A 72,089-nucleotide genomic window follows, 5' to 3' on the forward strand; every position below is an offset into this window, starting at 1 on the left:
AGAGTCTTGGATTCTCAAAGCCTTGTTCAATATCATTTGAGGGCTACAGCTCTGTGCCCCTTGCTGGACTGTATCACATGCTAGTCTCAGTCCTCACTCAAACGTTTTGTTTCTTTATATTGTGCTTGAATTCTTGGTCTTTCTGTCTCCAGTTGTTCAAGTCTCAGACTTCAAGAAACAATGTCTTCTTTAATTATATTGCTCATCACCAGCTACTTCAGTCTCTAATTGCTGTATCACAGACCTTTGCAGATATGACTCTGTGCAAATGCCATAAATGTCCACTGTTGTTCCTGGTACAAAACACCTTCTTCTCTCTCAGACAATGAGTGCACAGGGGGTTTAGACTCCTGGACCTGCCAGGCAGTGCAGTAGTTTTCTTTACAATGAAGATATAGGCTGTCACTCATCCTCACAGGCTGACTCTGTTTTCACCCAACAGCAGTAGGCACTTAGGCCCCTGCCCCGTTTTACACAATTGACAGTCATTCCTAGCGCTTTGAGATTTTTTTTACTACAGATTTTAAATGGGAAATAGAAAAGAGGTCTTACATTACACATTCTCAGAAAACTGCAGCAAACATCCAAATCAGTGCTGTCTCTCCTCCCTCACTCCCCAGCTTTGCTGCCAGCTGGGGTTTTCCTTATCACCCTTCATCCTTCAAAGAGCCCCCAGCCCCTCTGGCTCCCTTTCCTTCCTCCAATCTCTCACCTCTAACCTGCATACTTACATACCCAGTTGTCAGCAAATTAAGACCCTTCTTTATAAAGTGGAGGGGGTTTATGAACAACAATTTTATTTTCTCTTGTTACGTTCACACTAAGTACTCACAACAAGCCTTCATGATAGGTTTCAGCATCTCTAATTTACACTGAGGGAGTCCAGGGTATAAACCCAGGTTTTCTCTCTCTAGAGCATCATTCTAAACTACTATACAATGTCTATTTCCTTGTATAATCAAAAGATGTCTCTATAACCCTCACATAAATCAGTGTGAAATACCCAAACATCAAAATCCAGGCAGCTACAGATGCAGTAATGGATTTTATGATGCAAGACAAGAAATAACCACAGAATTATGTTTTTGTTTGTCTCTTTGTTCTAATAATGAAGGAAAACATCTCAAGGTCAAGTCCAACTCTGAGGTTGTCTCCCTTAAGAAAACAATGCTTGGACAGCCTATACACCCTACCCATCAAAGTCACATAAATAAAAGAAATCATTTTGCTGCACCAAGCTGGTATGCAGAGTAACATTAAGCCAAACATTCTTAACTTCCAGTATTTAGAAAGATGCATGTAGTAGTAAATAAATTGCGTGGTGGTGCAATAGAAATAGATATATGGTTTGTGAAGATTCTACACTTTAAAATCTGGAATTGAGAACTGTAGAAAAGAGACTAAGAAAATCTGCACCTTTATTATCAGGCCTTATCGAGTAAAGGAACTGTGACTTGCCTGAGGTGTGAGCAACCATGCGAGATAAAAGGACAACGACGAATGAACCTGGGTAAAGACAGGATTAGACCCAGTAAAATGAGTAGAAGTTTTACTAGTAAAAATGAGTCCTGATGCAAACTCTCAATGCCTTCCCCTGCACCACACTCCCACCTTGCTCTACACCCTTGAATATAACCAAGAAGAGCTTCCTTTTTCTTGCCTTTGAACAGAGGAAGCAAAGTTGACAAAGCAAAAACTAGGTACGATGTGATGAGGGGAAAAGATGGCTTATGTACTTTGGAGAAGAAAGACGCTGCACAGGAATTGGCTATGGAAGTTGCCAGGGAGCTATCCACAGGAGTGAGACTACCCACATGCTCTGACTCACCGTTGATGGGGAAAGAGCCACCATCCCATATGCAGCTGGGTTGAAAGACGTGTATCCGTCAGAAGGGGCTAGATTTTTCTGTAGAAACAAACTTCAAAAATCTCTGTGGGGCTTCCCTGGTGGCGCAGTGGTTGAGAGTCCGCCTGCCGATGCAGGGGACACGGGTTCGTGCCCCGGTCCGGGAAGATCCCACATGCCGCACAGCGGCTGGGCCCATGAGCCATGGCCGCTGAGCCTGCGCGTCCGAAGCCTGTGCTCCGCAACGGGAGAGGCCACAACAGTGAGAGGCCCACGTACCGCCAAAAAAAAAAAAAAAAAAAAAAACCTCTGTGGCTTAAAACAGTGTTTATTTCTCACTCACACTTCCGTATCCGTCACAGATTGGCAAGGATGCTCACTGAGCCATCAGGGACCAAGGCTGATGGAGATGCCATCTCAACATGTGCTTCCACAATCACCCAGAAGTGGCATCTGTGACTTTCCTCTCATATTTCATTGGCTCAGGCAAGTCATATGGCCACAGTTAACCTCAAAGGGAGTTGGGAAGGTGCAATCTCATCATGTGTCCAGAAAGAGAGGTGGAATTTTTGGGAACAGGCCTGATGAGTACCACTAGGAACCTCAATGCTATTTTAATAAGGCAGAGGTGGCAGGCTGTCCTTCCTCAATTTCTCTGCCTCCAAGGAAGGGGAGAAAGGCTGTCCACGTGCCCCCATGTTGGATCAGCCATGTTGGATCAGCCTCACCATTCTTTAATGAAGAGGGATTATAATTAGCATCAGCAACTCTCTGTACTTCTAACTCTATATTAACTAAAACCCATTTATCAACGTTGGGTTTAGTAAACTGCATATCATTCATTCTAAGGGTGGATTTATTCATTTCTAGGTAATGCTTTTAGTTATCTTTAGGTAAAAATCTTGAGTGAAGAGTCATATCAAAAAGTGATAAGAAAGGGACCATCCTATTTAGATACCTGACAATTGCATTTAAGATTCTTAATATTCACTTTCATATACTGCTGGTTAAAATATCACTTGACACAATCGTTTTGGAAAGAAATGTGGCAATATGTATCGAGAGCCTTAAATTACCTCTCATTCTTTTACCTAGCAATTCAACTGTTGGAAATCTATCCTAAACAATCCCAAATGTTTAAAAACAAAACATTATGTTCATTGCCATAATGTTGATAGTAGTAAATTAATTTAAAATAACCCAAAAATGTCCAATAATAGAGAAGTAATTTAAGAAAATTATGGTAAATCTACATGAGGTACCCAATAAAAATTGTTTGTGGGGAAAGTGATTACATTGTAACATTAACTAAAAGATAAGGGTGCAAAATTATTCATATAGTGTGATCACAAATATGTTGAATGTACCTATACATATATATTTTTGTACATATTTTACATTCATTGTGAGCAGACCACTTCGTACAATGGTCCTAAACAAGACCTGTTTCCCTTTGGATATGATTCATGTTATAAATGCACAACTGAAGGACTAGCATTATTTCTTAATTAGTGACACAGACCAACACCAACATGCTGACGATGTGAGGGTATATAATAGATGCTAAGCTGATTTTAGAAAGTTGGAAGATAGAGGCAAACATATATATAAAAAAGAGAACACTAGGTAACTTACTTGGCAAAAACCGATTTTCAAAGTTATCAGAAGAAATTGATTCAGTATAAAAAGGCCGAGCCGGAAAAGACCTAGTAGATACATTATAAACACTGAGACTGTTCTGGAGCATAATTCTGGGATGTGTGTATATATTAATAGATGCCTACAGAAAAGTAATCCTCCTATATATTATGCCCTTAATACACCAATGCATACAAGATTGAGGCTAGTTGGTTTTTTGTTGTTGTTGTTGTTGTTATTTGCCGTATGCGGGCCTCCCACTGTTGTGGCCTCTCCCGTTGCGGAGCACAGGCTCCGGATGTGCAGGCTCAGCGGCCATGGCTCACGGGCACAGCCGCTCCGTGGCATGTGGGATCCTCCCGGACCGGAGCACGAACCCACGTCCCCTGCATCGGCAGGCGGACTCTCAACCACTGCGCCACCAGGGAAGCCCGAGGCTAGTTGTTTTTTAATAATTATAAAGTTTCTTAAATGGTTACAATGGAAAAATCTTGAAGGGAATTGAGATTATTTAAGCTGGAAATAGAAGCTGAGAAGGAAATCAATATTCAATGAGGTAAAGGTATATTTGTGAAAATGTTAATGAGCAGTTCTTTTAACGGTCCTTAACATTGACTCTATCAAATATCTCATGAAAGCAGAAGATTTAAGACAAATTAGAAAGCATTTCCTAAGTAGCAAAGTAACAACATTCTGGAATATAATGCCAAGGAAATTCGGCAGTGTCCCTCCATAAGGTTTCTTTTGTTTGAAGGAACGGGAAGATGGCCACCTCTCTTTCAGAATCTGAGGTAATTTTGTTTGGGCTGGGGATGACTAAATGATTTCTCAGTTGTTTTTTCAGTTTGAACTGGAGATGCCCTGCTCTCTACATTACTTTTCTGACTTTTTTGAAGCAGAGAAAACCAAGACACACTTTTCAGAAGCAATTAGGTTTATTCTCAGTCATATTACCTATGATGAACTAATTTTGGATTAAAAAAAATTTTCTTACAGTACCTTCAGAAATAAGTTTTAAAATTTTATTTATTTAATTAATTTATTTTTGGTTGTGTTGGGTCTTTGTTGCTGAGCACGGGCTTTCTCTAGTTGTGGTGAGCAGGAGCTACTCTTTGTTGCGGTGCGCGGGCTTCTCATTGCGGTGGCTTCTCTTGTTGCGGAGCACGGGCTCTAGGCCCACGGGCTTCAGTAGTTGTGGCATGCAGGCTCAGTAGTTGTGGCTCACGGCCTCTAGAGCACAGACTCAGTAGTTGTGGTGCATGAGCTTAGTTGCCCCGCGGCATGTGGGATCCTCCTGGACCAGGGCTCGAACCCATGTCCCCTGCATTGGCAGGCGGATTCTTAACCACTGCGCCACCAGGGAAGCCCGCAGAAATAATTTTTTGCATACTTATTTTTCTTGCTTACTAAAATAAAGTAAAACTTATCACAGTTTCATGATCTCTTTTCTAAAAGCCTTGAAGACAACTGTATTTTAAAATTCAGTACTTTTCTGATTTTGAAACAATAATATGGTACAAATATCATATATTATGTAGCACTCCCAGTGAAGCTGAGGCAGTATCCATAATCAAACATATTAATATTTCTGCAGTTATTCATACAAATATTTGCACTAAGTGAGGTAAAGAGTATGAATAGCCTCGCATCAATCTAGGTTACATTTTCCAACCAAGTAAGTTACAAAAACCTTTGGTTTTCAGAATGGGTTACAAGATAAGATACAGAATGTCCAGATGAATTTGAATTTCAGATAAACAACAAATAATTTTTTAGCATATGTCCCAAATATTGCATGGAACACACTTGTGCTAGAGAAGTTATTCGGTATTTATCTAGAATTCAAATTCAACTGAGTTTCCTGGTTTTTTATTTGCAAACTCTGGCTTTTTGAATTTCAGAATTGCAAACAAGTGATTGTGGACTTGTATCGAGAAATATCCTAACTGAAATACTATTATAGGTACTACTGCTCCGGGGGTAGGGTTTGGTTTGGGCCCTTTTGAAGGGAGTCACAAGAAACAAAGTTTTATTAAACATGCTTTATATGAACAGAGTATGTAAAATATAAGACCCATGCAAAGACCCCCATGTTAACAACTCAAGATAGTTCAAAAATTATAAATAAAATGGTTACTCTAAAACCCATTTTAATATGTAGTTCTTCCCTGTTTCACATTAAAGTTCATTACCTATCAAGCATTCCTTTTATAAAAATTCATAAATTCTCCTGTAACAAAGATATAGCTCCATCTAATGGAAAAAAACATCCAATTACACCCCTTCATGGAGCTAGGAATATTTCCATGAGCGTTAGTAAAACTAGAAAGTATGTGTAGGCCACAGACACACACACACACACGTGCTTTTCTGTGCCGCTTTGTTTTCTGAAACCAGATAGGACCCAAACGTACTTAGTCATAGTTTTTGCAAGATCTGCTCTTTCCCTTAGATTTGGACTAAATAAATGAAATTGGGATCTCTGGGATTCACCTATTCCTTCCTCTCAAACCAAACCCTCAATGCCTCCTGCCCAGGTAACTACTAGTGTCTCTTAGCTAATTTTTTTTGAGGGGGGCTATTTTCCCAGCCTTCATTCTCTCCCAACTAATAACACATTCTGCATGTTATTTTCAGACTAAATTTCCTAAAACATGGCCTTCATCATTTCATTGCTCGGCCTTAAAACACACATCTCCATTTCATTTTGTTCCTTACTCTCACCCCAACCTAACTATCCAAACTTTTCCCATCCTGCTTCCCATTTCTATCCATTCACGCCATGTCGGTAGCTCCATTTCCTTCTGCTCATTCATACTTTAGCGCCTGGCAGTAATGGAACAAAAAAAGTTCGTGGAATCAGACTGCTCAGACTCAAGCTCAGCTACTTAATCACTCTGAGCCTCAATTACTTCATCTATAAAAATATAATACATATGTAATATAAACAGTATAGCCCTGGACTTACCTTTTTGCTTAAGTCAATTTGGTTGGGGTTTTATGTCCTTTGCAACTTCATGAGTCTTACCTCTTCAAAAAGAGAAAAACAGTCAGGAGCTGGCCTGGCACTCACAGGCCGACAAAGGTATTCTGTAAAACATAAAAAAATTCATAAAATATTAGCATCAGACAAAGTCACGCTGTGACCATGAGAGAGCAAGACAAAAACAAGGCAATTTAGTAATCATGTCTGAGCAAAGGCAAAAACAACAACACTTTCCAAACCTCAAAAAGGATCAAATATTCCCATTTTCTGGCTAATATAAGGAACTGTTGTTACTTTATTATTACAGTTTTAGCCCCAATTAATTCTTCCTACCTCCTAGGTAAGATTCAGAAAGAAACCCAATCACAGAATTATTCCTACTTCTGATAGCACCCAAACTTGAGCCAGTTGCTTATTTTAAACCCTCCCTGCATCACCTAACACAAGATGCAATCCTATAACTAGGCCTGCCACATAAGGTTTATGTGCATTTGTTTTGAACCAGACAACAGCAAGATCTACCCAATAGCAAGGGTAAGGTCAGAGAGAAAAGGCATCAAAGTCCATTCCTTCAAAATTTTGTGTTTATCTCATTAGTCTTCTTGTTAAATAAGGATAATTCAAAGTTTCCTTACTGATTTTATTTTATTTTTCCAAAATTTATATTTATTTATCACACCATTTAGAAGAGAAAACCTTTCACTCTGGAAGTACTTCAGTTGACGTTTCTCAGTACTAATTTTATAAACAAACAAGCCATGTCCTCCTTGTTTAAGGTACTTGAATAAGAACTGTTAGAAAATGGTCCATTTATTTTGAAAATATCTCCCTCTTGAGGGCATTACTATTTATGCACCAATATACTTTTAAACTGCAGCCCTCTGATACATACCGGTGGGTGGAAACAGAAATAAATTAATACAAACATCTTGGAGGACAACTTGGCAACATCTATTAACATTTCAAAACCCATGAGTACTAAACCCTATAGGCAAGGACAGTCACACAAGCACCATGTAGAGTCACCAAAACTGTAAGCCACCTAAATGTCCAGCACTAGGTTACAAGTGTAATGCATACAGTGAAATACATGTAACTATTAAAAGTTAGAAAATCTATATATACTGACATAGAATTATCTCCAAGAAATGCTTGTACACACATACTTGTACACATATAAAAATACCTCCAGATGAATGCTGGTAATAGCTATGGCCTCTGAGAGAAGAAATGGGTCAGGGGAGGAAGACATAATTTTCATTGTATACCCTTTCCTTATAAACCAATTTTTTAAACCATGTATATGTATTTTCTGTAAATCAAAAATCTAATAAATTCAATGCTTTGTAAAATTTTTATTTTAATTTTATTTATTTATTTATTTATTTTTGGCCATGCCACGTGGCATGTGGGAGCTTTAGTTCCCCGACCAGGGATTGAACCCTTGCCCCCTGCAGTGGAAGCGGGGAGTCCTAACCTCTGGACTGCCAGGGAATTCCCTAAAGTTTTTGAAAAAGAACTTACATATAAAGAAATGTACAAATCTTAAGTGTAAAGGACAACAAATTTCCATAAAGTTAACATAAGCAAGTAACAAAAACACATATCAAGAAAAAGAGCGCTGCTAATGTATATTTAAAAGAAAATCCCAGCCATTTAAAAATTTTACCTGTAGGGGGCTTCCCTGGTGGCGCAATGGTTGAGAATCTGCCTGCCAATGCAGGGGACACGGGTTCGAGCCCTGGTCTGGGAGGATCCCAAATGCCGCGGAGCAACTGGGCCCGTGAGCCACAACTACTGAGCCTGCGCGTCTGGAGCCTGCGCTCCGCAACAAGAGAGGCTGCGACAGTGAGAGGCCCGCGCACCGCGATGAAGAGTGGCCCCCACTTGCCACAACTAGAGAAAGCCCTCGCACAGAAATGAAGACCCAACACAGCAAAAATTAAAAAAAAAAAAAAAAAATTTTACCTGTAAATATTTCAGTACGTATCTCTTGAGAAAAGATTTCAGCCTAAAGTGGAATGGGAGGATGTGAAATGGAGACTCTCAGGCATGTACCCTCAGGAAAATAAAACTTAAGAATGGAAAGACTGATTTCCCGAAACTTATCTCCTGACCAATGAACATCCACCAAGAATCCCTCCCCATTTTCTATGAACTTACTGCCTGAACTCTGGCTGAACTCCCCACTCTTTGCACTTTTTGCCCATGAATACCACCTGCCCCAAAACCTCAGCAGACTCACCTGTAGCTTGGTGTGTCCCAGCTTGCAATCTCCTGCTATTTCCAAATGAACTCAATTTCTAACAACTCGAGCCTGCCTCAGTTTACCTCTTTATTTAGACTGATATTCAGCATATACCATAATACCATTAATAATAAAACATTTAAAAGCATAACTATAATACCATTATCACACCCAATAAAATTAACAGTAATTAGAATTTTAAATATTTAATGCTTAAATTTTTTAATACCCAGTTCATGTTCAGTGTTTTTTGCTTATCTCAAAAATGTCTGTTTACATTTGATTTGTTTGAATCATGATCCAGAAAGGTCCACATATTATATTTGGTTGATTTTTCTCTTAAATCTTTTTATTCTGTAAAAGTCCCATCCCTTTTGGTTAATGCTACTTCTTTGTTGTTGAAGAAACTGGTCATTTATCTTAGAATTTCTCACATTCTGCATATGGCTGGTTGAATCCTCCTGGTGTTGTTTAACACATCTTCATCCACTGTTATTTTTTGTAAGCCAGCAGACAGACCTAGAGACTCGATGTGCTTTCTTGAGTTGGTAAATAAAAGTGCTCTATGATGCAGTATGTTTGGGTAATGCTGTATATATATATATATATATATATATATATATATATATATATTTTTTTTTTTTTTTTTTTGCTGCTGTGTAGATTGCAGTCATGGAGAGGAAGGCCTGGTGGGGTTCACTGGGGGTAAGCTCCAGTGCTGAGGTCAGCTCAGCTGAGCAACAAGAATTGGCAGCAAGTCAGAGCTGAAAAAGACCCCAGAAATCATCCAGTCTAGTCTCTTCATTTACAGAGGACACAAAGCCCAGGAACAGGAAAGGCCTCTCAATAACAGCTTAGAACTAAATGAGGGACACATCTTAGAACTAAAACCCAGCTGTTCCTGTTGCTAAATTTTTTTTTTTTTTTTTTTTTTTTTTTTTTGCGGTACGCGGGCCTCTCACTGTTGTGGCCTCTCCCGTTGCGGAGCACAGGCTCCGGACGCGCAGGCTCAGCGGCCATGGCTCACGGGCCCAGCCGCTCTGCGGCATGTGGGATCTTCCTGGACCGGGACACGAACCCGTGTCCCCTGCATCGGCAGGCAGACTCTCAACCACTGCACCACCAGGGAAGCCCTAAATAATGTTTGCTTTTTTTTTTTTTGCTTGCTGCTAAATTTAATAATACCCTGAAAAAGTCCCTTTCAAAATTATTTTTGTTGTAGGTAAACTGTTTCGTTTTGTCTTCTCTCTGGAAGCTTTTAGGATTTTTTCTTTATACTTTGGAGTTCTAAAATTTCTCCAAGGTGTGTCTAAGTCTGAGCTTTTCCCTTCATTCTGCCTGGCTTACAGTCAGACTTTTTAATATGAAGATCCAAGTTTCCTTAGGCTCAGGGAAACTTCATCATTTCCTTGCATTTCTATATCTAGACCAGTTGTTTCCATTTGTTCATCCAGTCGTTTTATCTTTGACGTTTTATTCATTTTGGGTCACCTTTAGTTGATCCTTCCACATTTATGAATGAAAGGTCCTGTCTATGATCTGGCTTGGGATTCATCTGTAATTATCCAGATTTCTTTACATAGAAAGGCACAGAGAGAAAAACTTGACCTTGAGGTATTCACAGTCTCGTGAGGGAGGATAATGAGTAAACCAAAAATTCTGTCAGAGGGTCAAAATGCCTATAGTGCAGCTTAAGCAGAAAGAAAAGGTGGTGGTATCAGTTTGTGTGCCAGGAGATTCCAAGTGTGCCCCTCATACAACTTCAGTAGCTGCCTCTGGCTCTTCCTGGGTCGGGCTGGAAATGGAGGGGCTGGCAGAGAAAAGGTAAGGATAGAAAGGTCAGACTTAAGAACAACGGTTGGTGGCATGGTTCTCTGGACAAGAAGAAAGTTCAAGCCTTATTCTTTATCTCAAAGGATACTGTAAACAAAGAAAGATGTCCACCATTCCAGTTCTACAGGGGTTAAGCCATTAGCCACCGCAGTCGCCCTTAGGGGAATTCAGGATGGAGAAAAACAGGAAATATTCTGTGCTTTGGTATACTAGCCCTAGATAGTTAAGATGCACATCTAAGGAATAATTTCAATGAACCCAGCTTCTTGCACCTTCCCATACATAGAAAAGCACTAAAATCATTAATCTGAGATGTCTGTTCTTTGTGAATAGCAATAATCTTTTGACATTTGACTACATGTTTTTTTACAGCAAAAACCCTCATATATATCCTGGTTCCTCCTTTACCTCTTCAGAGCAATTCCTCAAAGCTGTCTGAGAGGCTGTTTCCTGGGCTATAGTCCTCAGTAAGGTCCATGAATGAAACTTAACTCATAACTTTTATGTTGTATGTTTCCATTTCAGTAGACAATACATATCTGAATTTCTCAAAGATTTATCACTGAGAATCTTTATCTACAACATTTGTGGCATGGGCAATGCTTTTTCTTAGGACTTTCACTTACCACTTGTAGCCTCTGAGTACTTGGTGGTTCATTCTACACAGATTCTTTTTGTTTGGGGTCCCCTCTCTCTCCCAAGTAGTCCTCTTAAGCAGACAAAAATTTAACCCAGGCCTGGTCCTTCTTCATGGACCACATTTGGTCCAGAGAAACATTTGTTCATCCTTGAATCTGTGGACATGCATTTCTCATTGCTCTGCTGTAGGTAAACTGCTCCGGCCACTACCGTGGGCCTTAATTTCTCAAGGATGAGTCAAACACCCGGGAGTCTTCAACTTCTCATAGGTCCTGGACGTAGGTAGTGAACTAAGGCTTGTAAAACTGGAATCTGAGCACCTCCTTTGCAAGCTCTACAGAGACTATAAGCACCTTACTTTGGAAGTGGGAAAACTTGACACATTTAACTTTGTTCTCAGTTTTTGGGATCTCAGCTGAAAGGAAAGAGAAAAAGTCTCACTGTAAAAGCTTGTTTCATGCCTAGAAGAAAAGTGTAGGAGTGATGAAATATGGAATCTTCCATGCTGCTTCTAGAAAGCAGTGGGCCAGCTCCCATGATTGACTTTATTGCAACAAAGTATGTGCCAGACAACCGCTTTAAGCCAGTTTGCGGGTCTCAAGCAGTAAACAAAACAAAACAAAATATTGGTTCTCCTGAGCAGCTGAATGGAACCAGTTGAATGTGTATCACTATGAGAAAGAACTGCCCAGCAGAGAGAGAAGTTTAGAAACATTTTTACACTAAATCTTTTACACAGAATGACCATTGAAGTCAGACAGACCTGGAGTTTATTAGCTGTGTGACCACGGGTAGACAGTTTGTCACTCTAAGCCCTTGGTTTTCTGACTTGTAAAAGGGAAATAATAGCTAACTTGAAGGATGGCTGTAGAGATCAAATGAAACGTTGTATGTAAAAGACTGTGAAACAGACGGCCCTCTATGGGTTATCGCCACCATCACCATCCTTCCTCAGCCTAGAACCCCTTCCTCCTTCTCCCTGCCCCATTAATTCCCACTCTTCCTTAAAGATAGCTCAGAGGGCTTCCCATGGTGGCTTCCATGGCGCAGTGGTTGAGAGTCCGCCTGCCGATGCAGGGGACACGGGTTCGTGCCCCGGTCCGGGAAGATCCCACATGCCGCGGAGCAGCTGGGCCCGTGAGCCATGGCCGCTGAGCCTGCGCGTCCGGAGCCTGTGCTCCGCGGCGGGAGAGGCCACAGCAGTGAAAAAGATAGCTCAGAGTCAGTCACCCTTTCCAGGAGGCTTTCATGGACTCCCTTTCCCCTCATTATGGTATAGGTGCTTCCAAAGCATCTTGTGATATCCATATTTTGGCACTAACCACACTTCACTGAAACTGTAAAGTCGCTTCCCCCATTAGAACTGTGGGCTCCTTGAATACAGAGAACACTGTACTTCTGCGAGTACAGCTCTCAGGACAGGGCCTGGAAGAACAGTAATCAATGACCTGACATTTATGACATATGTGGACACCATCCAACCTCAGAGATAGGGCAAGAGCAGCCTATGTCACTGATTCCCTCCCTTGGGAGAAAACATATCCAATCGATCAAAATTGAGATGGCAGATCCCTGATTCCCAGTCTGGTTCTTTGAACCATATACCTCTAAGGCAGGAAAAGCTTTAGAGAGTGCCTTGTCATGGTGGGAGGGGGGAATATCTCGAGGAGCTTGTGTGCCTTAAAAAATGTATTCGACATTATAAGTTTATATTTGGAAAAGTCAAAGAGGGACTTTACTTCGTTGTGTTTTGGAATGGAAAACCCAAAAACCCTTGGTTGGTGGGGATATTTACACATCAGTCATATCATGGGGAAGGCAACCAGAACTGGGGCAGGGAAACATGAGGTATCTGTATCTATCAAAAGGAGGCAGGCATGACTGAAGTCTGACAAACGCTGATCTATTTTCAACCATTTATTTGCGTACATATGAGGAAACTGAGACCCAGGGGGATAAAGAGGTGTGTCCAAGGAGACACGGCTTGTAGGCGGCAGAGGCAGGATTTGTGACCCCCAGATTAGTGTTCCCCCACTACATCTCAGCCTCAGCATGGCCTTGTGTGATGAAGAAGTGGCACGGCCCTAGGACAGGAGGACCACTGGGTTGAGGACTGAGAGGTGGAAGGCATGTGATCCTGGGAAAGCCAGTGGTCATATGCTCACATACAAAATGGGGAAGGTAATGTTCTATCACACAGGGCTGCTGAAGGGTCAAAGGAGAAGAGAAATTCCTTTATAAACTGCAAAACATTATTTAAAAAAGTGGCCTTTCTCGCATTTAAATCATCCATCTTGTAAAAGAACGGCACACTAAAGCTATAAATACAGACTCTCCACTTCAGCATAACCACAAACAAGGATTTCCAGACAAGCAGGAAAATTAATGCTAATCAAACCTTCCTGAGCACTTTTTTTTTTTAATTATTTATTTTTGGCTGCGTTGTGTCTTCGCCTCTGTGTGTGGGCTCTCTCCAGTTGCGGCGAGCGGGGGCCACTCCTCGTCGCGATGCGTGGGCTTCTCACTGCGGTGGCCTCTCCCGTTGTGGAGCACGGGCTCCAGGTGCGCGGGCTTCAGTAGTTGTGGCTCGCGGGTTCTAGAGCTCAGGCTCAGTAGTTGTGGTGCACGGGCCCAGTTGCTCCGCGGCATGTGGGATCCTCCCAGACCAGGGCTCGATCCCGTGTCCCCTGCACTGGCAGACGGGTTCTCAACCACTGTGCCACCAGGGAAGCCCAAAACTTCCTGAGCACTTTTTAAGCAGGGGTAATGGTATAAATGGGTAGCCACATGGGTGAAAAAAAGGTAAAATTACATCTACTTCTCAAATTGTAAACCAGGATAAATTCTAAATAGAACAGAGACCTAAATTTTAAAAATAAAACCGTTCAAGCACTAGAAGAAAACATGAATGAATTCTTGTATAACCTGGAAAAAGGGAAAACTTTCCCAACCTTGACTCAAAAATTCTGAAACAATGAGGAAAAGATTAGGATTCAATTGCAGAAAAATAACACTTCAACAAGATAAAACAAAAAATACCATAAATATAAGGAAAAGATTCAAATTAAAAAGAAAATGTGCAACTTATATCATAGGCAAGAGTTTAATAGCCTTAATATAGAGTGAGCTTCTAAAATTAAAGAATAAGGAACTTCCCTGCTGGTCCAGTGGTAAAGAATCCACCTTCCAACACAGGGGACGTGGGTTCGATCCCTGGTCAGGGAACTAAGATCCCACATGCTGCACAGCAATTAAGCTCGCACACCACAACCACTGAGCTCATGCGCCTCACCTAGAGCCTGCGTGCCACAAACTACAGAGCCCACACACTCTGGAGCCCGCGCCACAACTAGAGAAAAGCCCGTGCACCACAACGAAGAGCCTGCGTGCAGCACCTAAGACCTGACGCAGCCAAAAATAAACAACTTTAAAAAAAAGAAAGAATAAAAAGACCAAGAATCCCATATACATCCTAGAGATATAAACAAGCAGCCCACAGAAAAAGAAATGCAAATGGTCTTTAACTTATTACACTCAACCTCACTCATAAGAGAAATGCAAATTAAACTATCCTGAAAACAATGTCTTACCCATCAGACAAAAATACCCAAACTGGACGACAAAATCTGTTAGTGAGTCCATGGACATTTCCATATGTTGCTGGTGGGAAGGCCAGCAGGAGGGTAAAATGGTAAAACCCTCATGGAGGAAAATTTGGCAATATATAGTGAAATTATACATTCATCTTTTGACCTAAGAATCTCACTTCTGGAAATCCACTCCAAAGATTTGATGGCAACGATACGAAAAGGCATGTGCATGAGGCTAATTGCAGCACTATTTATAGTAGCAAAAGCTTGGAACAACTCAAATGCCCATCCGTGGAGAACTGGTTGGATAAAGTTCAGTGCATCCACGTGGGAGCAATGACTCCACAATACTATTAAGTGAAATAAAAGTAATGTGTAGAAAAGTGAGTACAGTAAGCTATCATTTAACTAATGGTGCATATCTTTTTAAAAATGGATGGAGGATTCCCTGGTGGTGCAGTGGTTAAGAATCCATCTGCCAGTGCAGGGGACACGGGTTTGAGCCCTGGTCGGAGAAGATCCCACATGCTGCGGAGCAACTAAGCCCGTGCGCCAAAACTACTGAGCCTGCGCTCTAGAGCCCACGAGCCACAACTACTGAGCCTGCGCGCCACAACTACTGAAGCCTGCATGCCTAAAGCCCATGCTTCTCAATAAGAGAAGCCACCGCAATGAGAAGCCCACGCACCGCAACGAAGAGTAGTCCCCACTTGGCGCAACTAGAGAAAGCCCAGGCGCAGCAACGAAGACCCAACGCAGCCAAAAAAAAAGAAAAAAAAAAAGGACAGATAAACCAAAATATCCTTTTTAAATAGCTACCTGTAAGGGAAGGGATGAAACTGAATGGAGGGGACTAATACAGGAGCTAGACTTCTTTAAACATACTTTGTTTTGGACTTTGGAAACTTGTAAATATTTTACAGAATTATAAAACATAAAAAGATTTTAAGCAAACTTTAAAAATCAAAACAAAAATGAAATAAATGAACCCGTGTATCAAGTCTGTGCCACAGCCATGGAGAGATGAATCATCTCCAGTGACTTTAAAACATAGGACTTTGTTCATTCCTAGTGGATATACCGTAAGCACAAAAAGAACTGTGAAACAATCTTAAACTGTAAAGTATTATATTATAGGTAGTAATGCTGGTATTGCCTTTTTGAGACTATTATGTGTGGATAGTAAGGTAAAGCAAACGAGTACTGGTGTTGGTGTCACTGAAATTTTCAGCATGGAAAAAGGAAATATGTCTATGCAATAGATGAGGTAAAAACCCTGTCATCCTGAATTTGAATTGGAAGCATCAGTATAAACTCATTAAGTATACTATACTGTCTTGAAAAACAAAAATATATTTCCTTTCTCTGTCCACTGAATATGTCTAGAAACAATGATCAAACCAGTAGCAATGAGCACCTCTGACACCTGGAACATGATCCAGAGCTCTTTAGAGAAATGGATGATTCCAGATCTGGGGAAGGAAATTTGGAAGAGCCTGGAACATGTTATCATGTCAGAAACCATGGTAGAAATAAAACACTACTGAGGTCATGTCAAAAAAAAACTCAGGAGCCAATTTGAAGAGGCTCTCATTGGTCAAAATGGAACCATTTGTGTCAATAAAAGTAATTACAATGGATTAGAACATACCAAATATTCAATACTTTTACACCATAGGTTCAGTATGACACTAAAATAAAACAAAACAAACCAAAAAACCAAAGAAACAAAACCCCTCATTGATCACCTTTAGAAGCAATCTGCTTGGAGATTAACTTGAAAAGTAATACATAAAAGAAAAGAAGCACTTATCCTATCTTTCTTATAGTTGTAGCTTGGGTTTGATGAGGGGCACTTCTAGGGTATTTCAGCCCATAAATTTTAAAAGAATGAGAGAGTATCACCATTTGGACACCTCTAGGGAAATAATGAACCTAGGCAGTGGTTTCAGTGGTACTAACGTGACAAGAGGAAATCAAACATCATACACTTCTTAACAGATGTGCACAATGACACCTATAAGTATTCTAGCCCCCCCAGATCAAACTTCAGTCTAATATTTGGTCAAGCTTCTAGAACAAACTAGCAATTCACAGGAAACACAGTGGACACAGGAATATGTTAAATGACACTACTGAGGCTGGGAGGTGAGGAATCATGAAAATGCAGATTGTGGGAAATTCTACAGGGCAAATGACCCAGTTTGGTCAACAAATAAATTGGGAAAGGAAGAGGGAGAGAGGGAGAGAGGCAGAGAGAGAGACAGAAACAGAGAGAAAAACTCTAGATTAAAGGAGCTTTAAGAGCCATTATTTAATTACAACCCTGAATCGCACAGTTAAAAAGTTATTTGGGGAAATTTAAACACTGATTTGACAATGAATAATATAAGAAAATATTGTTAATTTGTTATAGGTGTGATAATGGCATGGTAGTTAGCTTTAAAGAGTCCTTATCTTTTAGATACTAAAGTTTAGAGAAACAAACAGAAGTTTATGGGTGAAATGATATGTTGGGAATTTGCTTTAAAATAATCTGGGCGTGTGGGAAGTAAATAGGAGCACAGAGTAAATAAGTTTTCTCTCTCTCCATAATAAATAAAAAGTTAAAAATAAATAAAAACAATAATGTTAAAAACAAGCCAATTTCCAGTTGATGCAGAGACCCTGTAAGGCAATCCGAGACTCTCTCAGCCCTTCAAAATAAACTTCCAAACTGTGAAGTCACCTGCCCAGAATGCCTAGTCTGAGATTCTCTGAATTTCTGAAATTTACCATAGACTAACAAAATACTTCACTATAATCATTCATTTAAAATGTCAGATCATGACACTTCTCTGCTAAAGTCTCTCAGTAGCTCCTCATAGAACTCAGAAAAATAGCTGAAGCCCTTTCAGTGGTCTACAAAGCTCCCCCTACTTGCCATCCCCTGTAGTAGCCAGCCTGAAGGTGACCCCAATGATCTCCACCTCCTGGTATTTGAACTCTTATGTAATCCCCTCCCACTCTGTTCCAAGGTAGCCCTGTGTGATCAATAGAATAAAGCAGAAGTGATGGCATGTTATTTCTGAGATTAGGTTACAGACACTGCAGTTGCCACCTTGGTTGCTTTCTCTCTCCCGTGAATCACTCATTCTGGGTAAAAACCAGCTGCCATGTCATGAACAGATCCATGTAGAGCCCACCTGGCAAGGAACTCAATTTTCCTACCAACAACCTCGGGAGGGAGCTTAGAAGCTGATCCTTGAGCTCCAGTTAAGCCTAAAAGGAAAGTTTTTCTTAAAGGGCCAGGCAGTAAATAGTTTGGTCCTTGCAGATCATATTGTCCCTACCGCAAACTACTCAACGCTACCTTTGTAGGCAAACAAAAAATAATGGGTATGGCTGTGTTCCAATAAAACTTTATTTACAAAAAGAGGCAGTAGTTTGTTAACTTTTGCATGACTGCAGCCAGAGGCCCACAGCTTGACAGCAATATCGTGAAACCCTGAACGAGGACCACCCTGGTAAGCTGCTCCTTAGATTCCCCATCCTCAGAAACTGTAAGTTGACTGTTTTAATCTGCTACGCTTGGCATAACGGAAATAACACACCCTCCCCTATCACCGCCCACCCCGCAACACACATACCCCTTCACCTTTCTAGCTTTACCTCATCCTTCTACTCTCCACCACACACTCAGCTCAGCAGCCCCTTTGCTGTTCCTTGAATGTAGCAGAGGCACTCCTGCCTCAGAGCCTTTGTTCTGTTATTGTGCCTGGATGCTTCTCCCCCACGTATCTAGTTGGATCCACTAGCTCCTTCAGGTCTTTCCTCAATTGAGCCCTTCTCAGTAATGCCTTTCCTGACCCTATAGACAAATTCAACATGCCTCCCTCCCTACATCCCTTATCTCTGATTTTCCTTCGTAACATTTACCACCATGTATCATACATTTTGCTTTGTCTTCCTCCACTGGAGTATAAGCTTCACGAAGACAAATGTTTCTATTTTGTACTGCAGTATCCCCAATGCTAGCAAGCAGTTGCTCTCAATAAATTTGTTAAATGAATGCGCTTGTCTCAACTAACCTGCCAACTCCTTAAAGGCATGCACATCTTACCTGGCATAGTGTACCCAGGTCCTAGCACACAACATCAAATGCTAAATTAACTGTTCCTGAAAGATTACTCTAGAGGAGAAATTAAGGAGGCAGCTGGTGTTTGCAACACTTGATCCTCACTCTGCGCTCTCCATAGGCGGCTTCACCCATGCCCACTGTTTAGTACTACCCATGTGCACAAGACCAGCAGGTATCTTCACCTACATCCTTCCTCTGAGCTCTAAACCTACGCTATATTCAACTTCATGCTTGACACCTTCTGGACCTCAAATTCAGCATGGCCTAAACCTACTCTTGCCTTCTTCCAATGTTACCAAACTTGGCAAATGCCACCATCTAAGCCCACTGTATGTCATCCTTGACATTTCTCCCTTTCCACCAATGTCCATCACCAAGTCCCACAAATTATCCTCTGAACAATCTCTAAAATCTATCTACTTCTCCCATCTCCAGCACCTCTTACCTACCATCTCGGATACAGCCATAAGCCTCCTGTCTCCCGGCATCCAATGACTGCCACTGAAAACCATTTTTCGTAACGCAGACACCGATCTTTTTCAAAACGCTCATCTCATCACTCCACTTAAAATTCAGTAGCTTACCATTTCTCTCGATTAAAGGCAAGCATCAACTTCTGTCCTGCATGTGCTGGTTTCTGCTTACCTTTCCAGATTCTTCTCATAACCAATCATTCCATTCCAGATGCACTGGATGCCAACCAGATCCTCAATGTCCCAAGAATTTTACCTATGCTGTTCCCTCTGGCTAGAACACCCTTTTCTGTTTACCCAGAGATTACCTGGCCTGTTCTAGGTCAGCTCAAACACCCTCAGTTACTTTCCTTGACTGCATCAAATTCCTTTTTAAAACCCCTCTTCTTTGTTGTACTTTACACGATTATTTGGACAGTTTCCCTCACCATACCTGGAAACAGGCTGTTTTTTCTCCATTGCATCCACAATGCTCAAGAGCAAGTACATAGTAGGATGTCAGTAACTACTGGTGAAAAACCTGAACAATTCAAATGGGGCAGAGTTAGGGAGTTGCTGTGTAACACTGGTGAGTACTTAAAACAAGGTCTTAAGAGAACTAAACTTTTAACACTCCCAAAACCAATTATATTCATCTGTATTAGGTCGGTATACTCAAGATCTGGCAACATGATTCTACTATCAGGACTCACAGCCCATGCCTGAGGTACTAATACGACCTTGGGACCAATGGACAAGTAAACTTACATGGCTCCCATAATTCTCATCTACAACTTGGATTTTGACAAACCATGCTGCTTAGAGCTCTCAAAGGTTGCTTTACTTGGGATAAAGGGTCTATCTACTAAAAAGTTTTAAGCAACAGAAGACCACCATTTTTAGCATGATCAGGAGGGGGGTTGAGAGGAGAGAGAAGATTCCAACAGGCTGAGTGAATTATTATTCAGACAAGGAACACAGAAACAGGGCAAGATAATGAGTTCAGATTTGAAGGTTTTGAGTTTCTAGTGCCCACAAGGCATCTGGCCAGAGACCTCTAATAGGCAAGCCGGTTTAGAGCAGTACTATGCTCAACTCACAGAGCCTTTAGGCTAATTAGGAAAGTTGCTCCTTTGAAGCAAAGGGCAGGAGGGATTCAACATTGAGCACCTATGTGCCATAACTTTCTAGGCACTCAGGATTTCATTTATAAACTGTACAACGATATCTGAGACTGTCAAGAGAATTTAAATACTTTATTATATAAAGTTATGCCCAAAATTGTGCTTCATTTTTTCACTATATACTTTAACTCAAGGACATTTGTAAAAGTAGTACACTTCAGAAATCCTGGAAGAAATTCCACTAGCTATAGGCTATTTAAATACTGCTTACAGAAAGTATTAAAAACAACAGATGAGTACCAAAGAACTTGTTTACAAAACAGAACTAGAGTAACAGATGTAGAATACAAACTTATGGTTACCAGGGGATAAGGGCAGCGGGGGTGGGGGGTGGGGATAAACTGGGAGATTGGGACTGACATGTACACACTACTATACATAAAACAGATAACTAATAAGAACCTGCTGTATAGCACAGGGAACTCTACTCAATACTCTGTAATGGCCTATATGGGAAAAGAATCTTAAAAAAGAAAAGGAGTGCATGTGTATAACTGATTCACTTTGCTGTACACCCGAAACCAACAAAACATTGTAAATCAACTATACTCCAATAAATTTTTTTAAAAAAAAGTATTAAAGGGGGCTTCCCTGGTGGCGCAGTGGTTGAGAGTCCACCTGCCGATGCAGGGGACACGGGTTTGTGCCCCGGTCTGGGAGGATCCCACGTGCCACGGAGCGGCTGGGCCCGTGGGCCATGGCCGCTGGGCCTGCGCAACTGGAGCCTGCGGGAGGGGCCACAACAGTGAGAGGCCCGCGCCGAAGAAAAACAAACCAAAAAAAGTATTAAAGGAAAGCCAGCACCATATAAACAGCATACACTTAAATCAAAGAGATGAATGCTTAACATACAGAGTAATGTTTTTTATTCACTGATAAACTGAAGGTCCATTTCCAGATGTTTCTCTTGTATACTTCATTTGTTTTGTTAGCAAGCAAAGCCCTGAAAGGGATGGCTTCATCTAGTCCTCAGACTCGGATCCATCTTCATCTTGACTAATCTGGAAGTAACGAAGTTCATAAGTCTCCTTGTCAGATGCAACCACACGAAGCCAATCACGAAGATTGTTCTTCTTAAGGTATTTCTTGGTGAGATATTTCAAATACCTTTCAAATAAAGACATGAATTTCATAAAATACTGTGTAAAGGCTTATTATATAAAATATGCACTGTCATATTCGTCTTCTGTGTTCCCAGTTCCCTCCAAAATCTTTCCTTTCATTTGTATTAAGCATTAGCAAGGTTGCTAGGGATATAAATATGGCAGCATCTCAACCCCAATTAAAATCAGTTTATGCCCTATCAAAACCCTTATTTCTCCCCTCCCCAAATAAACTTTATGCTTAAGAGCGTAATAGTAGTTTCCTCTTCAGTCTTACTGCCACATTAGATTTTTTAAACAATATACGATCTTATTCTTCAAATGTTATGTACTAAAATGTCAACATTCTCTTCCTCGCTATCAACCTCCCTAACCTTAATCCCACCTTGGATAAACAAGAGGCAACCCGTCAACAGCGCTGAATCCAATTCACAAGTTTAAGATTATCCAGTCTTGCCACTAGCATATGGCTCAGTCCTTATAAAAAAGCTTACAGCAGGCCTAATTTCACGTTCCAGCCATTCTCACCATTCACATTTTACAGCAATCCTGAACTCGCAAGCATTCGTCTCAAGCCTCCCTGCCCTTTGTTAATGTTGCTCCCTGTTAGAAATACTTCATTCCACTGGCAACGCTAAGCTTATTCTCAGGTTCTCTGCAAATTCTTGCTTTACCAATCTCTACCTTCAATGTAACAGTTACAGTACTGCATTTATAACAATTATCTGCATGTCTGTAAGATCCTTGAAGACAGATACTTCATCTCCAAATACCTAGTGATTAATTCATGACCACAGCTAACATGCACTGCTACCACCTGGATCCAAGCCACCACTTCCTACCACAACAGGCTCCTAAGTCTTCAGTTTCCACCATCAATCTTCCTCAGCCACAACAATCAATTCCTTAATTTGCATGGCTCACTACTGCATTTTATTTAGATGAAGCTTCCCCTGACCACTTTATACATCAACCTTCTTTATGCACTTACACAGCACTTATCAACTACTTAATACTGCATTTTATTATCTCTCTTCTCCACTATAATTTAAGTTCCTTGGTAGTGGGTACTTAGTCTGCTTGGTTCACTGCTAAGCTACTCAGTCCTGCAACAGTGCTGCCATGTATTATTTACTATTTGCCAAGTAAACTGAATAAACGAAAACTGGCTGCAACATCAACGTTAAAGACTTTACCTTTGATTGGCTGCTTCTACTAGACAACCAAAACTAAGAAAGTTGGGACACTACTCCCAAGTTACACAACAGATATGTTTCTTCAAACGTATTCTAATATTAAAGCACCCAACATTGTTAAAAAAAAATACCATGGAAAACAAATACCAACCTTTTAGAGAACTGTTTCTCAGAAGCAACTGTGATTTTACTCTTGAAGCGTTCAATGTGAACGACATTCCCAAGATTTCCAGTTTTTCCATTCACTTTAACCTTCTCCCGTAGAAACTGTTCCTATTTTAAAACAGAAAAAATGCCACACTAGGGAAGAAAACCCTAGATATTCACTAGGGAAGGTACCCTAGGAACAGAGCTTAGGTTAAAATCAAATATTACATACTCAATTCATTTTTAAGATGATAAAAAACAAGCTGAATAGAGTGACACTTACAAAATTTCCAGAATCAAAAATTCCATCTTCTACTGGATGAGTAAGGTCCAAATTAAACTTCCAGGTTGACTTCTTAGGCTTCTTGTCTTTCTTCTACAGAAAGTTAATATAATTATGGCTCTCTACAAGCATTTATTCACTTTATATACAAAATCAAAGATCTGTATCAGTGCAGTATTGTACAATGAGGCTATATACATGAAATGGTGCAAAATTCTAAAAAAATTGCTTAATACTTATCAGATATACCCTAACTTTTTTTTAACCGGGCTATGTGTAGGGGGAGTACACTCATTAACTTGGTTAAAATCAAGTTTCATGAAATCCGATGGAAATTTCCCCTGTTCACCACATAAGTGCCTCACAAGTGCAAAGCTCAAGAAAGCGCAAAGTATATGCTGAGCTACTACTAGTTTCCTTCATCAGAAGATTCCAAAGAATTCTACTTTGCAAATGGAAAAGAATAAGAGAATCAATCTACTTTCTACTACACGTTAAAACTAAAAAATACAAGTTAAAACTAAAAAATACCCACCTAGCTTGGTTTGAACCGCTAACCAGGCCCATTTTGTTCAAGTTATCAAGACTTAAGTTTTGTGGGCTTCTATTATTGATATTTTCCAGACCACAGATGTTCAATTGTAAATGACTAAAGGCACTACTTTAGTACTGCCATCCCCACTGCAGATGGGGAAACAGGTAATGTACCACCTAGTCCAAGCTCAGCTGCATGCCAGAATAGGATATTCTGCCCACTAATGTGTAGGGAATTCAATCCTTAATGCTGTTATGGGTGAGGAAAGGAGAGGGGAGAGGTACCTTTAATCTGGTAATTTTTTTTAAAACATGTATTACTTAAGTTTTCCATACCCAAAACTTTTAGGCCAATACCGCGGAATAAGGCTACACGTAAAATCCAACCAAATGGATACCAAGCACTAAAGCCGGTTTGCTTTCTTACGCAGTGGCATACTTTGTGCCAAAAAAATTTATCCCGAACTTGGAACTGGTAAAAGAGAAGACTAGGAACTGGCCTTGCCTGGTTAACTTATACCTTTGTTGGGGCATCAGTTAACTTCAGAAAGGCAAGTAATTTATCTGGGGGGAGAGATAAGCCCAGAGGGCTTTGGACATTATCTACTTTCGTATTTAACCCAGCAATTTTACCCTAACATCAAATGTTCTTTGGACCGGCTTTAACGTATTACTGGTTCCCTTATTAATAAATAAAGTCTCTGAAGCATGTTCCTTTTCTATTTGCTTAAGAGTCGTGGCTTTCACCTTTAAACAAAAAACTCGTTATGAGATAATGAAGAAACTTCTTCCCCAACTTAGTTTTAAAGTTCTCTGAAACTTCTGCAACCGCGGCTATCCCGGGAGTTGAGTGTCTCGGGTCTCCCTCCGCCCTGGCAAGGCCATTCGACCGGGCCTGCCCAATTACCCACATTTGCTTCCTAGTGCAAATAAACAGGTTATCATCGGCGTTACCAGGCACGAGAGAGAAAAGCAATGGCCCAAATTCTGTCCCACTAGCCTCGTTCACCGTCGTGCCTCCTCCTTCCCTGCGCTCCCACGACCGCCCATCCTAACCCAATTCTGGGCCCAGCTCGAACTCCTCCAGACCACATGGCAGTTGCCAGGAGTCAGAAACTTATAATCTTAACATCCTGGTTGTGTTCCTGACCCAAGTCTCCATTTTTATCCTCGACCTAGAGTTTGACGCTCCCAGCTCGCCAGCTGCAAAAATCATCTACATCGGAGTAATATTCTCCCAGCGAGACCAACGTCACTCACCACGACCATCTTGCACGCCGGCAGCGCGATCAGAGAAAAAGCGAGGGCCGGCGGCACATATTTATACCAAAGCGTGCTGCGTCACGCGCCGAGAGCGTAAGATCGCCGCCTCCCGGAAGAGAACTTGGGAGGAGCGCGGAGGCTAGTAAGCCAGGAAACCGGGGGCGTAGCCTGGAGGGCAGTAGGCAGTCACTTTTCCTGAGCGCCCACCAGCGGCGGTAGCTGAAACCATTCACGATTTTACGCTGGTGACGACAAACGCTGGTTGACCACAGAGGTCTCTGCGGTTGCTTGCTGGGAGGCCGCTCCAGATGCACACACCCGAGGGATACAGGAAACATTTTTCACTAATCGCCTGGATCTTTTTTCCAATCAGGTCAAGACAATGTCTCAGGTTCCTTTGGGATCTCCTGTCTTATGTTGCAATTATAATCTTCCAGCCAAAAAAAGTATTTCTGTATATATGTTTTTAAGTCTTGTTTTCTAAATGACTGTTGAGGGAAATCAGTGTTTCAGGGAGCCAAAACAAACTTGGTTCTTGAGGGGAAAAAAACCCCCAAAACCAAAAAACAACCCCAAAAAACCTTTCAGCGAAGAATACATAGTGCTCACTTGTTCACACATCGTGTGTAATTTATTCTATTTTATAGGTTTTAGAGTTAATCCTAGGACTCCTAACTTTCATCCAAAATGCCTCGCAGTTAATATTCAAGGAATATTTGCTGAGACCTAACTACTAAAATGTAAAAGACACACCAGGATGGATGTGCAGTGGTGATAGTCTTGATGACAAAAGGAAAAAAGAAGTAGTTTTTGAATTTTGAAGGATTGTAAGTTGACGTCGTTTCAGAAAAGTGGCATGCCTCTTAGCGTTTGCAATATTTTTTGGTGAGGTTAAACTGTCATGCGGGGGACCAGGGGTAGCAGATGGGGTGGACTTTTGTTGTTAATTTGGACGGTGACCCTAGAAAGCGACAGCTGTGTATTTCCTTTATGACACTGATTAGTAATAGTGAGAACTATACTTTAATGAAGCATACAACGTGTAGGTTCTAAAAAGAGGTGTTGAATTCCTAGAAGAAATACGTTTCAAGATTTTTTGCTTGTTTGCCTTAAGAACCACCATGACTTCATTTGTTTTCCAAACATTAAGGGGAAAGAAGAGCCATTGGCATTTTCTCCTTGAGGGCTGCCCAGGCTGAAAAGCAGAAATGATCCTTGTACTATTGGATGTTTTGAAAATAAGCCATTAATTGAGGCACTCATTACTTTGTTGCTTGTTTTTGGCAGGCTTCCATGTCATGACAAAAAATCCTTAAGAACTATTAAGCCATTTGTACAAAGTGGGTATTAAAAACAACATGTGTTTCAAAATAACTAGTAATCCCAAAATAACTAAATGGAAGTTATAACTGAAAAAAAACCCTCTTAATTAAGAAAAAAAAAAACCTAAAAAATATATTAACCGGAAATATGCAGATAAGATAGTAAGGTTAAATATTGTAAATAACCAAATTTTACACAGAGTCTCTCTCCCTGTCTCTCTCTCTCTTTTTCTCTCTCTCTCTCCATGTATATATATGTATGTATATATGTATATACAATGCCTGTCAACACCCCATAGATATTTTTTATTTTGACAATAGATTCTAAAACATATGAAATAATAGGTGTCTAAAAAGAGCCAAGACAATTTAGAACAATGAAGGGAAGTTGTCTTTTCCACAATTCAAATATAAGATCCTGTAATATATGATAGATACATTTCTGATATATTATAAACTTCAGTCATTGGATCTCTATGATAATGGAGCCTGAATAGAGCAGTAAAATAAAACATAGAAGGATATGGCAGATTAGATTCACAGGGAAACCCTCCCATATGTAGCCACCTTAAAAAACTGGCTAACATATAGTTTTATCAATAATTTCTAATGTATGGTTAAGTTCGTGGAAAAGTAAAAGAATTTTTTTGGAGACAGAAATGACCAGTCCTCATGCTCATACAAGTTTAGGGCTAGAATTAGGTCTGCTCAACTAGCATGAGAAAGCTCCAGCCTAAAAATGCAGTTTAAAAGTATGCTTGGCTTGGTAGTGCCAGGCAGAAGCAAATGCAAATAAGTATCTTTAATATATTTAAAAGCTAAAACTATTTAAAATACGATAAGGGAACCAGGGACAGTCGAAATTGGCCAGGAATTTTTTTTTTTAAAAAAGAACAAAGTAGAACTTCTAGAAATTAAAAATAGAAGATCTTTAATTAGAAAAGTGGATGAGTTAAACAGGAGAGTAGACAACAACTGCAGAGAAAATTAGTGAATGGGAAATTACTTAGAATAAAACATAGAAAACCAAAGAGATAGAAAATATAACAGGCAGGTTAAGAGACAAGGATGTCAGAGTAAGAATGTTCCAGTTATGTCAAATGGGAGATCTAAAAGGACACAATAGAGAAAATGGGGGAAAGGGAAAATTTAGAGAAATAACAGCTGAATTCTTAGATTCAGGAAGTGCAATAGACCTCAAGCAGGATGACTGAAAAGAAACGCACACCTAAACACATTGTAGTCAAACTTCAAAACATAAATGCAAAATTATTTTGAAAGCATCTCAAAAGTAAAACCAAAATATTTACTAACAGGGGTTATATTAACAGCTGACTTCACATAAGCAATAATGGAAGCCAGAAGCAGAGGATTATTATCTTCAAAGTGCTAAGAGAAAATAGCTGTCTCCCTAGAACTAAAAAGTATAAAACTATCTTTCAAGAGTAAAGATGCATTTAAGACATTTTTAGATAACACAACGGAAAATCTGCTATCAGCAGACCCCCAGGAAAGGAACTCTGAAAAATATACTTCAGGATAAAGGAAAAGAATCCTAGAAAGAAGGCCTATGGGCCAAAAGAAATAGTGAGCAAAGAAAATGGCTAACTTGTGAGTGAATCTAAACAAACACCTACTGTATAAAAAAATAACATGTTTATTTTGTGGGCTTAGGGTGCTAGTAATGTTCTGTTTCTTGATCTTGGTGGCGGTTACATGAGTGTGTGTAGTTTGTGAAAATTCATCAAGCTGTAAATTTATAATCTGTGTGCTTTTCTATATATATATATGTTACATTACAATTAAAAATGAGAATAGTTTAAATTACTGTATGTCCAGTTAGAAGAAATGAATGCCGAAAAATACAACTTAGAATTTACACAAGAAAAAACACACTATCTGATAGTCCTCTATCTTTTAACTAAATTGAATTTGTAATTAAAACCTTCCCACAAGAAAAACACCCATATAGCTTCACCAGTGAGTGCTACCACACATCTGAGGAAAAAATAATGCTAATTTTAATAGACACCTTTTATGCCCAAACTCACATTTGGTCAGCTTCCCTTTTAACCCAGAAGAGGGGAGCATTTATCCACAGTTTCCTGTCCCCCACTGGTCAATGGTTATACATGGGGTGTTAACTGCCTTGTATTTCCAGGTTGTACATGTGTAAATGAGTGTTAGTAGGGAGATTCCCACGCCTCTCCTCAGAGAAGCCATAGAGATAAAAGGTGGAAAATATATGGGGAGACACTGCCAAGTTACACCTGCCCCAGATTGCCGCTCCCTTCTTCTTTCTCTTGAGTGGACAGTTCAGAAGTACATTCTAGGGCTTCCCTGGTGGCGCAGTGGTTAAGAACTCACCTGCCAATGCAGGGCACACGGGTTCAAGCCCTGGTCCCGGAAGATCCCACATGCCGCGGAGCAACTAAGCCCGTGTGCCACAACTACTGAGTCTGCGCTCTGGAGCCCGTGAGCCACAACTACTGAAGCCCGCACACCCTAGAACCCATGCTCCACAACAGACGAAGCGAAGCCACCGCGTTGAGAAGCCCACGCACCGCAACGAAGAGTAGGCCCCGCTCGCCGCAACTAGAGAAAGCCTGCGTTCAGAAACGAAGACCCAACGCAGCCAAAAATAAATAAATAAATAAATAAATTAAAAAAAAAAAAAAAGAAGTACATTCTACATCATTGCATGGAAGATCCCAGCAGGATTAAGCCTCATTTGTCCCCAGCACATTCCTTTTTGCTTTTGCTCTTTCCCACTTCCTGGTTCCTTATTTCTGTTACATGGGATCATTTCCCCAAATAAACCAAATGTATAAAGGCTAAGACACCAAGTTTACACAAACTCTTTCAGTCATCAACTTGTTTATATTAGTAGAAATATTTATTTTAATATACTATAATCACAGATATATTATTAATAAAACCATATCTAGGAATCTGTTATGCAGCAAGTTGGGCCATTATTTCTAGTGGATATGCAATTGCATATGTACAAAATTTAAAATAATCTGCAGATAAATTATCAGAATTAATATGTGAATTTATCAGGATTGCTGGATACAAAGTTTAGGTATAAAACTCAATTGCATATCTATAAACCAGCAATACATTAGAAGATGAAAAGTAAAGAAGATATTTTCAATAACATAAATATATCAAATACCTATTAAAAAATAAAAAATGTACAAGACCTCTACACAGAACTATAAAATATAATTGAGAAAAATTAAAGAAGACTAAATAAGTAGACATTCATTGTGCCTTGACTGGAAGAACCAATATAATAAAGATGTCAGTTCTCTCCAAACTGAATTATAGGTTCAATGTGATCACAAACAGTAGCTTAACAGATGTTTCTTTCCTTCCTTCCTTCCTTCCTTCCTTCCTTCCTTCCTTCCTTCCTCCCTCCCTCCTTCCTCTTTCTCTCTCCTTTTCCCCCTTCTTTCCGTCCATCCATCTATCCATCCTTCCTTCCCTCTCTCTTGAAACCAATTTGAAAATTTGTATGGAAACACAGATACCAGAATAGCCAGAATATACTTGAAGAAGGAAAAATAAAGTGGGAGGACTTGCTCTATAGATTAAGATTATTTTAGGGATACTATAATTAAAACAATTGGATATTGTTTCACGGTTAGACTTACAGACCAATAGAATAGAGAGCCCAGAAATAAGCACACACAAATGTGTGTTTTTGCCATTTATGACAAAATGGCACTTAAGAACAGTGGGAAAAAGTTCTCACAACCATCATTTTTTTTCTAATTATTTTTCTAATATGCAAATCCATGTACACCTGCAAAAACATAAACCTTGCAGTCAACGTAAAACTTTAAAATCCACACTACTATTTTGTACTGGAAAGATTATAGATATTTTAATGAATGTTTGTAATAGTCTAATAAACATTTATCCATGTAAGTACCAATATGTATTTTGAACCACACACACACACACACACACACACACACACACACACACACAATGTTATGACATTTAGGCAAACAGGCTCTGAACAGAGTTTTCTGTCATGGTGCATTAGTATTTCATACATCTGCTTTTCCTGCAGCTCTGTGTCTGTACTGGGTTTGGGCATCACACAAAATATCTTACAGGATCAGATGGTGTACCTCAGTCTTACAGCGTTCTCTTTTGGAAGACCTCAGGACTGTTAACATCACAAAGGATCACACTGTAACATAGAAAGTAGACAGTATTCTGCATATCTGAAATTTACTTATTATTAAAACTCACTTTATTTGCTAGGAGCTTATTTATGAAACTGGAATCTGTAAATTTCCCTTTATCCAAACCTACCAGTATTCAATGTTACCACCATTCAAGCATTGTATTAAAAAAAAAAAAGATTTTGTATATGTAGGAAAAATACCATTTCATCGTTTTTTTAATGGAATTTTTTCTTTCTGCACCATGTGCTACAAAATGGAGCATGTTGAGTGTCATGAGGCATTGCACTACCCATCTCCAAAAAAAATCCTCAAATGACATTGCAGACAAACAGTCCTATGGAAGTAAACTGCACAGCTTTGACAAAGGATGTGCTATAGCCCTTCTGTGCAAACAACAGTCAAGTGCTGAGGAGAAACTTATTACTACTGAAGAACATGGCTTCTAACTCCTCCAACTTAAGAACGTTCTTCGTTAGATACTCATAAATGAAAGTTAAGGGTATCAGGCAGGGGAAATAGGAACTGAAGTCGCTGCTTGCCCTTTACTAATTTGATAGGAAAGCATTAAAACCTATGATTAAAAAAATGTATACTTGCTTCAATTCATCTCTTCTCTCAGTATGTATTTAGAAAAACCTAAGTAATTTTTAAATTATTTTTAACAATTGCAGTTTCAGAAGTAAGATTTTCTCGTTACACAGTGCCACAGGAATTCTGAATAGTTGATCAGCCTTTAAAATGAGAGCAAGTATCTTTTTTCATTGCTTAATTTTATTACTTGTCATTTTTAGCTTAGTCATTCACCTGTTTGTGTCCTTTTGGAGTATTTCCACTTTTCACTACTATAGACAATGCTTGAGGAACTTTTAAATAACAAAATTATTATCCTCTTATGCCGAAAGAAATGCTCATGAAAGGAAATATAGAGAAGCAAAAAAGATAATGCATAAAAATATCTAAAATCCCACCTGCTTAGAAATAGCTATTTAATGCTTTGGGGCTTGAATGTTTATGAATGTGTATTTGTATATCTATATCATTTGGGTTACACAAGTAATTACATACATTTGTAAATATTGGTTGGTACTATACACAGTTTTTTGAAATTTAAAAAACTTTTTATTTATAAATTATTTCAAACTTACTGAAAACTGTAAAAATAGTTCAAAACGCACACACATACATTATAAACATATAAATGCATAAAAATCTGGATAAAGAATATATAAATATATATGTGTGTGTCTATATATCCTTTAGATTTTTACCTATTGTTAGCATTTTGCTCCATTTATTATTTTTTCTTTACTGTATATCTATATACCTATAAATCTTTTTATTATATCTGCAATTTCAGTCATAGTTGAAAAGAAGTCAAGTTATAGAGAAATTCACCCATACTGCCTTCCAGGACTTAGTTTATTGTTTCCACTTGGACCACTGCTTCATTTGGAGTTTATTCTTGTGTATGTTGTATGGAATTCATTTTATTTTTTCCAAATTTATTTTTTCCCAATTGTCCCAGCACAATTTAGCTAAATCAACATTTGCCCAGTGGTTTGCAATACCACTTTTATCAAATACTAAATTTCTGTATGTATTTGGGTCTATTTCTAGACTTTATATTCCACTCTATTGGTTTGCCTGTTCATTTGCCAGTATCTCACTCTTTGCATTATAGAGACTTTGTAGTAGTTTTAATTTCTGGTAATGCTAGTCCCCACTCATAGCTCTTTCTTTTCAGTATTTTCTTAGCTATTTCTTGCATGTTTATATTTCCATAAGAACTTTTTAGCAACTTGCTTAACTCCATAAAAAAGCTTGTATTTTTGAGGGGGCTGCATTAAATTTATAAATCAAAAGAGGTAGAACTACCATCTCAATAACATTGAAATATCAGCCAAGAATAAGGAATGTCTTTCCATTTGTTTAAGTCAACTTTGTGTCTTTCAGGAGTGTTTTATAGTTTTCCTCATATACGTTTTGAACATTTCTTTGTATGTTTCTTCATTATATTTCATCTTTTTGTTGCTACTGTAAATGAGGTTTTCCTTCCATTTTATCTGCTAATTGGTTATTTTTGTTTATAAAAACTATTGATTTTTGCATGTTAATCTTATATCCTGCTACTTTAATGAATAATTTTATTTTTTGAGTTTATCATTGATTACCTGGGATTTTACAGGTATACTATAAGATCATCTGAAAATAGAAAAGTTTTTCTCTTACTTTTACAAGTCTAATGTGTCTTAACTGTTTTCTATTGTCCGATAGTATTGGCTAATACTTTCAGAACAATATAATAGTGGTCAAGATAGTGGGCATTCTTGCCTAGCTAGTTCTTGACTTTACTGAGAATGCCTTTAGTGTTTTTCCATTAGGTAAAAGGCTAGCTTTTACAATTTTACAAACACACACACACGTGAGCATGCACACACATACACACATAAAATGTTATATATACCATATTATCATGTATAAACGTAGATATATTTATGTTATTCATCCACCTGCTTTTGTTTTTTTTTTTTTTTTTGCGTTATGCGGGCCTCTCCCTGTTGTGGCCTCTCCTGTTGCAGAGCACAGGCTCCGGACGCGAAGGCTCAGCGGCCATGGCTCACGGGCTTAGCCGCTCCGCGGCATGTGGGATCTTCCCAGACCGGGGCACGAACCCGTGTCCCCTGCATCAGCAGGCGGACTCTCAACCACTGCGCCACCAGGGAAGCCCCACCTGTTGTTTTTTGTTCCTTGTTTTCCGAGAGATGTTTTAAGGATGGGTATTGTTTTGTCCAGTTTTTTTCAGTATCTATGGAGAAAATAATATGACCTATCTCTGTAGACTCATAGTGAATACTATTAAGAGAGATTTCCTAGATATTAACCTGTTTCTACGGGAGTGAATTAATAGATTTCATAATATTGAGTTATTCTTGCATCTCTGATATAAACTCCATGTGGGCATGGGTATCATTTTCTTCATGTGGGGTTTGAGTCTATCACTACTATTATAGTATATTAGGATATTTGCATAAGCATTCGTATTTATTTTGGTTAACTTTATCAAGTTTAGGTATCAATGTTATATTTGTTTTGTAAAAATAACTTAGAAGTTCTGATTTTCTATGCTCTAAAACAATCTATGTAACTTTGAAACCATCTGGTCTCTAAAAGTTTGGTAAAATTCTCCAGTGAAACAATTTGCCTGGTTTTGGTTTTTGGCTGTTGGTTTGTCTTTTGTGAACAGTTTCTCTATTTCTTTTATTAAAATTGTTCTGTTTAAACTTTGTTTTTACTGAGGTTGATTCTAATAACCATATTTTCCTTAAAAATTATATCATTTAGGTGTTCAAATTTATCTGCATAGAATTTTTTATTTTCTCTGCATTAGTCACTCCTTGTCATTTCTCATTTTTTACATTTGTGTTTTCTTCCTTTATTTACCTTAAATTAGCCAGTGGTTTGTTAATTTTTCAAGAAACCAGAATTTTATTTTTTTAATTTGCTATTTTTCTATTCACCTAATTCTGTTTTTATCTTTATCATTTCTTCCCTTGTGCTCCCTTTTGGTTTATTTTGCTGTTTTTTTCCCTAGTTATTTGATTTAGGAATTTAATTCATTTATGTTCATTCTTTCATTTTTATTGATATAGGTGTTAAGGCTACAAATTTTCATCTATACTGCTTTACATGGATTCTGATATATAGTGTTTTCATTATCTTTCAGCAATTCTTTGTTTGTAGTACCCCTTTCATCATAGAATTACATAATAGGTTTTAAAATTTCCAGGTAGAAGAGTCTTTTTATTTTCTAGGTTTTTTTTAATTTAAAATATTTTGAAATAAATTTAACAAGGTACAAAACGTACATCTAGTTTTGTTTTTAATTTCACTTAGGACTGGTATCAGGGTGTTATTTTTAATATTTCCACTTTATAGAAACTGTTTTGTGTCCTAAATGTCCTTTTTTTTCTGAAGGTTCCATGTATATATTTTTTTCTCCAAGATTTACCTCACTGAATGTATAGGAATTACAACGAACTAGAGTGAAAATAATTTAAGTGAAACACACACATAAACTGTGAACCAAAAAAGGCAGACACACTATCATTATTAGGTAGATAAAACTCCATTCTCCCAGTTAGGATCTTTGTTGCGAATCTGATAGCAAATGTGGTTGCCGAGCCTTTGGGGCCCTCCTAAACACTGGAACACAAGTCATTGTGATGCCGGGTAGTACCCGTGGGTGGCGGCAAATTATTTTGAATGGACTCAGAAATAACTCTCAAATTGGAAAATGGATTGATAAAACCTTGTAGGTGGGTTCTTTTGAGCTGATACACATCCAGTGATTGTAACTGATCCTGCTGAATGTACTGTGGCAATGGATACTTTAAGCTCCCAGTGGAACACACACTTTAGACAAGCAGTAGGGTTTTTAAAGTGGCAATTCCATAGGACACCTCCTGTTTGGATAGAATGTTTAAATATGAGGTTGGGGTGGCGGGAAGAAGAAACTCAGACAGGCTGTTACATAACATACAATTAGTCCCTTTTCACTCTTCTTTTACCCTTCTCATGCCTACTTCTGGGAAACAAGCTACTGGTATTTGCAAGTGGCAAAAAAGAGTGGGGCTGACAGGTGGAAGACTTTAATTTGGTGCTTCTCCACTGCCCAATTATGCTTGCTGGATATGGAAGATTATGGGTAACAGTGATACTGATCATGGATACGAGGTGACAACTACACTGGAAGTCTTGGTATGGTCCACAAGTCAGGAAGTGACAGAGATGTTCTAGAATAGTACAGTGTGTAAAAGGAAGAAACTGCTGAGCCCCTGAGGATGAATCTGTCCAGATGGTGTTGATTAGATATGGTGAGGATTGGGAAAAGGGTGAAGAGTTTGCTTCAGGGACTCATCACACCATTCACATCGCTGTGGAAAGAGAACAGCAACTCTCGTAAAGAAGGAACACTTCAGATCCTGGGAGATCAGGGGTGGGGAAGGGACCACTAAACTCTCTTGCATTGTGTATCTCTGGAAGAATGCACAGAAAGAGGACGAAGATGGGAAGATGTAGTTATTCTTGTACCTATAGAATTTTGAACCATGTATTTTATGTATTCTTAAAAACTATTACAAATTTAAAGATTAAAAGAAGTGTACCTAAATCTGGAACTAAAATCTAGAAATTAACATTCCCAGCTGTAAAGCTAGGGTGCTGTATAATAAGAACCTAAAATATAAAAAAAATAAAAATACAAGTTAGATTTTCTTTTAACAGTAATATACAAATTAATTTCTAGTATGAAAATGTTTCTAGGAATGTATATATACAAGAATAGTGTAAGCTGTTAAATTAACTTTATTTTTATTTAATATAACTGATGATGTTAACAGACAAATATATTTTAATGTAACAAAAATTATAATTGCTAAGTTTACCATCTATATTTTAAAGGATTTCACAATTATTTTAATATAGACAAAGGCTTAATATTTTAATTTTACCCATTTTTGAAATGTAAAATACATGATTATAATAATACCCATACTACATATCTTACAATTTTAAAGTTTTAGCTAAAACATATAAGTCTCTGCAGGTAAAAGCATAAGTTCTCTTATACCTATGACAAATAAAAGGTATTACTAATAAAGTGCCACTGGATTAGACAATGCCATTTCAACTATTTTCTTTTTGGAGAGGAGGACAAAAACAGTATAGAGCTAGTAATTTGCACTATACTTTGTAACAAGCACAAGAGTGCTTATTTATAGTAGATATTAACCACAATAAAGAATTCCTTTCAAGAATGGTCACAACTATGACTTATGACAAGCTGTATAGTCATCACTGAATAAAGTTTATATCCAGAGCTTTAAAAATGTGCAATCTTGAAGTAAGATAAACTTAAGTCTACCAATATCAAGACACAGTTTTAGGGACTTTATATAAATAAAGCAATATCTCTCAATTGTAAAATAGGTTTGACCTGTTCTAAGGAGACAGAGATAGTGGTGGATGGTAAAGTTTGGCAAGTATGTTTTTAGAAGGTGAAAGCCTGATATGCATTGCTATAAGATGCATCTTTCATGAAAGGAAAACATGCTAATTAGATGTATACAGCACTTTTCAGGCACTTGACCTCACTTGGTAGTTACCTTGATGTTCAGATGGTTATTTAATGAAAAAACATTATATAGAACTTCAAGTCATGTTCCCACAGAACATCTGTGTTCCGTAAGCTAAATCCAAATGTTCCCTGCTAAAATCAAATAATGCCATATACCCAATTCAGAGAAAAAAATTTAATAAAGTTAATAGATTGAATTTTCTCAATTCTAAGATTTTCCACAATAAATTTTTCTTAAGCTTTTGTTGCCTATTACTTGTCTGAATGGTAGGAAAAAAAAAAAGGCTTGAAAACTATGAAGTATTTTGCTTAGATGATATCAGAAAATTTTAAACTGTTGACCAGTTCAATATAATATACTGTTTATGGAAATATGCTTATAGTTCACACATTTTCTGCTTAAGAGCCATATTTTCTCATAATAAATTTGTTCCTAGTTCATATTACAGAATTCAATACGTAAACATTTTAGAGTACACAAAAAAGTACTATGAATTTTTGTTCTGTTGTCCCTAAATATGTTTGAGAATCACATCAAAGTTTGGCTCTAAAACTATCTCTGGGTTCCAGGTCAAAGGAATGCTTTCAGATATATCATTAAGGATAAGGGTCTAAGATAAGACTACCAAATTCTTTTCTAAAATGAAAAAAAATATGGCAAGATTCCAGTATAGATGTTACTAATGTTCTCATTTTTTTCTTGAATATTTAGTACATGGTTTAAGTATGTTGATATTATGGATTTTTGTTTGTATGTATCACTCTATTATAATTTGGGAAAAATTTGCAATATACTTTCAGGCAGTTAACTTTGAAATAATGAAACTTCAGCACTTAGCACAAAGAGCCCTGAGAACAATGCATTCAAATTACAGTTCAACTAGAAATAATCTAATTGAGAAACTTTAAAGTACAAAAACAAATTCTGGAAAAGCTGTAAATTAAAAAAAAAAAACAGTTACCAACATTTGAGGCACTACCAGACTACAGTACTTTTAAGAGTTGGAATGACGTTGTAAAAAGAACAAACATACAAAGCTATGTGTGCACATGCACACTAATTGTGCTATAATGAAAAGTTGTGTCCCCAAATTTTATAGCCTAAACATTTTATTGCAGCATCTCCTATTAAAGATTTCATGCTCTGGCTGCAGGAGAGTTCTGATAATTGTTATAAAGCATTGGTACAGAATTTTGTACCATAAATGGAAACGTAACCAAGAGCTTGGTTAGCAATAATTTCAAGTGACTGACAGCCCTTGGAGGGGAGCATAAAAGAAACATCATAATTATGTTTATGATGCAAATGCTAAGTCAAAGTAGCAATAATTTGATCTATTTCAAAGGGTATACAACTTTGTAGCAAATAAGGTAAAACAAAGTCTTCACAGTAGAAATAAAATATGTTGTTCTAGAAAGAAACAAATATTCCACTTGTTACTATAATATTGTATATAAATTGGTGAAATGCCTACAGACAAAAAGGTATCACTGTATAATCTATCAATGTGACAGTCAACATTCTATATATGGTAACTTTGACATTTAACACATTTGCTACAAAAAAGTACAACAAATACTAGGAATCAACTTTTAACATTTCTGATGTCAAAAAAGAATGAAGTCACTTCTGTTCTGTTAAAAAATATGTTTCCTGCTTCCTTTTAATACAATTTATAAAGCTTTTCTAAATGAAATATATTGTTCTAGAGAAACATGTACTGACTTACGTGAAAATAAACAGTCCCATATCTTTAAAATCTATACTTATAATTAATTATATGACAGAAGAGTATTTATACTCATTATAGTAATTAAAATGAAATATTTAAGCATAAATACCTTTTGCCATTCAAGATATGAAGGTACAGATGCATTATTATAATTTATATACACTTAGCTCACAATTGAAAATATATTTATGTGAAGTTTGACAAATTATGAAGAACAAGGGCATGCCAATCCAGAATTAATACTAAACCAGAACATCAGTGTGGTTAACTGGGGTCATATGAATGACCAGCAAGTAACACAGACTGATAACTTTTTGGAGCTCCTGTGGGTAACAATGCCAACCAGTCCCAAGTAAGATACATATTACAGAGTACTAAACAACTAGAGCAGTATGTAGTAGATACTTAAATGGAATACTGGAAAGAATTTAGTCTAGTTACTAACTGTGCTTTGGATGGGAAAAACTAAAATGTTATACTAAAAATGATTAACTACAACCTCAATATTTCTTGTGCTTTAGAATTCCTCTTGCATTTCCTTAAAGTATCTTGCTTCTTCTCCAAATGGGTTTGCTGAGGCCAATACAAGATTTAAAAGTGTGTGCAAACTAAGTAACTAAAACTTTGGGATCTTCTGTTCCTAATGCTATTTCCAGTCACTGAGTAGACCAGTTACAGCATCATACATATTTTCCTCTAGATGATAGGTACAAAGGCCTTTTAGAAGTCAAAGTATGATGGGAGAGGTCTCATAATGAGTCTTAGAGAATGAAGTTATTACTGAAATGGTGATTTTGTTCTAAGTTTCACTGCAATATAATGACTGGTATTGAGTCAAAGGTCCTCACAAACCCTTTGACAATGCCAATTCTGGAAATATAGATATATGATCCAAAAGACTAAACAGAAATGTAGCAGAATCACCTAAAATACTTTTTAAAATAATTGTTTATAGAATTCTTTCCTAGATATATTTCACACCAGTAACTGAATTAAGTCACATGACAATCAGTTAAAATACATATACTTCTTAAGTTAAATAATAATTATCACATAAAGTGACTTTTCTTCTATGATTCACTTTCATGTTAGAAAAAACATACATAAATTTAACAAATGTTCCAAATCAGTTTAAAGTAAGAATTTCCAGTTTTGTCTAACAAATATTTTGATGTCAAAAAAGTCTACTTAAAAATGGCTGAAAAGGAGTGACTACTAAAAATACCAACATTTATTCAACGTAATTGATAAAAAGTGCTGCATAGTATCCTGTAAAGCAGGTCACTCCCTTTAATAAAGAGAGAAAACAAGAGTTAAAGGCAAAAACACAAATGGAAACTTCCTATTTTTATGTTGAATACAAAGGCCACAGATAAAAACCTATAGCTTTAACCAACATCCTTTGCCACTGTCCTTTGTGTCTTCCTTACAATATGACTTGCTAACAATCACAAAACAGTTTAATGCCTCTGTCAACCACAAGAAAGTACTAAAATCCCCATAATATAGGTTATATTAAGTCTACCAGCAATTTGGCAAAGAACAGAATGACTGAGGTAATACAGGTGGGCTGCACATGGTTACTAAGATAACTGGCACTCTTTGATAACATGATTTTTGTTTAAGGATCTGTACTTGCCACACCCATGCTGAAACTCTGACAATTCCAATCCATAATCTACTTATTCTATGATATTAAGTTCGAAATTAATGCAAAGCAATTCAACTTAAATGTGGTGCTTCAATACCACTAGATGCTACATTGTTTGATTTAAAACCCTGGTTTATTTATCATTTAACTAAAATTTAGGAACGATTTGCTCAGACAAATCACATCTGCTGAAGCTATCTTGTCTGTTTCTTAGACTTACATACTGAAAACCACAGGAAAGTTATAGGAAAGACACCTACAAAATTTAAAAAAAAGAATTATACATCTTGATCATTTTTTTAAATTACGAATTGCCTGCAAAACTAACTCAGCACAATTTCAAAACAATTAAAAAAGAAATGAGGTTGCTTATGAACGCCATAGCTTTGGTGACAACTTAGAACCAAACTTTAGATCTGCAGTTGATCCAGACCTAAACATTTTGCTCATGCCTGATGTTCCCATTTATTTGCAGGGCTTTATGGCTACAGCACATTCTTCACTCATTGCACACATGACAGACACCTAGAAGGAAAAAAATGCAGGCAAAAATGTATTCAAAAGGCAATACATATATAAGATATAGTTAATTCATCATACATTGGATATTTGTGGATATTTTATACATATTGATTTTGTAAAGAGGTATTCCAAGATCAAATAATCTACTTTTTTTTACAGTTTTCTAAAGCTAAATTTCTCAAATTGTGGTTTTTAAGAAAACTTCCAGGGAACAGGAGAATAAGAACTATAAATGTTTCAATACTTATTAGACGTTATACTTCTGAGAGTTACAACAAGATAAAGTAAGCCACCTTCACTCTTTAGTATTCCCATAACATCCTTTCTCATCCTTAAGAATAGTTCAGGCTGATCTTCAAAACAAATTTGGGATTGACAGTGTCTATGTAGTAAAAAATGAACTTTGATACTTTCTTTGGTAATGGCCATGGTAAAAGGTATCATGGGAAAACTGCCTAGTTCTAGAGATCATTTTCAACATTTCAGCAGTATTTAAAAGCTGTATTTCACATATAGTATTTTATGCTAACTAGTTTAGGTCAAAGTTTTTATAAAATGATTTAAGAAAACAATCTCTCCATAAGTCTTTACCTGTACATCTTCACCTGCATTATATTTTCCTTCTATTTCTTTGCCTAGTTCACCTTCTGGCAGCTTAAGATCCTCACGAACTTCACCAGTTTCTGTCAGCAGGGAAAGGTAACCATCCTGAATGCATATCAGCTATTGAAAGAAATTATATCATTTGCACTGATTAGATTACACCCACTCCTTTGTAATTTTTACATAAATTGCCAATTATATTAATTTTTATTAGTACATAGTAATACATTAATACATTTTTGGTGCTTAAGAATGCTACACATACAAAAGCATAAAATAGGTACAGACAAAAAATATAAGTTCATTCCTTCCTGCACTCTCCCCTCCCGCAAATCTCTAGGTTATTAAACAGTTTAGGCTTTTTTATAGAGTATCCTGAAGTTATGTACACAATATATAGTTGCTTTACAAAATAAATGAGATATTATAAGTATTTTTCAGCAAGTTGTTTTCACTTAATATATCTTAGAAATCTTTCCGTTTTGGAAAATATGGACCTACCTTAGTCTCTCTAATCACTTCACAACTGCAAAGTTATACTGTAACTGATTTAACCATTTTTTGTATTAATGGGCATAAAAGTTATTTTCAGTTTTTCATGATTACAAACAATGTGTTTTATAATTTGATTATGAACAAACTGAAGTGGAAAATTTTTGGTCTCCAGCTCACTGCTAACAACACTAGATTTTTTAAAAAAGAAAAACATTAGCTTGTTGATGACATTAATGAAACAAAACCAGTCATCAACCTAACCTGCAAAAAAGTACAGTATTGATATCATTGAATTTCTTTCATTACAGGTATGAGGAAACAGCCAGGCCACATTAATTTATTCTAAAAGCATGTACACCATCAGTGTGCCTAGAATTTTAAGGTTTTTTTTTAAATTGGGGTATTATTGCTTTACAATGTTGTGTTAGTTCCTACTACACAACGAAGTGGAGTTCCCTGTGCTATACAGCAGGTTCTCATTAGTTACCTATTTTATACATATTAGTTAGTGTATATATGTCAATCCCAATCTCCCAATTCATCCCACCTGCCCTTTCCCCACTTGGTGTCCGTACATTTGTTCTCTACATCTGTGTCTCTATTTCTGTCTTGCAAACAGGTTCATCTGTACCATTTTTCTAGATTCCACGTATATGCGTTAATATATGATATTTAGTTTTCTCTTTCTGACTTATTTCACTCTGTATGACAGTCTCTAGGCCCATCCACATCTCTACAAATGACCCAATTTCGTTCCTTTCTGTGGCTGAGTAATATTCCATTGTATATATGTACCACATCTTCTTCATCCATTCGTCCGTCAATGGGCCTTTAGGTTGCTTCCATGACCTGGCTATTGTAAATAGGGCTGCAATGAACATTGGGGTGCATGTGTCTTTTTGAGTTATAGTTTTCTCTGGGTATATGCCCAGTAGTGGGATTGCTGGGTCATATGGTAATTCTATTTTTAGTTTTTTAAGGAACCTCCATACTGTTCTCCATAGTGGCTGTATCAATTTACACTCCCACCAACAGTGCAAGAGGGTTCCCCTTTCTCCACACCCTCTCTGGCATTTATTGTTTGTAGATTTTGTGATGATGGCCATTTTGATCGGTGTGAGGTGATACCTCACTGTAGTTTTGATTTGCTTTTCTCTAATAATTAGCGATGTTGAGCATCTTTTCATGTGCCTCTTGGCCATCTGTATGTCTTCTTTGGAGAAATGTCTATTTAGGTCTTCTGCCCATTTTTTGATTGCATTGTTTGTTTTTGTGATATTGAGCTACATGAGCTGTTTGTATATTTTGGAGATTAATCCTTTGCCTGTTGATTCGTTTGCAATTATTTTCTCCCATTCTGGGAGTGGTCTTTTTTTTTTTTTTTTCTGGGAGTTGTCTTTTTGTCTTGTTTATGGTTTCCTTTGCTGTGCAGAAGCTTTTAAGTTTCATTAGGTCCCATTTGTCTAACAGGTTTTATAAAAGGCAATCACCCAGCATACCAGATGCTACCATTGACATACACAAAAAGAGTTAAAGACATGGTCCCTGGTCCCCTTTAGCCCCTATGACATAACACAGGCATACCACAGAGGTAGAGTTTCAAAGCTCTCCTCTATGGCACTACCAACTCTGGCAATGGCTTTCCACAGAAACCCCACCTACCACCGGAGATTTCAGTTTTTACACATGTCTACAATCTCAAAAACAAAAAACCATCCTACTGAGCCACCACAAACACTTTTAATTAATCTTTTGGTCACTCAAACATTTGTGAGGTAGTTGGCAGAAAAGCGGGAAGCAAGGAGGTTGAGTTGAGACAGAAGTGTAATTTTTAAACAATTAACCACAGGCTCATCTTTTTTTATTTCAGCTCTTTTAACAATTCCCTGAGGTAGAACTTGTCAATTTCAAGAGTTAAAGGTTCCCATTCCACTAGTGACTGAACCACATAAACCAAATAATAATACTGATATTTTGGTATTTATATGGTATTTTATTTTTTAAAGGGAATTAATAAAATAAGCCATGGGATGAAATATAAAGCATTTCAAATACAAAAAGATACAGACATATTATAAAACATCTAAAATATATATTTATAAATATTAAATATTAAAATAAATTGCTATAAGAAATAAAATTTAAAATTTCAAAAATAAGCTAAGCTACAGAAAAGTAAAATTAAATAATAAAAATGAATTATTTGATCTTAAATAAATTAAAAATTTTTCAGATATTGAGAAAAGTTGTAAAAATAATGCAATAAAATCCTTTATCTTTTACCTAGATTTACTCTTTGTTAACATTTAACCACATGTGCTGTTTTTCCCTCTCTGTATATATGGAATATATAAAATGCATACCATACACATTCTTATTCTTTTCTTATTTTTGCTGAACCATTTGAGAGTAAGTTTCAAACATCATGACTCTTCAGCAATAATACTTCAGTGTGTTTTTCCCAAGAACAAGGACATATTCTTACATAGCTACAGTTCATTTTTCAAAATCAGGAAATGCAATATTGCTAACATATTATTCAATATATAGTCCATATTCAAATTTGCCAATTGTCCCAATATTGTCTTCGATAACAATTTTTCCCTTTCAACTCCAGGATCATGCCTTGTATTTATTTGGCTGTCATGTCAGTTTAGTCTCTTAATTTGGAACAGTTCCTGACCCTTTGTGTTGCATGACATTGACATTTTTGACGAGCACAGGTTCACTGTATTATAGAATGTTGCTCAGTTTGAGTCTGTTTTCTAATGAGTCAGCTAGCGCATTTTTGGAAGGATTACTACATATATGATGTGTCCTCAGAGTATCACATCAAGACGCAAATTATGTCACTATGTCCTATTACTGGTGATATTAACTTTGATCACCTGGCTAAGGTAGTATCTGCAAGATTTTTCCTCTCTCAAGGTATCACTTCCCCTTTTGTAATTTTCAATCTTAAAAAAAAAGCTAACGGTGTCATTTTTTTGTTTCAAGCATATTTCTGTGCAACTTTTTCAATCTTCCCTCAAAGCCCTCTCTGACGCTGTAGAGCTGGAAGGAGAGGATGGTAAGAAAACAGTTATAAGTCAATTCTAAATATTTCCTTCTGATTCTTCACCTGTAAGCAATCTACTTATTTGATAACTTTGAGATGTTTATGAACAATTTTTTTTTTGGTAGAGAGAGCAATCATTTTGCTAATAGCAAGCAAGGAGACAGGAGAGGGCAGAGTCAGAAAACTTGTAATAGAGGATTCAGGCATGCAGTGGTGTAGCAAGCTGCTGAATGACATTTGAAATTATACCATACACCCAAAATAGTAGTACCAGAATGTGGTATCTGTCATTTCCTACTAAAAGAATCCAATGTATGGTGCTATTTCTCTCCATAGGGCTCCTGGGAAAATGGATAATTCCAGGTCCACAGTAGGAAGTATACAAGATCAGAAAGCATGGTGCTATTAAAGACCACTAGGTCCATATCAAAGGGATTCAGGAGCTAACCAGAATAAGGTCTGGAATAAAGAAAGAACAATTTGATAATCAATAATGATAATAACTACAATGGATTGAAACATAAATGTGTTTAAATGCTTGAGTTCATAGTGAAAAAAAAATTTCACTGGTCATCTTCAGTAGATGCCAGGAAACCAACTAATTTTGAAAACTGGTACTTAAAGGGAAAGAATCAAGTATTTATATTGGCTTTCCTATTATACACTGTACCACAGGGTAAACAAAAAAGCTGAAGGAAGCCTTCTCTTATAGAAGTGTTCTGGCTTTTAAAGAAAAAAAAAGTAACAGATGATTACTTTGTCTCCTTTAATAAATTAATGGATTAAGGCAATTATATATCTAATAACATCACAAAAAAAAAACCCATCAGGGGCTTCCCTCATGGCGCAGTGGTTAAGAATCTGCCTGCCAGTGCAGGGGACATGGGTTTGAGCCCTGGTCCAGGAAGGTCTCACATGCCGCAGAGCAACTAAGCCCTCGTGCCACAACTACTGAGCCTGCGCTCTACAGCCCACAAGCCACAACTACTGAGCCCACGTGCCACAACTACTGATGCCCGTGCGCCTAGAGCCTGTGCTCTGCAACAAGAGCAGCCACAACGAGAAGCCTGCGCACAGCAACGCAGAGTAGCCTCCACTCACCACAACTAGAGAAAGCCCACACACAGCAACGAAGACTCAATGCAGCCAAAAATAAATTTTAAAAAATTAAAAAAAAAAAGAAACCATCAGACTCATTTACTTGATGGTTGCACAGAATATCACCTATGGATTAATTTTTGTTAAAGAAAAGAAGAAGAAAATAAAAATCTAAACTGGATCTGATCAAGTCTCTACATCTAATTATCAATTTTCAGGAAATATGTGGGACAAAGGAAATGCAATTAGCAAAATACAGACTGCGTGAAAGTCTACAGAACAACTTATCTAGTTTCTTCATCAAAAATGGAGGGAAAGAGAGAGAGAGAGAAGGAGAAAGAAGGGAGGAAAGAGAGGGAAGAGAGGCTCAAATGCATGTCTGAGAGAGGAGAACCTATAAAGTAGATTTAAGAGATACCTCAACCAATTTCAATGCGTGGACTTTTATTTAGGTCCTGATTTAGAAAAACTGTAAAACAAAAACAGTAACTATCACATCTGAAAAAGCAAAACGCAAACAAAAAAACAAAGACAATTAGGAAAATGTAGATATTGATTGGATATTTGAAGATATTAAGGAATTACTAATTTGGGGGGTGCCACAGTATGCTGTTTTTTACAGCCCATACCTTTTAAAAATGCGCAGCAAAATATTTGCAGATGAAATGATAAATGATATAATATCTGGGATTAGCATCAAAATACCCAAGAGGTAGAGGGTACAGGAAATAAAAATAGATGGTGGGGTACAGATGAAACAAGATTGGTTATGTACTGATAATTGTGGAAGGTGGATGATGGGTACGTGAGGTTCATCAGATTTTGAAAATGTTCACAATAAAAAGTAAAAAAGAAAAATGCTATGGTGTATCAGAATTCTAGAAAGAGCACTGTAACCACTAAATAGTTGGGGGTACAGGGAGCTGAGGAAGCAAAGCATGAACTGAAAGGAAGGATATGGGGAGAGTAAGTGACTGCAGATTCTATCCATGATGTGGTCTGGTAAGAAAGAACATGAAAAAGGAGAATTATGGGGGAACTTTTTTGCTTGTATTTGTATTATTGTTATACAACAGAAGAAGGCTGGAGAAGGAATAGCATCATTACAGGTGGCTTAGCCCTAATTTCTGAATTTAATTTTATTTCTCAATCTATTTCAAAACAGTCAGACTTTTAGGTAAGACCTCCTCCTTTCTCCTTCTTCCTTTTCCTCTTCCCGCAGCACTCTCAAACTACTTCTTTAGAGCTGCTGGTCCCTGGGGGGAACTGAATGTTTGATCATTGTTATCAGACAACACAAGGAAATAACACTATCATCAACTAGAGTGTTATCTGACACACCAAGCCATAAAGTTGGGTATGCACAGTAGCACTCCACCATTAAGTAGAAGCTGCATATGTGAGATCAACTTGAGCAGCTCCTGAAAGCACCAACAAGTTGTATGAGACTTGGAAGCACCTTCTTCTGCAACATCCACAATTTCTCCCTCAACTTGTACCGATGACTTTGTGGGGAGTTCCCTATTACCACCTGACTGAAAAACAAAATTCAGAATGGTTTCTAGATGGTTATGCGTAGTCTGATGAAATTATTCAGAGGTGGCCCTGAAAGACAGTGGGGATGAGAACTTCATGTACTGGACTTGAAAGAAGAGAGAACCAAAGGTTTGGATTTACACTGATTATGGGCAAGGGCTAAGAGTATGGATGGAAGGTCAACAAAACTGAAAGAAAAAGATGGGAAAATTGCTGACAATAAGGTCTGGGAAAGTGGTACGCGGAGGGTCCTCTCCAAATAGTTAGAGAATGTGTCCATATAAATGCTTACCAAGGGGACATGCTACCGAGGAGGCAGGCAATTAGGTGACAAGATGATTCTACCTGTGAATGTCATTCAGCTTCTTTTTGTAGTCTTCCCAGTCCTTGTTCAATTGGCTCACGAACAATTGGCCACAGTGGCATGGGCTCAATGACACCGGTTTTCTCTCACCAAGGCTGATCTGACTACAGCCACTGCTGGTACCTCATAGCAGAGACCAATACAGAGTCCCTGATATGGCACCATTTCCCCGGGGGAAGAGCCAGCTACCTGGTAACATTGTACTCCCTCCATCATGGAAGAGGCAGCAGTTTGTGCTCACTGTAATAGATCCTTACTCCACATATAAACTTGCCTTTGCTGCCTGCAGTGCTTCTGCTAAAATCTCATGTGTGGATTTGTAAACTGTCACATTACTGTCAGTACCTCACATAGTATCATTTCTGGCTAAAAAATTCATTTAACAGGCAAAATAAAAAGACAATAGGACAATGCTCAGAGAATTCACTGGTGGTCCATGTCCTCCATCATTCTAAGACAGTTTGCCTGTGTGCATTTGCCTATTGAAGACTCATCTTTGCCTCCTGCTGAATGACAAACTCTGGGCCTGGGTGCTATTTTACAGGTTAAATATATTCCAATATATGGTACTATTTCTCCCATAGGTAGAATATACAGGTCTAGGAACCAAAGGTAGGAGACTCTTCTCACTATTACCCTCAATGATACTGTAGCAAAATATCTGTTTCTTGTCCCTGCAGTACTGGGATCTGCTGGTTTAGAGGTTTTCTACTCCAAAGAAAGACTGCTTTTACCAGGGAACACAAAGATTCCACAGAACAGGTATAAATTATAAAAAGACTTTAGGCACAAGGAATTCATAGCATCATTATTTTCTTTGTTGTTCTATTTTAGTTGCAACAACAAAATTCAACTCCATATCCAAAAGACATACCACTTATTTGAAGAATATACTAGGATTTAATATTCACAGTTTTGGCAATTCATCAATAATCCAAAGATGCACAATATACACTTTAACATGTCCTGTAGTGATTAGTTTTCCTTCTGAAAAGTGGTCTTTAAATGACAGGTTAAACTTTAGTAAATGCAGAAAAGGCATTCAACTTGTGGTGTAGTGCACAGGAACACAGAACTTTCTAAAGAAATATGACTCAAGTGTGTACCAGAGTTTGAACAAGTGTTTCTATATTTAAGAGTCTGGGGATTCCCAAAGGTGTCTGGGTGTATTTGTATTTTACACCATCAGTGAGCCCCAGATAACCATAACTACTTTTGGGAGAAGTGATGGAAATTAGCAATTCCAATCCAAGCTACATCTTGGAATGGAATTCAGGAGACAATTTTCCTTTCATTCTGAACTTATGTTAAAATATGTAAAATTAAAATTGTAAATACTGATACATTTCTTTTCCTAAACAAAGACTTACTTTTTAATTATTATAATGAACAGATATATATATTTCACTTTAGCTGTCAAACTGGCACTTGAAATACTGAATTCAGCAAATACAAAGGACTACATGTAGCTAAATAATAAGTAGAAATTTAATCAAGGCACTTGGAAAGGTGAGTGAAGACCACCATAGGACAATAAATATAACTGGAAAGGCTCATGGCTAAAAAAAGGCTAATTTTTTTTAATGAACAGAAATAAGTATTCTATGGTGACTTGATAATGAAGGGATGTGATCACTGAGTGCTCACTCTGCAAGGCACTATTCTAAGAATTAACTAATTAAACCTCACAGTGATTCCATGAGGAGTTTATTATTCTTATCCTTATTTTATAAAGAAAGGCAGGTGAGAGATTACATAACTTGCCAACCAAGGTCATGCAGTTAGTAAGTGCCAAAGCAAGGATCTGGACCCAGACTGTTAGGCTTGAGTCATTCTCTGATCCGCTCTGGAACACAGACTACATACCAAAGGCTGGGACTACGGCGAGGCAAGTGAGGCACTTGTCTTGGGTGCAAAATTTAAGGTGGCACGCGCACACACACACACACACCCCCCTCAGTGATCAGGTTAATGTAATATTTTTAAAAATTAGAATTAATGCATAAATTCTATAATGAACAAAGTATCAGACAGGATCAGGCCCCTGTGTGGCTTGGCATTGTTTCTGGTACTGTCTTTATTTAAAATTTTATGCTTGAGGCAAGGGCCTCACTCATCTTATACCCCTCATCCTAGTCCAGGTCCTGCTTTATCTCAAAATAAAACCCAAACCAAAATTTTCCTTTATGTTAAATCTTGAGCTCCAATCAATGACTGGCTAATTTGATCACTGTAGTAGTCATCTGAACTACTTATACCATCTTTCTGAAACACTCAAGGGTAAAAGCTTTGTATATTGAATGAATATTAATGAATATTGAATATTCAAAGCATTCACACATTAAGGATGAAAACAGAAATCTATTTTTGGCAAAAGAAAATTCTATGCTTAGCTTTAGTTGGCTGTACTATCTTTACCTCACTGAGTAATCATGTATGCATTTAACAAATGTTTATTGAGCATCCACTATATGCCATGTCTAAATTAGGTGCTCCAAGAATAATGGAATGATTAAGTGAAGTTTTTATACAGAAAAAGGGGAAGCAGAAAAAAAAAACTACTTTGAGGGAATTATGGAGTACATTTTCTCATTAATCTTCATATTATCCCTCCTTTGTAGATGAGAAGACTGAGGCTCAGAGAGGTTGCGTAATTTGTCCAACATCACCCAGCTTGAAAGTGGCAGAACTAGATCAAAACTCAGATCTGCCTGACTTAAAAAAAATCTTGCTATTATTATACTAAGACAATTCAAATTTCTATGAAGACTTCAAAGCAACCTAGAAAACATTTGTAAGTAGGAAAATGAAAACATAAAACTGCTTACTAGATTAAAACTGTGCAAAAATATGTTTACATATGGACAAAAAGTAAAAGGAAATCATTGGATAATTGCAGTTAATGGTGACATTCTTTAAAAATTATACAACACAATATGAGGTATAGAAAGGAACAAGTTTAAATTGGGTAAAACGAATTCGAGTGTCACACTTGTATTTTTCACTATGTAAAATGAAAAGAGTTCTATATATAATATGCTTGATAAAGAAATTGCAGACTTTCAAGAAAGACTTTAGTTATGCTTAATCTGAGCTCCCACATTCTATGAGGTCAGTGGTTTGGTTACCATCAATACTCCAAACAAGAAAATGCTATCATTAAACATGACTTATCCAAATGCATAATTGGAACTAAAACTTGCAGTTTATATCTATAATTTAACAAAAGGTCACAGCATGGTCACTGAATACAAATAAAACAATTACGAAGTTTTTGTATTTTCTTCACCATATTCAGTGACCATACACTTTATCCTTTGTATTTATGGCTTTCAACTTATTTCCCTATTTAAGAATACCAAATTCTGAGACACATTCACTAATACACACAAATTTGGTTGGTGGAACATGAATTCCAACAATTTCTTGAGTCTTAGGTCTGGTAAGGGAAAAGAAATACCTGGAAAGTATTTACAACAAAGAGAAATAATTTACAACATGGAAAATAGTAATTTTACTAAACATTGGACTCACAATATGGAGTCACTTGATTTGAGAAATAATAAGTGTTCAATTTTTTTAAAATGCAAGAATGTTAAAAAGTGGCAAACTAGCAGTCATCCTAGATAAGGTACCAAGTGTTAAATAGCACTGTCTATTTCTCCAATTTCTAAAATAAGTGGTACTTAACAATTGGTTAGAAAAACCTACAAAACTACTTGTGGGTTTTATTAAATTACAATGGACAGTAGAAAGTATTTGCACCTTCAGGAAACAAGCAGCATTCTAAAGGAAATTAGTACTTACTTGATAATCATTTCTCTTAATATTTGGAACATCCATGTTGTGAGTAGAAGGGCAAATATCTTCATATTTTTTGCCCGTGAAAATATCAATTCCAACAAGGTGAACCTAACAGAGACGGGAGAACAGGAAACTGTTTAATCTTTGCCAAGATATCACTCATTACATACACAGACGCATAATACTAAAGCTGATTATGACAGATTCTTTCTCCTTCCAAGGTCATCTAATTTTACTTTCTTAAAAAAAAAAATGTAGTGGTCATACAACTGAGAAGCAGTGAACAACTAAACAGTATCATGACATATCAAGACCCAATATCATATAGTCTAGTAATTCAATCATAAGAGTGATTAAGAACAATGAATTTAGGTTCGTTAGAATGTTAGAACAGGTTTTCTCATTTGTAAACTGAATAGATTGTCTAAGTCACTAGGATTCAGGAAAGTTTCGGTTCCCAGTTAATGAAACATTATAAGGGCCCAAGAAGGAAATGTTACCTTTCAGTATTCAAATAGCTGATCACCCAGTAATTGTGGAAAGAAAAAAAAAAGTGTCATTATACACTTATAACTACAGAAACCTCATGTTCTGTAATGGAATACAAATGATCAAAATCCCAACACCAAGAAAGACCTGGAAGGGCATTTACCTTCGCATGACCGTGCTTTCCAGTTTTGGAAGTTGACATCTCCACTATTTTGCATGGTCGTCCTTTGAGCACCACGAAGCCGTTTTTGCGCAGGGCCGAACACTGCATAGGGTAAGTGCTGGAAGCCCCAGCATCTCCAGTAGTGAAATCAATTTCGTCCGCCATGGTGGGCTGGGGAGATGGTTGCTTTTCTGAGGGTACTATGCAAAAAGTTTGTTTGCTTTTTAACAACTGGCATGCAGGCAGGGAAACGCCTCATTTCAGAGAGGTTACGAGCCACGCATCATGGATCTATTATTTTTGCATTTATAGAACACCCACCCAGAATAGTGGGGACTTTCTAACTCCGGCCTTACAAACTTTTCCATCCTTCGGTGGGGAGGTGGGAGGGAAGTCGCAGAAGAGCTCGTTGAGGGGGGGGGGAATACCCGCCCAGGGCGCTCACCCGCGCTGGGGGCAGCAAATCCCGGCCCCACCGTCCCACTGCAGGAGGAGCCGGTGACTTTCCCGCACCGCGCCGCGCCTCCCGGCCCTCCGCCGCCGCCCGGATCCTCACTGCGGGGGGCCCAGCCCAGGCCTCATGTCCCCACGAAGGATGGAGATAACAGGACCCGGCCAGCAGCACCTGGCCCTCGGGCAGCGGGAGAGCACTTCTCCCCCCAGCCCGCAGCGCCGTCACTTCGACCTCTCAGACGCCCCCTGTCCTGCCGGCATCCCCGGCCCGGCCCGGCGCCTCACGGGCCTGAGCCTTGGCGGGTCCCGCGCTCGCCTCGGTCCCCCTTCCATCCTTCCTCCTCTCCACGGTCGGGGCTCGGCTCCGGCCGCCTTCCCCGGCCCTGCCTCGCTCCGGTCGCAGCCCCACCACCTTTTCCCAGAGTCTTCACCTTTCAGCAGGGAAAGAGCGCCTTTAGCCTGCGTAACCGCGCCAGTCTCCCACAGCTGCGGCGGCGGCAGCGGTGGCGACCTCGGCAGTTCCAAGACACGGGGCGGGGCCGCCACACTTCCCACACCCCGGCCTCCCCGCCCTTTCCCGCCCCCACATCAGCCCTACTTCCGGGATAGGTCCCGGCGCGTCATAGGCACCGCCCTCTCGCGCTACCATTGGCTACAAGGTTCCCGAGGCCCCTCCCAGTCACGTGAAGAGCGCCCTGGCAACCCCACGTGCTGCGGATTAGTGCACTTCCGGCGTGAAGAGCACTTTCTGGAGTTCGGTTGCTGAGGGTAAACTAGCCGGCAAGGAAACTTGCTCCCTCAAACTTTTAGGTTCGTTACGTTCGGGTCCCAGTCGAAGTTAATGGGAACCAAGCCACGCACTCGGTGGCCCTTGACGTCAGGTGCGTGGCGGTTGTCATGTGACGGCTGCCAGAACTCGCGACGCATGGGCCTTCAACGGTTGTGCCTCGTGACTGTGGAGGGAACTTTGTGTTCCAACTTCTGGCCCAACTTGCAGCCATACTTGGCATTGAAAACCATGCTTGTTCCTCGAGGAAGAGCGCAAGTGCAGTATTTTATTACGTGGCTCCTGCTGTGGGTTTTGCGGGGGACCCTAGCCACCCATGATGAGATTCCAGCAGCCGCTGCCGCTGCCGCTCCGCCAGGATCCACCGCGCTCCCAGGGGTGGGAACTCCTGAGACGTCCACGACCTAAAAAGCAGCGGTGAAATGACCTAACTCACTCTTCACATCAGAGGCTGTTATGGAGTTTTGGAGGCGAATGGGTGTCTGACTCCTACTGCATTGTCCAGACGAAAGATGTTCTGCCAGACGCAGCTCTTCCTTCCTCCTGGCATTGGCATTCCTTTGAGTTTGAGGTATGTCCGTACCTCATTAGACCAGTTGGGTTGTCTTGGAATCAATGTGGAGCCAATAGCGACTTGAATAGGATCAGGATCGAGATTCTTAGAAAGAGATGCGTTCTCCTTTTCTCAGTGGTTTCACAACCCACCACATTCTCCTGCCTTGGAGAGGTGACCTTTACCCCAGTTTATGTGGCCCTGTGACTTTGTATTGCTGTCTCATGAAAAATCCCATTTCTCACTTTCCTATGTGGCTCTAAGTTTTTTCACAGGTATTTCACACATGTTGTCTAATCTAACCTTTACAATAAGTAAGTGAACTCTCTAAACTGAGCTCAGCCTTTACCTAATATGTGAAAGAGCCAGATTAGAACCCTGGTTCATGAGTCCACTCTGCTTTTCCTTATACCACCTAACCTTTCCCTATTATTATTAGGACAGTTACAAATATTTAAAGAGTATTTATGTAAGCAGGTAGTGCATTATTCCTTTAATTTTGACTGTTACTCCTTTTTTAACTTCAAATTTACTAAGTTATAACTTATACAAAGTGGAATTTACCCTTTTTAGTTCTATGAGTTTTGAAAAACATAGGCAGCTAAGTAACTACCACTATAATCCTATAAACAAGATACAGGATATTTCCCTCATTTCAGAAGTTTCTTTGTGCCTCTTTGTGGTCAGTCCCCTCCCGCCACACCCAGCCCCTGGCAACCATTAGCAACTACTCTTTAGTCTACATTTTCAGTTGTGGAAAAAGGCAGAGAAAAGTTGAGTAATTTGCCCCAAATTACACAGCTAGCGAGTCAGAGATCCAGGATTGAACTCTAAGGCAGTTTGGCTCCACAATCACTGCTACCACCGTATACTACCACTTGCTGCCTATATACCACCATATATTGCATTCACACAAGATTTGGATTTGGTCGAATGATCCAGCGTCATTCATTCAATATAGCTGATTCTAGTAAAGTTGCTGGAACATTGAATTAGCAAATACTGCACTATTGCTACTAGAGGAAGTACATAGTACGTTCCTGTGAGCATGACAACATTTTGGTCAGCTAATATATAATCTTGCTTTATGTGTGTTTCTGTTTGAAGACACTTTATTTAATATATATTGGTTCATTAACATTTAACTTGCAGCCAACAGCACTGTAATTCATACCGAAACGAAGCTTATCTAACACATATTTGTTCTTTGTAAGGCACATCACAGCCTTCACGTGCTTAGAAACACTAGACAGCACTTCAGTACTATGCTTGGGGACCATTTTATATAGCCAAGTCATCAACAGAAGTCACAAAAATGTGAAAAGTGGCACTAATAGACTGTGAAAAGAGCACTTGTTTACAGTTTGATAGCTCAAACAAGAAGGCAGAGCATTGCCTTGTTTGACCTGGCTAGGAAAATGTGTATTGGATGACTCAAATCTTCTGCTATTCTGTGAATGTCCACAAATGACCACGAAAGCACAGTGAGTATTGATTTTGGGGTTACAAGTAAATTTTAGTGACTAGGCATATTCACAAATATGGAATCTATGAAAAATGAGGATTGACTTTTTATCTTAGCGCTCTCAGCACTGGAATTACTCTGTGGACCAAGATAGCCCCTTGTTCATTAGATGCTTGCCAACCAGTGCACGATACCATCTAGCAATTTTAACAGATAGAATACTGCTAAAGAAATAACTACAGGGTGCTGGAATAAAGGGCTTGGTCGTCCTCATCTGGTCTAGGTATTGTCCAATTGAAGTATAATGCAAGCAGCATGTAATTTTGAGTTTTATTGTAGCCACATAAAAAAGTATAAAAGGTGAAATTAATTTCAATAATATATTTTATTTAAGCCAATACATTCAAAATATTATTTCACATATCACCAATATAAAAATTATTAATAAGATAATTTTACATTTCTTATACTAAGCCTTCAAAATCTGCTATAGATTACATCTCAATTAAGACTAGCCATATTCAAGTGCACAATAGCTATGTGTGACTGGTGGCTACCATATCGAACATCACAGGTCTAGAAGATTTAAAGATTACTTCTCTGGGGGTGATACCTTAATTTGAGATCTGAAAAATGAGTGAAAGCAATGAGGAGGAGTTTGGAAATGTCATTTTAGGCAAAAGGATTGGGAGTACAAAGGCCTATAGGTGTCAGAATTGTGGCATCATCCTGGACTGCATGTGGTTTAGTGTGACTGGTGTGTACTCTAAAAAGAAATGGGTGAATTTGGATTTTCTCCCAAAGGCAATAGAGAAACAGTGAAATGGTACATAAGAAAATGACAAGAACATATTTTTTATTTAGAAAGACCATTCTGGTTGTGATAAGGTGAATTTTTAAGGGGGAGAAAATATTGGAAATATGAAACCAATTAGGAAGAAATAGTTAATGTTGGTGAACAAAGGTGGTGGCTATGAGAATATAGAGAAGACAGATTCAAGAGAATTGTAAGAGAAAATGGAAAGAATGTCATAATTAATTGAATGTTGAGGGTCAAAAGGGAAGGGAGACACAGGATGTGAAGAAGAGGAAAGAGTCAAATTAAAAACTGGAAAGATGGTGGCACCATTTGTTGAGATAGAAAATATAAGAGAAAAAACAAGTTTCCAGGGAAAATTGAGTTCACTTTTAGGTAGATCAAGTTTAAGGTTCCTGTGGGAGAGAGTTATATGTTAAATAGAGATGGACGTATGTGAATCATCAGTATATAGATGGTGATTAATGCTAAAGCAAGAGACTCACAGCTTTAAGGACACAGACTGAAAGTGAAGGGATGGAGAAAGATATTCCATGAAAATGGAAACCAAAATAAATCTGGGGTAGCTGTACTTAGACAAAATAGACTTTAAGACGAAGACTGTAATAAGAGGAAAAGAAAGTCATATAAGGATATCAGAGTCAATCCCAGAAAATGGATTAACGTTGGTAAATATTTATGCACCCAGCATGGGAGCACCTAAATATATAAGACAAATATTAACAGACCTAAAGGGAGGAGTAGACAGCAATACAATAATAGTAGGGGACTTCAATATCCCACTTTCACAGTGGATAGATGATCCAGACAGAAAACAAATAAGGAAACATTGGACTAAAACTACACGTTTGGGGCTTCCCTGGTGGCGCAGTGGTTGAGACTCTGCCTGTCGATGCAGGGGACACAGGTTCGTGACCCGGTCCAGGAGGATCCCACATGCCGCGGAGCGGCTGGGCCCGTGGGCCATGGCCGCTGAGCCTGCGCATCCGGAGCCTGTGCTCCGCAATGGGAGAGACCACAACAGTGAGAGGCCCATGTACCACAAAAAAAACAAAACAAAAACAAAAAAAACTACATGTTGGACCCGATGGACTTAACAGTTACAAAACATTCCACCTGATAGCAGCAGAAAACACATTCTTCTCAAGAACACGTGGACCATTCCTCAGGATGGATAAACATATCCATCAAAGGCCACAAAACAAATCTTAATAAATTTAAAATTGAAATTATATCAAGCAACATTTCCAACCACAGTGGTATGAAACTAGAAATCAATTGCAGTAAAACTGGAAAATTCACAAGTATGTGGAGATTAAACATGCTACTGAACAACCAATGGATCACAGAAGAAATCGAAAGAAAAATAACAAATATCTTGAGGCAAATGAAAATGGAAACACAACATACCCAAACTTATGTCATGCCACAAGTGTAGTCCTAGGAAGGAAGTTATACTGATAAGTGCCTTAATTAAGAAGAAAAGAAGATCCCAAGTAAACAGCCTAAGTTTACACCTCAAGAATCCAGAAAAAAAACCCTAAAGTTACTAGAGGGAGGAAATAACAGATTAGAGCAGAAATAAATGAAACAGAGGGTAGAAGGACAATAGAAAAGGTCAGTGAAAATAAGTAGGTTTTTTAAAGAAGATGAACAATATAGACAAAGCTTTAGCTACACTTACCAAGAAAAAGAGAGATAAAACTCAAAATTATAAGCAAAAGAGGAGACATTACAACTGATACCACAGAAATACAAAGGATCATGAGAGACTACTATGAACAGTTGTATGCCAACAAATTGGGCAACCTAGAAAAAATGGATGAATTACTGGAAACATACAACCTACCAAGACTGAATCATGAAAAATAGAAAATCTGAACAGATCAATTACTAGTAAGGAGATTAAATCAGTAATCAAAACCTCCCAACAAAGAAAAGTCCAGAACCAGATGGCTCCACTGGTGAAGTATACCAAACATTTAAGAAGAATTAATACCAATTCTTCATAAACTTTCCCAACATATTGAAGAGGAGGGATCACATCTAGACTCATTTTATGAGGCCTGCATTACTCTGATAACCAAAACCAGACAAGGATACTACAAGAAAGGAAAATAACATAGTGCAAAAATCCTCCACAAAAATATTAGCAAGATGAATTCAGTACATCAGAAAGATCTGTTCCAGGGGTGCAAGGATGGTTCAACATCTGCAAATCAATCTATGTGATACATCACATTAACAAAATGAAAGATAACAATCATGTGATCATCTCAATAGGCACAGAGAAAGCATTTGACAAAATTCAACATCCATCATGATAAAAACTCTCAACAAACTGTTTATAGTGGGAATGTACCTCAATATAATAAAGGCCACATATGACAAACCCACAGTTAACATTATACTCAATGGTAAAAAGCTACAAGCTTTTCCTCTAAGATCAGGAACGAGACAAGGATGCCCACTCTTGCTACTTTTATTCGACATAGTACTGGAAGTTCTAACCAGAGAAATTAGGCAAGAAATAGAAATAAAAGACATTCAAATTGAAAAGGAAGAAGTAAAATTGTCTCTATTTGCAGGTGGCATTATATTACATGGAGAAAACCCTAAACTCCACCAAAAAAACTGTTAGAACTAGTAGACAAATTCAATAAAGTTGCAGGATGCATATTCAAAAACAGTTGTGTTTCTACACTTTAACAATGGACTATCAAAAAGGGAAACTAAAACAACAATCTCCAAAGCAACCCAGTGTCTGTCAACAGGTGGTTGAATTGAGACAATATGGCATTACACACACACACACACACACACACACACACACACTGGAATGTTACACAGCTATAAAAATGAAATACTGCTATTTGCAGCAATATGGATGGACCTAGAGAATATTAATGCTTATTGAAATAAGTCAGACAGGAAGACAAATACTGTATAATATCACTTGTATATGGAATCTAAAAAAATAATACAAATTAATGTATATGCAAAACAGAAACAGACTCACATATAGAAAACAAACTTGTGGTTATCAAAGTGGTGGGGAAGGGACAAATTTGGGGTATGGGATTAACAGATTAAAAACTACTGTACATAAAATAGATAAGCAGCAAGGATATACTATATAGCACAGGGAATTATACCCATTACCTGTAATAATCTATAATGGAGTATAATCTGCCAAAATACTGAATCTGTGCTGTACACCTGAAACTAACATAATATTGTAAATCAGCTATACTTTAATAAAATAATAAAACAATCCCATTTATAATTGCATCAAAAAGAATAAAATTCTAAGGAATATATTTAACCAAGGAGGTGAAAGACATATACATGGAAAACTCTTAAGACTTTGAAATTGAAGAAGACACAGATAAAATATTTTCCATGCTCCTGGATTGGAAGAATTAATATTGTTAAAATGTCCATACTACCCAAACCAATCTGCAGATTCAATACAGTTCCTGTTAAAATTCCAATGGCATTTTTCACATAAATAGAAAATCCTAAAATTTGTGTGGAAATATCCCAAATAGCCAAAATAATCTAAAGAAAGAAGAACAAAACCAGAGACATCATGTTTCCTGATTTCAAACCATATTACAAAGCTATAGTAATCCAAACGGTATGGTATTGGTACAAAAACAGACACATAGATCAATGGACTAGAAAAGTAGCCCAGAAAATAACCCATGCTATATGGCCAATTAAGTTATGACAGAGGAGCCAGGAATGTACAATGGGGAAAGGATAGTCTCTTCAATAAATGGTGTTGAAAAAACTGGATAGCCAGATGCAAAAGAATGGAATTAGACCCCTATCTTATACCATACACAAAAATCAACTCAAAATAGATTAAAGATGTGAACATAAGACCCAAAACCATAAAACTCCTAGAAGAAAACATAAGGGGTAAGCTTCTTGAAGTTGGTCTTGGCAATGATTGTTTTTGCATATTTCATCAAAAGCAAAAATAACAAAAGAAAAAATAAACAAGTAGGACTACATCAAACTAAAAAGCTTCTGGACAGCAAAGGAAACCATCAACAACATGAAAAGACAACCTGTGGGATGGAAGAAAATATGTATGCAAATTGTACATCTGATAAGGGGTTAGTATCCAAAATATATAAAGAATCCACACAATTCAATAGCAAAAAACCCAAAAAATCTGATTTTAAAATAGGCAGAGGAACAGAATAGACAACGTGTGGGATGGAAAAAATATGTATGCAAATCATACATCTGTTAAGGGGTTAGTATCCAAAATATATAAAGAATCCACACAATTCCATAGCAAAACAAACAAACAAACTAACTGATTTTAAAATAGGCAGAGGAACAGAATAGACACTTTTCCAAAGAAGACATACAGATGGCCCACAAGTACATAAAAAGGTTCTTAACATCACTGATCATCAGCGAAATGCAAGTCAGAATCACTAGAGTATCACCTCACACTTGTTAAAATGGCCATCATAAAAAAGACAAGAGATAACGAGTGTTAGCAGGATGTGGAGAAAAGGGAACCTTTGTGCACAGTTTTGGGGAATGTAAAATGGTGCAGCTGCTGTGGAAAACATCATGGAGGTGCCACAAAAAATTAAAAATGGAACTACCATGTGATCTAGTAATTCCACTTTTGTGGATATACCCAAAGGAAATGAAAACAGGATACTGAAGAGATATCTGCACTCCCATGTTCATTGCAGTATTATTTGCATATTCAAGGTATGGAAATAACCTAAGTGTTTGTCAGTGGGTGAATGGATAATGAATAAAATATTATTCAGTCATGCAAAAGAAGGATATCCTGCCACTTTTGACACATAGATAAACCTTGAGGGCATCATGCTAAGTGAAATAAGCCAGATGTAGAAAGAAAACTACTGCATTTAGGTTTCATTATACATGGAATATTAAAAAAAAAAAGATAAATGTATGACATATGACATGATGGATGTGCCAATTAACTAGATGAAGGGAATCTTCTCACAACATATACATGTATCAAATCGTCATGATGGACACTTTAATTTTCTTACAACTTTGTCAATTATACCTCAATATAAAGTTTTTAGAAGAATGTAAAATATCTCATTAATAATTTCTTATACTGATTACATGTTGAAATGATATTTTGGATATGTTAGATTAAAAATATATTATCAGTGTCAAATAATTAGGGCAAATAGAAAACAAATAGCAAAAAGAGAGAACTAAATTTAACCTTATCAATGATGACATTAAATATAAATGGATTAAACATTCCAGTTAAAAGGCAGCAATTGTAAGACTGGAGAATCACACAATACATGCTAACGACATTAAATATAAATGGATTAAATATTCCAGTTAAAAGGCAGAGATTGTCAGACTGGAGAATCACAAAATACATGCCATCTACAAGAAATACGTTAAAAATAAAGACACAGGGCTTCCCTGGTGGTGCAGTGGTTGAGAATCTACCTGCTTATGCAGGGGACACGGGTTCAAGCCCTGGTCTGGGAGGATCCCACATGCCGCGGAGCAACTAGGCCCGTGAGCCACAACTACTGAGCCTGTGCGTCTGGAGCCTGTGCTCTGCAACAAGAGAGGCTGCGATAGGAAGAGGCCCGCACACCGCGATGAAGAGTGGCCCCGGCTCGCCACAACTAGAGAAAGCCCTCGCACAGCAACGAAGACCCAACACAGCCAAAAATAAATAAATTAATTAATAAACTCCTACCCCCAACATCTAAAAAAAAAAAAAGAAAGAAATGCTCTATTTAAAAATAAAGACACATACGGGTGAATGTAAAGGGATGAAAAACTAGATGCCATTCAGACAGTTAGCATTAAAATGTAGGAGTGACTATATTGATATCAGATAAAGTAGACCTCAAGACAAAAAGTATTACCAAAGGAAAAGAGACATTTCGTAATGATAAAAGGATTGAATCTTTAGGAAAATCTGTAATTTAAGTGTGTATATGCCTAATAACAGAGCTTAAAAATCCATGAAGCAAAAACTAATAGAACTAAATGGAAACATAGACAGGTTCACAATCACAGTTGGGTATTTTTAAATACCTCTCACAGCAATTTGTGAGAGGTTGGCTAGATTTGTCCTGTGGGTTGTAGTTCACAAATCCATGATCTAGAGTAAATAAAAGGCAGGAAAGAATAAATACAAACACAGGATCAATGAGGTACTTTAAAAATAGAGAAAATAGCCAATGCTGAACCCTAGATAGAGTTCTAAACAACAAAAAAAGAGAATACACAAATGACCAACATCAGGAATGAAAGAAGGGCTAGTGCCATAGATTCTTCAAAATAAATGGGTAATATAGAAGTACAATGAACAACTTATGGCAATAATTTTAACAAATTAGGTGAAATGAACACATCCTTAAAACAATGCAACATGGATGCAAGGTGAAACAGAAAATCAGAATAACCCTACGTCTATTTTTAAAAATTGAACTCATCATCAAAAATATTTCCAGAAAGAAATCCAGACGTTTTCTGCTGAATTCTATCAAAATTTTAAGAAAGAAATAGCACCAATTTCACACAAACTCTTTTAGATATTAGAGAAAAGTACATTCCACAAATCATTTTTTGAGGCCAGCATAATCCTGTTTCCAACTCCTGACAATTACAAGAAAATTATAATCTAATATTCCTTATGAAAATAGATGTCAAAATCCTTAACAAAATATTAGCAAGTTGAATTCACCATATATATACGAAAGGGTAATAACATCATGATCAAGAAGTCAAGAGGGTTTCACTTTGGGAATGCAAAGGCTGTTCAACATTTAAAAATCAACAAATGTAGGAGTAAATGGATTTTCATGACATTGAATTAGGTGATGGTTTCTTAGATGTGGCACCAACGGCACAAGGAATAAAAGAAAAAGAGACAAATAAATTGGACTTCATCAGTATTAAAAACATTTGTACTTCAAAGGACACCATCAAGAAAGTGAAAAGAAAACCATGAAATGGGAGAAAATATTTGCAAATCATATATTTGATAAGGGATTTGTATATGGAATATATAAAGATCACTTACAACTCAAAAATAAACAGACAAATAACCCAATTTTAAAAATTGACAAAATATTTCTGCAAAGAAGATATAGAGGGCTTCCCTGGTGGCGCAGTGGTTGAGAGTCCCCCTGCCGATGCAGGGGACGCGGGTTCGTGCCCCGGTCCGGGAAGATCCCGCATGCCGCGGAGCGGCTGGGCCTTTGAGCCATGGCCGCTGAGCCTGCGCGTCCGGAGCCCGTGCCCCGCAATGGGAGAGGCCACAACAGTGAGAGGCCCGCATACCGCAAAAAAAAAAAGATATAGAAATGGCCATTAAACACATAAAAAGATTATCAACATCACTATTTATTAGGGAAATGCATATCAAAACCACAATGAGATACCACTTTATACCCACTAGGATGGCTGAAATAAAAATGCAGACAATAACAATTGTTGGCAAAGATGTAGAAAAATTGGAACCCTCATACATTGCTGGTGGGACAGTAAAGTAGCGCAGCTGCTTTGGAAAACAGTTTGGCAGTTTCTCAAAATATCAAACATAGAGACAGCATGTGACCTAACAGTTCTACATCTAGTTATATCCCCAAGAGAATTGAAAATGTACATCGCCCCCCAAAAACTTGTACATTAATGTTCATAACAGCATTATTCATCATAGTAAAAACTGGAAACAACTTAATTGTTCATCAGCTGATGAATGGATAAGCAAAATATGCTATTATATATAATGGAGTATTCAACAATAAAAAAGGAATGAAGTATTGGTTGGCCAAAACGTTCGTTCAGTTTTTTTCCATAAGATGGCTCTAGTAGCACTTAGTTGTCTTTAACTTCATTTGCAACAATTTTGTTAGACTGTATTGTGACAGCTGTCATATCAGCATGCATTAAAAAAAAAAACTGATGAAAATTGGTGAATTTTTGAGTAGCTATTTTAATATTGAAGATGGAAGAAAAAAAGCAATATTTTCAGCTTATTGTGCTTTATTATTTTAAGAAAGGTAAAAATGCAACTGAAACGCAAAAAAAGATTTGTGCAGTGTGGGGAGAAGGTGCTGTGACTGATCGAACGTGTCAAAAGTTGTTTGAGAAGTTTTGTGCTGGAGATTTCTCACTGGATGATGCTCCACTGTCAGGTAGACAAGGTGAAGTTGATAGTGATCAAATCAAGACATTAACTGAGAACAATCAGCGTTATACCATGTAGGAGATAGCCGACATACTCAAAATATCCAAATCGAGCATTGAAAATTGTTGGCACCAGCTTGGTTATATTAATTGCTTTGATGTTTGGGTTCCACATAAGTTAAACAAAAGAAACCTTCTTGACCATATTTCCACATGCGATTTTCTACTTAAACGTAACGAAAACGTTCCATTTTTAAAACAAATTGTGATGGGCAGTGAAAAGTGGATACTGTACAATGCTGTGGAATGGAAGAGAACCACCACCAACCACACCAAAGGCTGGTCTTCATCTAAAGAAGGTAATGTTGTGTATATGGTGGGATTGGAAGGGAGTCGTCTATTATGAGCTCCTTCTGGAAAACCAAATGATTAATTCCAACAAGTACTGCTCCCAGTTAGACCAACTGAAGGCAGCACTTGATGAAAAACGTCCACAATTAGTCAACAGAAAATGCATAATCTTCCATCACTGTAACGCAAGACCCAATGTTTCTTTGATGACCAGGCAAAAACTGTTACAGCTTGGCTGGGAAGTTCTGATTCATCTGCTGTATTCACCAGACATTGCACCTTCGGATTTCCATTTATTTTGGTCTTTACCAAATTCTCTTGATGGAAAAAATTTCAATTCCCTGGAAGCTGTAAAAAAGCACCTGGCACAGTTCTTTGCTCAAAAAGATACAAAGTTTTGGGAAGATGGAATTATGAAGTTGCCTGAAAAATGGCAGAAGGTAGTGGAACAAAATGGTGAATATTTTGTTCCATAAACTTCCTGGTGAAAATGAAAAATATGTCTTTTATTTTTACTTAAAAAGAAGGAACTTTTTGATCAACCCAATATAAATAGTAAATGTGGATAAGCCTTAAAGATTTGCTACATGAAAAAAAGCCAGCCACAAAGGCTCCATATTGAATGACTTCATTTATGTGAAATGCCTAGAATAGGCAAATACATAGAATCAGACAATAGATTAGTGGTTGCCAGGGCTTGGGTGGAGGGGAGAATGAGAAATGAAAGCTAATAGGCACAGGGTTTCCTTTGGGGTGATGAAAATGTACTGAAAATAGATAATATGATGGTTGTACAACTCTGAATATACTAAAAATCACTGAATGGTGTACTTTAAAGGGGGAATTAAATGGTATATGAATTATACCTCAATAAAGCTGTTACTTAAGAAAAGATAAAAAGTAGGGATTAATACTCATCCACTCAGCATAAATAATTTTGCCATACCATAGTGAGGGTCCTTTTGTAAGCCTACTCCTTTGTATGCCTAACATGAAAAACTCCATTTATTATCATGACTTTCCTGAATATTAATAAAAAGGGCATAGAAAAAATCAATATAATTAACCAAATTAACAGAAAAATGTTGAAAAACATATGCTTATCTTAATGGATGCAGAAAAAGCATTTGACAAAATTCAATACCCTTTCCTGAAAGAAACAGCAAACTAAAAATGTAAAGGAACTTCTTCAACCCAATAAAGGACACCTGTGGGGTGGGGGTGGACAACTAACATCATATTCAACGGTGAAAGACTGAATGTATTCTCTCTGTATTTCTTTTCTATTGTGCAGTAACAAATTGCCACAAATTTAGTGCCCTAAAATAACACCCATTTTAAAATCATACAGTTCTGTACATCAAAAGTACATGCACAGTGTGGCTCTGCACAGTTTTTTCTCTGGATTTTAGCAGGCCAAATTCAAGGTTTCAGCAGAGCTGTGTTTTTTTCTGGAGGCTCTAAGGATGAATCCACTTCCAGGCTCATTCAGTTGGCAGAATTCAGTTCTAGGCAGTTTTAGTACTGGAGTCCCTATTTCTTTGATGGCTGTCAGATGGAGATTGTTCTCAGCTTGTAGAGGTCACTTGTGTTCCTTGGCTCATGGCTCCCTTTCTCCATCTTCAAAACCAGCAATGGCAAGTCAAGTCCTTCTTATGCTTTGAATCTCTTTGACCACCCATTCTTCTTCGTCTTTCATCTACTGCTCCTTCAGCATCTCTCTGACTGACTTTTCTGCCGCCTTCTACTTTTAAAGGCATATGTAATTACATTGGGCCCAACAGAATAATCTTCCTAATTTAAGGTTAAGCTGATTAGTAACCTTAATTCCATCTTCAGAGTCCTACACAGCAGTACCTAGGTTAGTACAGACATGCATACATACCTTGGAGATATTGTAGGGTTGGTCCCAGACCACTGCAATAAAGTGAATATCACAATAAAGCAAGTCACACAAATTTTTTTGGTTTCCCAGTGTATGTAAAAGTTATATTTACACTATACTGTAGTCTAGTAAGTGTGCAATAGCACTACATCTTAAAAAATGTGCATACCTTAATTAAAAAATACTTCATTGCTAAAAAATTCCAGCCATCATCTGAGCCCTCAGCAAGTTGTAGTGACATCAAAGATCACTGATTACACATCACCATAACAAATATAATAATAATGAAAAGTTTGAAATATTGCAAGAATTATCAAAATGTGACATAGAGACATGAAGTGAGCAAGGCTGTTAGAAAAATGACACCAATAGACTTGCTCAACACAGTGTTGCCACAAACCTTCAATTTGTAAAAAGTGCGATATCTGCAAAGGGTGATAAAATGAGGCACAATAAACCAAGGTATGCTTGTATTTGATTGAATAATCAGGGGATGGGAATCTTGGGGGACATTTTTAGAATTCTGCCTACCATGTCCTCTAAGAACAGGAACAAGACAAGGATGTCCACTATAATCACTTATATTCAACATTGTATTGGAGATCCTACCCAGTGCAACAAGATAAGAAAAAGTATACAGATCAGAAGTTACTTTATTCATGATATCATGATCATCTAGTTGAAAATTCCACATAATATATAAAAAGAGGACTACATGAGTTTACTAGAATTAATAAGTGAGGGTACAAGGCCAATGGGAAAATCAATTATATTTCCATGTTAGTGACAAACAACTAGAAATTAAATATTTTTTAAAAGGGAACCATTTATAATAGCATCAAAAAGATGAATACTTACTTATAAATAAAATAGGTATAAGACCTATATGTTGAAGACTATAAAACAATAAAAATATTCTGGAGATAAGCTAAAGAAGACTTAAATAATTGGAGGCATATACCATGCTCATGGATTGGAAGACACAATATTGTTAAGATGTCTGTACTTCCTAAATTGATCTATAGGTTAAATGCAATCCTAATAAAAATTCCAGTAGGTTTTTGTATAGAAAGTGACAAACTTATTCTAAAATTTTATTGGAAATTCCAAGGACCTAGAATAACCAAAATAATTTATAAAAAGAACAAAGAATACAAAATAAATTAAAAAATAAAAGACATCAGAATACAAGGAATAATATAGTGTAGGGCTTCTCAAAGTATGGTCTGGGGAATCCTTGAAAGTCCCCAAACCCTTTCCAGGGGTCTGCAGGATCAAAGCTATCTTCATAAAAATACCACAACAAAATTCCTACATTATTTGCCTTTTCCATTCTCATTTTCTCACAGTATGTAGTGAAGTTTTCCAGAGGCTCTGTGACATGTGACTGTAACAGACTGAATGCAGAAGCAGATAAAAGGATCCAGCTATCTTATATTAAGTCTAAAATTAGAGAGGTTTACAAAAATACAAAACAATGCCACTCTTCTTACTATTGGGAGGAAAATATAGTTTTAAAAAATGTTATGTATGGGGGCTTCCCTGGTGGTGCAGTGGTTGAGAGTCCGCCTGCCGATGCAGGGTACATGGGTTTGTGCCCCGGTCCGGGAAGATCCCACATGCCGCGGAGTGGCTAGACCCGTGAGCCATGGCCGCTGGGCCTGCACGTCCGGAGCCCGTGCTCCGCAATGGGAGAGGCCACAACAGTGAGAGGCCCGTGTACCACACACACACACACACACACACACACACACACACACACACACACACACACACACACACACACACACACACACACACACACACACACACACACACACACACACACACAATCAACGGAGACGTTAGAAAAAAATTCAAGATTAGAAAGTTTTCTCCAGAGATTTTTGCTAAGAAAAGGAGAGAAATATAATAACAGAGTCAGATGTGAAGTCAAGGGAAATTTATTTTACTTTTTTATATGTAAGCTTTCTACTTTGAATGAATTTTAGATTTATAGAAGTGTTACAAAGATAGAATAAAGAGTTCCCATATACCCTTCACTGAGTTTCCCCTAATATTTATCTTACATAACCATATTATCTATACATTTATCTAAACTAAGAAATTAACATTAGTACAATATTATTACTAAAATAGAAATTTTATTGAGATTCCATCAATTTTTCCATTGATTTTCTTTTTCTGTTCCAAGATCCAATTCTGGATATCACACCATTTTATTTCATTAGTTTCCTCTAAGATGTAACAGTTTCTCTGTGTTTCCTTGTTTTTCATGATTTAGTTTTGAAGAGTACTGCTCAAGGTATTTTGAAAAATGTTCCTCAGTATGAGTTTATGTGATGTTTTCTGTTCTGTGTTTTCTTAGATTCTGTATTCATCTATTTGGCATCCATTAATCACAGAGCCAAGTGAATGGCCAAACTTCTTTGCATCTCCACTGTGATTCAGCATTCACAGGCACATGAAAATCATTTTATAAACCTTGGAACCAATCTGGGTGCATACCCTGAGCCACCTCCTTTATCTAGCTCTCATATACCAATCCAATATTTCCCCTGCCTAAAATCACCCAAGGCCAGGTACCAGACATCCTATAGCTCAGAGCCTATTGACATCATTCAAACTAGGCAACCCATTATTCAAACTAGTTTCCCTTGCCCTGCCTTGCCTTTTCCATGGAAAACACAATGAAGATTTTAGGCCATGTTTTCTATATTCCATTCAGTGGAGGCAGATCACTAAATCCAGCATATCCTCAAGAAGAGGAGTTAATGTCCACCTCTTGGTGGGAGAAATATCAAAGAATTTATGGACATATGTTAAAAATGCATCACAATTATTAATAAATACATTGGGGTAGATATTTCAAGGCTATGCACTTTGGTCTCTCCTTAAAGCTTCTCCTACAAATTATAGCATTCGTCTGTGGATCTTGCCTGCAACAATTATTACTGTGGTATTCTAATGGTGATTTTCTATTTCCCTCATCCCTTCTTAACTTATTACTAGAAATTCTTCTGTAAAGATTTGTCCCTTCTATTTGTTTGCTTATTTTCATCAATATGGACTCATGGATATTTATTTTTTTCTTTGGTATATAATCAACAATATTACTATTTTGTAGTTTAAATTTTTCCAGCTTTGGCTATTGAGAGCCTATGTCCTTTTGACATGCCCCCAGGTACTTTTTTTTAAAATAAGTACTTCCTCACTTTCTGGGATATACGATGCACCAGGCTTATCTTCTATTTTTCCTGCTTGGCCCTAGAATCAAATTGTATTTATTTACAAATCAGGATCTTGTTTCTATTAGGTACGCTTGCTGCTTTTAGGCTTTAGACAAAACTAGGAAATAAATGTATGTATACTAACTCGTGTATACACTGTGTGTGTGTGCATGTGTGTGTGTGTGTATACATATATATTTTTTTTCTGTATGTTTCATTTTAGTTTCTATTGCTATTCCTTCAAATTCATTAATCTTTCTTCTACAATGTCAAATCTGCCGTTAATCCCATTCATTGAAATTCATCACAGTGATCCTAAGTTTGATTTGGATCTTTCTTGTATTTCTAAGTGTCTACTCAACTTTTTGAACATATGGAATTCAGTTGTAAAAGCTGTTTGAATGTCTATGCTAATTATAGCATCTTTATCAGTTCTGAATCTGTTTCTAGCGATTGATTATTTTCCTTTTTATGTGTTGTGTTTTCTTGCTCCTATGCATGACTGGTAACTTCTGATTGGATGCCAGACATTGTAAACTTTTCCTTGTTAGGTCCTGTAAACCTTCGTGAGTTTTTCTCTGGGATGCAATTAAATTACTTGGAAACAATTTGATCCTTTCAAGCCTTGCTCTCATGATTTACTACCTGGGTCAGAGCAGTGCTCAGTCTAGAGCTAATTATTCCCACTACTGAGACAGCACCTTCCTGAGTGCTTTACCCAGTGCCCCGAATTACGAAATTTTTGCAGTCTGGCTGGTGGGAACACTATTTCCAGGTCTATGTAAGTTTCAGGCAGTTTTTCCCTTTAATCCTTTCATATGGTTCTTTCCATGGCTTCAGGTAGTTTCCCTACACACATGCACTGAATACCGATGGGAATCCTCAATGGGATCTCTGGGGCTTTTTCTCTGTGCAGCATTCTCTTCTCCAATATTTTGTCCTTTGAACTCTAGCTGCTGTGGCCTCTTTGTACTCTCAGCTCCATCTTCTCAACTTAGGAAGACTGCTGGGCTCTGACTTTTTCCCTTAGTTTCCCTTGTTTGTTTTCTGTCTGTTGGGGACTACTGTTCTCTGTTTTCTACTATCTAATACCTTGAAAACTGTTGTTTGATGTATTTTGTCTGGGTGGTTTTCGTTGTTGTTGTCATTAAGGCAGAGAGTAAATCTCATCCTTTTTACAAAATTTTGACTGGAGGCAGAAGTCTAGATCAAAATTTTTAAAGGAATAAAAGAAAAACACTGTCATACTAGAATTCTCTCTCTAGTAAAAATGTTCTTGAGAAATGAAGGTAAAATAGAATTTTTTACATGCAGACCTAAGTAGATCAAGAAAAGTTAAGGACGTATATTATAATCCCTATAGTAACCACTGAAAACTTAATGCAGAAATGTGAAAGGAAGTTCTATAGGCTGAAGGGAAATAAAACCAGAAAGAAACTCAGATTTTCAGAAAGGAATAGTAGCATCAGAAAAGGTAATATGTATGTAAACACAAGATTTTTTTTTCCTCTTATTTTAAAATATACATATATACAAGTATACATATATACAATATATGTACACATAAGCACATATTTGAAGTACATATAACTGTTTAAAGCAAACATTATAATACTCTTTTGTAGTTTAGAACATATGTAAATATAATGCATTACATATTACAACTATAGCCTAAAGGATGAGAGGTTTTATGAACCAACTGATTGCATAGTTACCACATTTTATGTGGAGTAATATTAACTCTAAGTAGACTGAGAAAATTTAAGGATATATATTGTAATCTTTATAGTGACTACTAAATATTTAAGGCAACTAAAAAGCAGCAGGTAAATTAAATTTTTAAAATTAAAATATTTCACTAAAAAAAAAGGAAAAGGAAGAATGGAGGAACAAAAACCAGGTAGCACAAGTAGAAAGCAAAATAGTGAAATGATAGACTTAAACTATATTAATAATTACATTTCATTATTATAATAAGGCACCTAGAAACACTCCAACTTACATGCAGAGATGATCAAATTGGATAAAAAAAGCAAGACCCAACTCTATGCTATCTATAAGAGAGGCACTAAAGTGCTACTTAAGCAACCATCAACTTAAAATAGACTATTGTATACATA

At 37.6% G+C, this 72,089-nt stretch overlaps 2 protein-coding genes across 2 annotated transcripts; both read right to left on the bottom strand.

The window, feature by feature from the left end:
- Positions 1-21,385: 21,385 nt before the first annotated feature.
- On the bottom strand, positions 21,386-25,098 carry RPL22L1 (ribosomal protein L22 like 1). Its single transcript, XM_060149997.1, has 4 exons — positions 25,060-25,098; positions 23,266-23,358; positions 22,987-23,108; positions 21,386-21,643 (listed from the first exon to the last, which is right to left on the bottom strand). The coding sequence occupies exons 1-4, from the start codon at positions 25,066-25,068 to the stop codon at positions 21,499-21,501; spliced, it is 369 nt and encodes a 122-aa protein (XP_060005980.1). The 5' UTR covers positions 25,069-25,098; the 3' UTR covers positions 21,386-21,498.
- Positions 25,099-39,792: 14,694 nt separating this feature from the next.
- Positions 39,793-53,255, bottom strand: EIF5A2 (eukaryotic translation initiation factor 5A2). Its single transcript, XM_060149999.1, has 5 exons — positions 53,126-53,255; positions 52,242-52,441; positions 51,593-51,697; positions 41,223-41,354; positions 39,793-40,634 (listed from the first exon to the last, which is right to left on the bottom strand). The coding sequence occupies exons 2-5, from the start codon at positions 52,404-52,406 to the stop codon at positions 40,575-40,577; spliced, it is 462 nt and encodes a 153-aa protein (XP_060005982.1). The 5' UTR covers positions 52,407-52,441; positions 53,126-53,255; the 3' UTR covers positions 39,793-40,574.
- Positions 53,256-72,089: the final 18,834 nt, after the last annotated feature.

The sequence above is a fragment of the Lagenorhynchus albirostris genome, chromosome 5, assembly GCF_949774975.1.
Source record: "Lagenorhynchus albirostris chromosome 5, mLagAlb1.1, whole genome shotgun sequence".
NCBI classification, from domain to species: domain Eukaryota; kingdom Metazoa; phylum Chordata; class Mammalia; order Artiodactyla; family Delphinidae; genus Lagenorhynchus; species Lagenorhynchus albirostris.

Bases quoted from the DNA above. Each gene is read 5' to 3' on its own strand.
- RPL22L1 (XM_060149997.1), bottom strand. The intron at 23,109-23,265 runs GTAAGTGTCACT...GTTTTAAAATAG, and splicing joins TTTTTGATTCTGGAAATTTT to GAACAGTTTCTACGGGAGAA. The intron at 21,644-22,986 runs GTTGGTATTTGT...TTTATTTGAAAG, and splicing joins GAGAAACAGTTCTCTAAAAG to GTATTTGAAATATCTCACCA.
- EIF5A2 (XM_060149999.1), bottom strand. From the start codon at position 52,406: ATGGCGGACGAAATTGATTTCACTACTGGAGATGCTGGGGCTTCCAGC. The intron at 41,355-51,592 runs GTAAGTACTAAT...TTCTTTCAATAG, and splicing joins TTAAGAGAAATGATTATCAA to CTGATATGCATTCAGGATGG. The intron at 40,635-41,222 runs GTAAAGACTTAT...TTTTCCTTCTAG, and splicing joins ATGCAGGTGAAGATGTACAG to GTGTCTGTCATGTGTGCAAT.